Here is a 72,089-nt window from a genome sequence, read left to right as displayed (position 1 = left end):
TAATGTGATTGGCTAGCGCACCTCTTTCGCGTGGACGCGCGCCTGTGCACGAGCAAAAAACGTGCGCGTGCACAGGCAGATCCCAGATAGACCCAGCTTCAGTTATCGAGTAGAAAACCACCGTCGTAGTATCGGTAAACTAGATAGCTTTGATCCTGTTCAGTCAAACCAGATCAAAGTGACAGATCGCGGGTCTGTTAAGACAGCTTCGTAGTACAGGGTACAGGTCTAGAAAGACATTGAGAGAGAAAAAATAAATAATGATAATCATTTCCAGCTCTTGAATATTTGGGAATTTGAAAAGACCTCTAGCAAAGTAGACACACAGACACAAACTCAATACCTCCACATTAATGCCTATTTAACTTAGGGTGTATTCACACCTATCTCGTTTGGAGCAGTTGTTCCGAAACGGAGAGCATTTTCCCCCTTGGTGCGGTTCGTTTGGGGGAGTGTGAACACAGCAATCGCACTCAGATGCGGGACAAAACAAGCGGACCGAGATCGCCAAGAAAGGGTGGTCTCGGTCCGCTTCCAAACAAACTCTGGTGCGGTTCGTTTGTGGTGAGAACGTGAGCCGACCTCGATCCGCCACAACAGCAGTAAACGGTGCGCATTTTTGGATAAACCAGCTGCCGTAGTCAGCTGCGCTGTGCGTAATGGCCTGAAGAACGAACATTTTTATCGTTTAAAAACAACATCTTTCAGATCCTGTTTTGGCGACTTGTGACTTGCATGATAAACTTTGGGGGATTTTTGGATCATCACATCAGCAGTTTGAACTCAATCAACTTACCTCGGACCATGGGAAGCAACGTTAATGTGTTGAATCTCTACGGATTTTGCGTGCGGTGTGCTGCGCAGCACACCGCCCTCTCTCTCCCTCTCTCTCGCTCTCTCTGGTCTCCATTCAATAAATGAAAACAAATCGTGGTAATCAGTGCCAGCCTTCTTTGTGATAAGATTGTCTGGTTCAATCAGACAATCAGACTGATTGCATGTCTTCCTCGAAATGTCCGTTATTATTAAATTATTTATTAATATTTTATTCCTGACAGGACAGGTGTTCATATAGCCTATGTCTCGGCTAATCCTCATCTCCGTGATAGTAGCCTAATAGCAGAATTTGCGAGGGTCTTTGATCTTCTATCTCCAAATTCCCAATAGCCTAAATAGGCTAAATAAATACATAGGCTTACATAGGCTACATAGCATACATTAATAAATAAATAAAGAACTTTCTCCCTCTCTCTCTCTCCCGATCCCTCCCTCTTTCTCTCTCTCTCTCTCTCTCTCTCTCTCTCTCTCTCTCTCTCTCTCTCTCTCTCTCTCTCTCTCTCTCTCTCTCTCTCTCTCTCTCTCTCCTCGCACGGCGGACGCCCGACATAGCCTAAAATGTAGGTCTAACAAAACGCATTTTTATAATCATATAGGAAAATCTCTGGGAATTATTTTGTCCATCCCGAGAGGCTATTAGCCTATCAGAGTCTCTGCTGGCCAATCCAGGAAGTTTGACAATACTATTTGGACCGTTTCATTTGTGGCTGTGTGAACACAAACGAACCAAGGCACAAATGCAACAATTTTATCAATTAAGTACCTGAATCGGAACAAAGCAAACGACCTACAGGTGTGAATACACCCTTAGCCTGTACATTTCATGTACATTCAATGTAAACTCTTTTTTAACTCCGACTGTAAATTCATGTAAATCCACTGCCTATTTAACGTCTATTTAACTCAAGTCTGTAAATCTCATGTAAATCCAACGTAAAATTCATATTTATCATCCACAGAACACTTCACCACTCATGTACATATTGTATATATTTACTAGGGATGGGTGCGAGTACTCGGGTACTCGAGCACTCGTTCATAACGTCAGTACTCGAGTAACGTTTCTGCTGTTCGGGTACTCGCCCCACTCCCCACCCCTTTAAAAATGGTCTAAATCTACGCATGCATCGTTATGTGGATCTGGCCCGGCCGCATGAACTGCACGGGCGTCAAGTCAGCCAGAATGTACAAGTACGTCATCCGCTTTGTTGATTTCAAAATAAAAGGCTTATTGTAACGTAAGTTGTAACCTTATTTATTTTGAGTAATGCGTTACAGCCACAGTTTAACGCCATATAACATCACAACGAGTATTTTGATACAAGGTTTGCTGCTTCGTTCGTTATAATACCCTTTTCTCCTCCAACGTGCATCAATAAGCTATTTACTTTTGTTTAACACATTGACTGCCAGCCGTTTTTTTTTTTGCTGTAGGTAGCTTTTGCCAAGCCGTTTTTTGAGGATTCTGGCTCATTTTACAAGAGCCGAGGATTATTTTCTGCTTGGAGTGTGTGAACACAAAGTTCACAAAAGTACTAATAGAATGTGTGCTTTCTCTGTCTAAAAGAGTTAGTTTGTAGAGTTAGTAGTTATGTAGATATTAGGGATGGGCGCGAGTACTCGGGTACTCGAGCACTCGTTCATAACGTCAGTAGTCGAGTAACGTTTCTGCTGTTCGGGTACTCGCCCCACTCCGCACCCCTTTAAAAATGGTCTAGAAGATCTACGCACGCATCGTTATGTGGATCTGGCAGCATGAACTGCACGGGCGTCAAGTCAGCCAGAATGTACAAGTACATCATCCGCTTTGTTGATTTCAAAATAAAAGTTGTAACCTTATTTATTTTGAGTAATGCGTTACAGCCATAGTTTCACGCCATATAACATCACAACGAGTATTTTGATACAAGGTTTGCTGCTTCGTTCGTTGAAATAGCCTTTTCTCGTCCAACGTGCATAAATAAGCTATTTACTTTTGTTTAAGTAACATTATTTTGAAAGTTTTAACCGGAAGTTTTCCAGCTCATCCCGAAAATAGTGGCTGAAGATATGCTCCCGAAGGAGAAAGATGCACGCTTCTTCATAGCGCACGCCCGATAAAACTCATTCAAAACTTTGCAGTAGTTTACTGACTACACTGTCGTTTCCCATAACGTTAGTCACAAGAAATGTGGAGAAAGAATCGCTTTTTGGGAGACAATCGTTTCATGGTGATCACTATTTAGCTGCAGCTGCAACGTTAATAACACTGGTCAGTGGTCAGTTTTCTCTTTTTGGCAGAACACCGGACCTTGTAATCTGTGGATTTAGCCTACGTTAGTGTAACAGTGATCATAAAGTAAAATGGATGATACTGGACAATGGACATGTATTGGAATTGAGCCTTCGCTTGTTTCACAACATTGTCTGCTCCGAAGCGCTAATGCCATCCATCCAACCATCGGAGATGCTGTCTGAGGTAGGCTTTAGACGTTAGCTTAGCGTCACCTCACCTAATATCACAGTCAGTCAGTCCCTCTCCTCACATGCTCAAGGTAACGCTTTCTCCATGCAAAAATTATGTGTGAACAGCCCCACACACAGCAGATTACCCCTGCTCCGTCATTACCATAGTAATCACACAGACCCCCCCCCCCCCCGCACGCGCGCGAGTACTCGAGTACTCCTTCATAATAGAAGGAGAGTACTCGAGTATTTAAATTGCTTAAAATGCCCATCCCTAATATTTACTCGATTTGATTGCACTTTGCAACTTTGTGATTGTCTTTAGTTCTCTTCCTACTTCCTATCTCTGTATATTGATGTGACCGCTATGCTGCATACAGACACTAAGACAAATTCCTCGTATGTAACTTGCATACTGTGGCAATAAAAGTGATTCTGATTCTGAAAGTATGGGAAATGTTGTGGTACAGGTCACACACATAATTATAGCTTTTGTGTTGTAGACGCATTGAGTCCACAGTATTTGCATAAATCATATTGAACGCCACACAAAATCTTCAAAACAAATCAAGGCCTGGAAAAAAAAAAAATTTTAATTGAAAATGTGTAGGAAGGAATCTTGCATTGTATTACTGTATGTTGCAACTTTAAGTCTGGATTCGCAAAAAGGGCAGACTGAGACAAACTCATGTTCTGTCATGTCTCCCTCCACCTGCAGTTGCCCCTTCCTGGTGGAGCATCTGACCGTCTTCATACCTGTCATTGGTGGCGTGCTTTTTGTGTTCGTCATCATCGCCCTCCTGCAAACCAGCTTTACAGATCCAGGCATTCTGCCGAGAGCGACGCCAGATGAAGCCGCAGATATAGAGAAGCAGATAGGTAAGTAAGGCAGATATAGAGAAGCAGATAGGTAAGTAAGGCAGATATAGAGAAGCAGATAGGTAAGTAAGGCAGATATAGAGAAGCAGATAGGTAAGTAAGGCAGATATAGAGAAGCAGATAGGTAAGTAAGGCAGATATAGAGAAGCAGATAGGTAAGTAAGGCAGATATAGAGAAGCAGATAGGTCAGTAAGGCAGATATAGAGAAGCAGATAGGTCAGTAAGGCAGATATAGAGAAGCAGATAGGTCAGTAAGGCAGATATAGAGAAGCAGATAGGTAAGTAAGGCAGATATAGAGAAGCAGATAGGTCAGTAAGGCAGATATAGAGAAGCAGATAGGTCAGTAAGGCAGATATAGAGAAGCAGATAGGTAAGTAAGGCAGATATAGAGAAGCAGATAGGTAAGTAAGGCAGATATAGAGAAGCAGATAGGTAAGTAAGGCAGATATAGAGAAGCAGATAGGTAAGTAAGGCAGATATAGAGAAGCAGATAGGTAAGTAAGGCAGATATAGAGAAGCAGATAGGTAAGTAAGGCAGATATAGAGAAGCAGATAGGTAAGTAAGGCAGATATAGAGAAGCAGATAGGTCAGTAAGGCAGATATAGAGAAGCAGATAGGTCAGTAAGGCAGATATAGAGAAGCAGATAGGTCAGTAAGGCAGATATAGAGAAGCAGATAGGTCAGTAAGGCAGATATAGAGAAGCAGATAGGTCAGTAAGGCAGATATAGAGAAGCAGATAGGTCAGTAAGGCAGATATAGAGAAGCAGATAGGTAAGTAAGGCAGATATAGAGAAGCAGATAGGTAAGTAAGGCAGATATAGAGAAGCAGATAGGTAAGTAAGGCAGATATAGAGAAGCAGATAGGTAAGTAAGGCAGATATAGAGAAGCAGATAGGTAAGTAAGGCAGATATAGAGAAGCAGATAGGTAAGTAAGGCAGATATAGAGAAGCAGATAGGTAAGTAAGGCAGATATAGAGAAGCAGATAGGTAAGTAAGGCAGATATAGAGAAGCAGATAGGTAAGTAAGGCAGATATAGAGAAGCAGATAGGTAAGTAAGACACAGATATAGAGAAGCAGATAGGTAAGTAAGACACAGATATAGAGAAGCAGATAGGTAAGTAAGGCAGACGCTGGGACTTGCACACTGGTGGGACAGATGGGGTCAGAGAGCTTTGCCATATGGGGGGATCATGGAGGGAGCTGCTTCATATAGAACCACAGAGCAGTTGGCCGACCTGCAGATTACTCTCTGTCACTGTCGAAAAGCACAAAGGCCATACAGTAGGGTTGTGCCATGTCAACCCAATGGCCGATGGTTCCACAGTGAAACATCGTAATGGACGATGGCGTCGTCGTTGACGGGGGGGATTAATTAATGATTCATTAAGTCGTTACGATTAGGGTTGGCACCATGGACGATGGCATCGACCATCGTCGATGGGCCGACCCCCATCGACCTCTGACCCTTCTACATCGGACCATCGTGATTATCTGTTCGAATTAAAATTTGGCAGATTTAATAATAAAAAAGGCTAACTCCACTCAACCGCGACACACGGGGGACGCACGGGCGGCATTAAACAAGCGGCAAAGCGTACCTTATCCCCAGTTCAGAGAAGCGTTAAACTGAAACAGAGTAGGCTATATTGAAAGGTCCAAATAATGTTACAGGTCCTGACCAACGACGTGTGTGTGTTGAACTTAACTAGCTGGCAGAAAACGGGCAGAATTACTGGAGGAAAATGTTCGATTCATGCGGGCTCAGTTTTGAACCTAACATCAAATTAAGAGAGAAACGCAGCAGCAGCAGCCAATGTAATGAAGCGACTTCATGGAAACACTTGTAACATGACTCAACAACATGGGGCTGAAAACAGGAAAGAACGTGAAGTTTCTTCTTTGTGTTAACATTTTCACAACACAAGCGACTTCTGCTTATCCTCCCCTCCCCCTCTCCGCTCTACCAGTGGCTCTATCGCTTCTCTGAAATGAGGACAGGGTTACGCATATGCCACCCGCACGTCCCTCACGCATCAGGGTTGAATGGAGTTGGCCTTTTTTATTATTACATCTGCAGAATAATTAATAATTAATAATAATAATATTATATAATAATAATAATTAATAGACCTTATTCGCTAACCCCGGACAGCGCCATATTGTTGACACACCGTACCGTGCAGCTGACAACTATAGTAACGGCCTTATTGTCGTTTCTGTTCCATTACAAAATAGCGATAGTGATGACAGCAATAAAAACCCCAGAGTTGTTGTTTGTATGCTGCCATTAATGCCTGTAATAATAAACAAAAGAAAAAACGAGGTGAACAGACTTTGCTGTGAGGAGCTGTCAGAAAGTTTCACCTGTCTCTCCTAACTATCCACACCTCTCCTGTGCTGCTGACGTATCCTCAGTCTCACTCCCTTCACGTCTGTGGACGGTAGAGATAGAAACAAACCACGGGGGACTTTATTGCTGTCATTACTACAGCCGTGTGTAACGCAGGTCACCATCCGAACACAATTGGAACGATAGAGGTAACGCTAACGGCGGCTAGCTTCCTATAAACGCTGCTCTCACATAGGCTGTCACTTAAGAGCTGCTGCGTTATGTCGAGAACATGGCGGGCGTGCCCGTACGTGAGTGACGTCAATCGAATAAGGTCTATTGGAACAGATAATTAATCACGATGGTCCCGATGTAGAAGACTCAGAGGTCGATGGGGCGAGCCCCATCGACGACGGTCGATGCCATCGTCCATCCTACCATACAGTGCTCTCTTTCTATGGTTTTGTCTGAAATGATCTCATTCTGACTGATTCACCTGTTCATTACTTTGAAGAGAACGTGTGACCGAGTCTCTCACCTCGGTTCTTCTCTGTTTTAAAAGATATCTCAGGATCCTCCACGTACCGCCCCCCTCCACGGACCAAGGAGATCCTCATCAACCAGCAGGTGGTGAAGCTCAAATACTGCTTCACCTGTAAAATGTTCCGCCCTCCTCGGACGTCCCACTGCAGCCTCTGTGACAACTGTGTGGGTAAGGAGGAAAAAATAGACCTTGAATACCTGGTATACACACAATTATTTTAAGTGACAGAAATGGGTAATATATATAAAATATATATAATCAATATACATGTTTGGTATTATCCTTACCCTGCTAGCCGGGCGCTTCTCGCTCATACTGAGCATTAGCGCCCGGCGAACGTCAACGCATTTCCCATCAAACAATCGTGCCGCTCTCACGTCTAGCTATAAAAACCAACCCTTACCTGAGCCAAACACGTGAAGTGAAGACGCTATCCGATGCGCAACATCCTCTTCTTTTAAATACATATAGGTGCCTCTTCCAAATTGTTGCATAAAATCTGAACTGAACCCCAAATTGCTCCTGATGGTGTGGCAGCCTGCCACCATCGGTGTATGAATAGGTGAATGTACCTACTGATTGTAAAGCGCTTTGGATAAAAGGACTATATAAATGCAGGCCATACGCCACTGATTGGACCAGTTCCAAATTTGGATGTTTACATTGACTACAGTCCCTACAATATTTGGTTATTACATTTATGTAGCTCCTGCATCTAAAATGTCACTTTTTTTTTGGATCACTTATTTTAATTGATTTTTAAATTGCAGAAACAAACAATTCTTCCCTTCCTTCCCCAACCTCCCACCCACCCTCCCCTGAGCCATCATTACAGACCAAAACAATAGTGCTTTTACACTGTCTTCACTTATGTGTGTGCCTACTACCTCAGACTTCACAACACATTGCATGTATTGGAACTGCATTTTGGTGGCCACCACTTCCACATTCTTGTTTCCCACGAAATACACACAATTAATAATTGATCAGTTCCCCATCATACAACATTTCTACCACTGATTGCAACAGTTCCAAATTCTTATGTTTACATTGACTACGGTCCCTGCAATATTTGGTTATTACATTTATGTAGCTCCTGCATCTAAACCCTACACATGGGGGGGGGGGGGGGGGGGGGGGGGGTGCCCTACAACAGAACAGCCCCAAAGTGTCTACTCTTTCAACATTGCTTTCATATCCTTTTACAGGGTTGGTCATGGCTAGTCTGGACATTTTGTACCTGATGAACTTCCAGTGTTACTGACTGCATTCACGGGAACCACAGCCTTTTCCATCGAAGGAATGACACTACACTCTGCTCTCAGCTTCATGTGTGGTCCAAGAAACGAGCAGTACATCACACCAAGCGCTGAAAAACTTCACACACAATTACTCATCATTGATGAAGTGTCTATGGTTGGTGCAGATCTGCTTTACTTCATTCATCGCCGGCTACAAGATATGACAGGCCTAAAAGATCCACACTCATGCTCTGGAGGCGTCAGCATCCTAGCTGTCGGCGACCTGTTCCAGCTACAGCCAGTTGGACAAAGCCACGTATTTCAACTGCCCTCAGATGGCTATGCAAGGCTATATGGGTCGCTGTGGCAGGAACATCTGTCCCAAAGCTACTGACTTTTTTGCTATTTTTTCTTCAAAGACTCTTTGTATCGGGCTTCTAAATGTGTTTTTCCTCTGATTTTGGCACAAGGGATAGTAACATCTTGTCCTGTGTATTAATTAATAATAATAAGCAACATGCCTACTTAACCTCAACCTGATCTGCTGCTGCTGCTGATGCATGTTACAAAAAAAAAATACTATAAAAAAACAGACCTTACACACAATCATTGTTTACTAAATAAAGTTTTAAATGGACGGACGGCACGGTGGCTCAGTGGTTAACACTGTTGCCTCACAGCAAGAAGGTCCCGGGTTCGAACCCCGGTCCGTCCCAGGTCCTTTCTGTATGGAGTTTGCATGTTCTCCCCGTGTCCGTGTGGGTTTTCTCCGGGTGCTCCGGTTTCCTCCCACCATCAAAGAAAGACATGTATGTTAGGGTTAATACTCCGGTCAGTGCCCCTGGCCAAGGTACTGGCAAAAAGAACTGGAGTTGGTCCCCAGGCGCTGCAGTGGCTGCCCACTGCTCCTAGTTCTAGGAAGGTTCCTAGTAGAGGATGGGTCAAATGCAGAGGATGAATTTCCCCAAGGGGATAAATAAAGGATAACTTAAAGCCCCATTCAGTAACTTTTCCAACTGCGCCCTCTGCGTGCATTCGTATCGATAACGATATCGCCGTTCAAAGTCAACAAAACACAGCGCCAGAAAGCTCTATGTACATGTTGTGACATCGGGTACTCACCACGTGATGAAATAATAATCCATAGTTCCGTGAAACATAATTTTCGTAGCGAATCCGAATCGAGTTACTTCCTTGCTTTCAGGCAAACAACACTTACGCTGTACAGCGCATGCGCACATCCTTTTCTTTTTTTAGATTGTATTGAAACGGGACGCTGACAGCAAACTGCTTAGTCCCAGTGCTGGCCAATGGAGGGCGGTGTGGGATAAATAAAGCCGAGTCTTCCTATTACCAGTCAATCTACCATGTCCTGTGACTAAATAGCTGTTTTTTTACAGTAAAAAATGTCAAAAATCTTACTGATTGGGGCTTTAACTTACCGGTAACTTAACTTAAATCCATTCATTTCTCTACAGTCTATTCTTTAAAGCCTCTCTATACTATATCATTGTTATTACAGTGTTGTCATTAAAAGGCCCACCTTGCAGCAACAGAATTGTATTGATCAGCATTCACCCATCACTCATGCTTGTTGCCTTCTGCATTTCCTTCCAAAAACAGGTTTGGTCACCAAATGACAGCCACTTTAGTCACCACTGACGGACTATTATGAGCATGACTAACCCCTTGTCTTACCAGTGTTGCAATTAAAACTACTTATCTGCATACAGTCATCTGCTTCTATCTGCACTGGTTAGGTGTAGCACAGCCTGGTGGAGATCTGCACTCCACCCAGTGCGCTTTTCTAGTTATCACAGTTTTCACTTCCATGACTGTGCACACCTCCTTTCTAAAACATGTGCATCACAGTAACTGTGTGTGTGTGTTTGTGTGTGTGTGTGTGTGTGTGTGTGTGTGTGTTGTGAGTGAGTGACCAAATCATGTGCTGTGCAACCAACTGAAAACGTTTTTTTTCTTTTAGTGAAAAAAGACTATAAAAATACATTGCAACCTATTTGTGAGGCATATTGTCACAAAGCACTTTGCAGAAATGATTGTATAATAAAAATTGAGTTTTCACAAATGACTGTGATGATGCCAAAAGAAAAGAATCAGCTGTTAACGGTTTACTTATTGATGCATATTTAAACATGGCCTCCCCTGAAAAGGATAAGGGGGGGGGAGTCAAATGCTCCAGAAAAAGTCAAGAAGCCTGTAGGCCTTTGTTCAATGATACTGGTTATCACATTTGTTGATGATAATTATGGTATTTATTTAAATTATTATCTGTATGAGAATCGAAGCTTATTTTACCATTTTAATGTGTTGAATCAAGGTTGCAAGAGATGTGAGCCAATAAAGCATTAATACAATGAAATAGTTTGGTAATGGTTGTTCTTGGTGGTTTTGGTTAGGCTATGTTACTGTGGTAGACTCTGCTGTAACAAAGGAGGAGGTGGTAGGGAAAAAAGTAGATTTAATTTATTTTGTCCAAAAATCAGCCTCCTCAGTGCTCCTGAACCCGACTACAGGCTGTATAAAGCAAGTACAACACATCCAGGATGGTAGTAACTCTTAACTTTTGGCATGTTGATAGTGTCTGACAGACACTATCCTTTAGTTAGGACCTAAAGGATCCCCCCTCCCCCCCTTTCCTCTGCTCCACCTGTCTGCATTAGTGCACTCCCCAGCAGAGCCCGTATCAGGCTAGATGAGATTCTGGAGCGTGGGATGTAGGGCTGTCAAAATAGCGCAAAAATCATATTCGAATATTCCCTCTAAACAAAACATATTCCTTTGAATATATTAAAATACTAAAATAAATAAAAATTGCATGCATGGCAAACCAATACAACCAGAGAGCTTATATAACTACTTGGTATATTTATTTGAACATAAACTTTTTTTTATTTCAACATAAACATTGTTCCCCCCCCCCCCCCCCCCCATATTTATTCAGTCAGTAATACAGTAGTAACCTACACTTTTGTACTGTTTTTAAATACCAGAAATGATTATTATAGACAAATAGACACAGCTTCTCCTTATATTGGTTTTTAGTGTGTTTACTGCATCATGGAAGATATTGAACTAAAACAGGAATTTTCCACAAAAATATTAATCTAAAATCCAAGAAGCACTAAAATCGACAAACAAGTTAGAGCTACGTTACGTCAATAGCTACAGAGAATACATTTGCCGTTACCGTTATGTTACATTACATGGCAGGTTATACACGGGAAGATTACTGGAACAATTTCATTACACACAACAAAATGTCACAACTTTTCATAAACTTTCAAGGATTTGAACAATTCCATGAGTTTTACAGGCCTGGAAAACAAGTTTTTGAAATCCCATGACTTTTCCAGGTTTTCCATGGCCGTGGGAACCCTGAGTTAAATGTTTCTCTCTTCAAGTCTCCTTTACAACTAAAACCTTTACCACAGACTGAGCAAATAAATTGTTTACTCTCCTGTGTGGACTATCATGTGTTTCTTCAAGTTTCCTTTCTGACCAAAACCTTTACCACAGAGTGAGCAATTAAATTGTTTATCTCCTGTGTGGACGATCATGTGTGTCTTCAAGTTTCCTTTCAGACCAAAACTTTTACCACAGACTGAGCAATTAAATTGTTTATCTCCTGTGTGGACTATCATGTGTCTCTTCAAGTTTCCTTCATGACCAAAACTTTTACCACAGACTGAGCAATTAAATTGTTTATCTCCTGTGTGGACTACCATGTGGTGTCTCTTCAAGGATACCTTCTGACCAAAACTTTTACCACAGACTGAGCAATTAAATTGTTTATCTCCTGTGTGGACTATCATGTGTCTCTTCATGTGACCTTCACGACCAAAACTTTTACCACAGACTGAGCAATTAAATTGTTTATCTCCTGTGTGGACTACCATGTGTGTCTTCATGTGACCTTCACGACCAAAACCTTTACCACAGACTGAGCAATTAAATTGTTTGTCACCTGTGTGGACTATCATGTGTGTCTTCAAGTATGCTTCATTAGCAAATATTTTACCACAGACTGAGCAATTAAAGTGTTTATCTCCTGTGTGGACTATCATGTGTCTCTTCAAGTGTCCTTTCTGACCAAAACTTTTACCACCGACTGAACAATTAAATTGTGTATCTCCTGTGTGGACTATCATGTGTGTCTTCAAAGATCCTTTGTGACCAAAACCTTTACCACAGAGTGAGCAATTAAATTGTTTATCTCCTGTGTGGACTATCACGTGTTTCTTCAATTCTCCTTTACGACCAAAACCTTTACCACAGACTGAGCAAATACATTGTTTATCTCCTGTGTGGACTATCATGTGTTTCTTCAAGTCTCCTTTACGACCAAAACTTTTACCACAGAGTGAGCAATTAAATTGTTTATCTCCTGTGTGGACGATCATGTGTGTCTTCAAGTTTCCTTTACGACCAAAACTTTTACCACAGAGTGAGCAATTAAATTGTTTATCTCCTGTGTGGACTATCATGTGTGTCTTCAAAGATCCTTTGTGACCAAAACCTTTACCACAGAGTGAGCAATTAAATTGTTTATCTCCTGTGTGGACTATCATGTGTGTCTTCAAGTTTCCTTTACGACCAAAACCTTCACCACAGAGTGAGCAATTCAATTGTTTATCTCCTGTGTGGATTATCATGTGTCTCTTCAAGTCTCCTTTACGACCAAAACCTTCACCACAGACTGAGCAATTATATTGTTTATCTACTGTGTGGACTATCATGTGTCTCTTCAAGTGTGCTTCATTAGCAAATCTTTTACCACAAACTGAGCAGCTGAAGTGTTTCTTCCTTGGAACGTCACTGTTTTTCTGTGAGCCTAAACCTGACTGAAGTTCACTAGTTTCCACCCATTCATCATCATTGTCTTCAGTCTCAGAAGAGTCTGAAGTCTTGTCATCACTAGTGGGTTGTGAATTACTAGCTAGATGTAAGTATATAACGTTCCTGGCTGGTTCTGATACTCCCCAGTCCTCTTCATCAGCTTCTGTTTTCATCTGTTCAGTTGAGCAGGTGGCTACAGGCTCTGCCTCTCTGTTCTCTTCAGTTTGGCTTTGATGAAGCTGTGAGAACTGAGGTTTATCTTCCTCCTCTTCACTCTTCACAGGGACAACAGAGAATGGGAACATGGTGATATCAGCCTCCTCCAGCCGTTGAAGCTGCTCTCCCTCCCTCCTGATCCAGAGTTCCTCCTGTTCCTCTTTAATGTCTGGGGGCTCTGGTCCCTCCTGAAGCTGCTCTCCCTCCCTCCAGATCCAGAGTTCCTCCTGTTCCTCTTTAATGTCTGGGGGCTCTGGTCCCTCCTGAAGCTGCCCTCCCTCCCTCCTGATCCAGAGTTCCTCCTGCTCCTCTTTAATGTCTGGGGACTCTGGTCCCTCCTGAAGCTGCTCTCCCTCCCTCCTGATCCAGAGTTCCTCCTGCTCCTCTTTAATGTCTGGGGGCTCTGGTCCCTCCTGAAGCTGCTCTCCCTCCCTCCTGATCCAGAGTTCCTCCTGTTCCTCTTTAATGTTTGGGGGCTCTGGTCCTTCCTGAAGCTGCTCTCCCTCCCTCCTGATCCAGAGTTCCTCCTGTTCCTCTTTAATGTCTGGGGGCTCTGGGTCCTCCTGAAGCTGCTCTCCCTCCCTCCTGATCCAAAGTTCCTCCTGTTCCTCTTTAATGTCTGGGGGCTCTGGGTCCTCCTGAAGCTGCTCTCCCTCCCTCCTGATCCAGAGTTCCTCCTGTTCCTCTTTAATGTCTGGGGGCTCTGGGTCCTCCTGAAGCTGCTCTCCCTCCCTCCTGATCCAGAGTTCCTCCTGTTCCTCTTTAATGTCTGGGGGCTCTGGGTCCTCCTGAAGCTGCTCTCCCTCCTGACTGGTCCGGGGTTCCTCTTTAATGTCTGGGGGCTCTGGGTCCTCCTGGTCGAGACTGGGGCTCCACTCCTGCTGCTCAGCGGGAACAAACAGCTGCTGGAGGTCGGGAGGCAAGGCTTCTCTGTGTAACCGCACAGCATCCAGCAGTTTATCTTCATCACCCGCAGTTAGGTGCTGCTTCACCACAGCTCTCAGCTTCTGGACTTTAGACATTTTAATTTTCACACAATGACAGGAACTTTTCCTCCTGAACTTTACTGACAAACTTCCTTCAAAGCTCCAATAGCTTCACAGCTAACGTTAGCTTCCCAGCTAAACCATTCATCTGAGTCCAGTGAGTCTTCTTACTCTGATCAACGGAGCCCTGGTTCCACTTCATATATTCGTGATAATATCGTCCGCACATACGAGTCTTCTGTTTGTAAATTAATCTTCTTAAAGTATTATAAACGGGAAATAGGCTAGTATGCTACTGCTAGTAAGTGCTAACGTCTTTGTTGTTACAAGCATAGACATATATAAAGGCTAGATGGCTTACCCGCGCTGCCGGTCAATGGAGAGCGACGTCGTCGCATGGTGGCCATCTTGCTACGGCACCACAGCTTTATATATAGCTATGGGTTAAAAAAACGCTATCATTTTATTATTATTTTTGGCTCCAAATTACACCAAACTTAAACTGAAGCATCATCATCATGAGATGAATTCACGCACCTAGTTTCATGCAGTTTCATCCATTTTGCTAGGAGCTATGAGCATCTGTTGTTGGGTTAGTATTATCACATCAGATGATCATAACTCCTAGGGAAATGGATGAAACTGCATGAAACTTTGTGCCTGAATCCCTCTCATGGCATAGATGCTTCGGTATAATTTTGGTGTAATTTGGAGCCCATCAAAAATATAGTGTTTTTAGTGTTTTTTTTTGTTGTTGCCATATCTCGGGAACGGAATATGCTTGTAATAAACCAAACCGTTTGTAAATCCGTCAAGATTTCAGCAAGTTATGAGTATTTTTGTCTGTGCACCCTCCAACAGCTACCAGAGAACGTACCAGAAAGCCTGCCGTAGCAAGATGGCGGCGCTTCAACGACGCTGGTGACTCCGCCTTAAGCCATCTAGCCTTATATATGTCTATGGTTACAAGAACGTTTGCAGGATGCGCGCTTCAACCCAATACCCAGAATGCCTTGCGGTAAGAAATGCGAGCGGGGTCGGGGGCGGGGAGGGAGGTGATGGGGGAGGGGCGCAGTGAGAACTTTAGGTTAAGAAATTAACCCCTGTTCTCTGAGACATTTGTGAGGTATCTCACTCACTATCACTATGGGAACACGCCCTCTGCGCTGTTTCCTAGAAGCATTTTGCATTACGCCAGTCCTGACTGGCTGACGGACGTGACGTCTGCTCCCTAGGGGGCGGGAGCTTCCCCTACTATAAGAGCCTGATGTCACGTCCTGACCCTCACTCACACACAGCATCACTCAGTCAGAGACGACCAGTGTGCTGGAGTGATAAAACTAAAGAGCAAACATTCTAAACCGCAGGGGAGCCGCAGTGTATCAGACGACCCCCAAAGCGCAAAACAATCCAATTCAGCTGAAGTACAGCTGAACTCCTGTCTACGACGGAGTGAGCCACGTCTGTCTGGTGTCTGCTACAGCCTACATATCAGAGAGCTTCTGTGTTCAGCCCCGGTGTGGGCTGCGATCCAGCCTCGGCTGAGGCTCCAGGAGGAAGACTGAAACCACTTCCTAATCACGTCTTGTTCACTTGTTCGCCATCGGTAAGGCGTCTTAACCTACGGGCACTTTATCACAATCACCACAGAAAGCAAGTCACTAAAGCACTCAGCCTCTCATCACCCTCTGCTCACCCAAACGCACAAACTTGTTCTTCCTCAGACGAGCCCCCCCCTCCCCTCCCCCCTTTCCAGCACAGGCTGACACTGACTTAAACAGTGTTTTTACATTCAATAGGATTGTTTCGTTTTACCAATTTGATTTTGATAGTAGTGTGTACTTTTAACATTTTAGTGCTATATCTAAATAGTTCTAGTCAGGATTGCCCATTTTTACAATTTTATTTTAATTAATTTTAACTTCTTATTCTTAATATGTCTTCTGGTCAATCCTCAAAACCTCTGACAACTGAACAGAGAAAAGCAGTGTGGAGCAAAGCCTTTGACAGTACTAAACCCAAGACCAAAGCTGATCCACCTCAACAAACAAAGCAACACTCTCACTCCCGCAGTAAACCTCTGCCTTCTGTCCCTCTCACCCAACCTCAACATGTTAATCAACGTATGGAAAACACCCCAGAAGTGGAACAGCCACCAAATACCCCCAGCCAAACGTCGTGCCCTCAGAAGCTGGATGACAATAACAAATCAGAGGAGATTCTGAAAACCATATTTGAACAAATCCAAACTTTGTTCAGAGACCTTAGTTCTCACATTCAAAAAACGCCGCTCGCTTCATTTGTGCCAGAACTCCAGAACACATTAACAAGAATGAACAATGTGATGCTGAATGGAAACCCTGGCCCAGCTACAGCAAGTCATCAGACATATGCTCACGCTGTGTCTAACAACATGGACTTCACTCTGGTAACCAACCCAAAGAAGCGAATCAGACCCGGTACAAGCCCTCCATCCAACCCACCACCTCAAACTACACAGGAACAGACCACCTTACCCCCACCTATAATCATTGACAACATTAACAGGACAGTCTTCAAAAATGAGAAAGACATTGCTAAGGAAATCATGCGTTGCAAGCCACTGATCCATGTCCAAAAGCTTGTCAACCTGCAGAGAGGAGGTCTGCTGGTCTTCCCAAAAGATCCACACTCGATGAATCAACTTTTGGACCCATGGCCAGAAGATGCATTCAAAAGTACCAATCTCAGTATCAAACTTGCAACCCGACAAGGAGGATCGGAGTCTCAAAAATCAAGCAAACATGTTGTCATTAAAGGACCATCACTCAACATCACTACTGACCAAATCAAAGAAGAACTAACTAATCAAGGCATCCCAATTCAAAAGGCCCATCGCATCATTAGTAGGAAAACGGAGCAGCCCACCACCTTCATCAGGGTCCACCTGACCAACCCTGATGACTCCACCAAACTCATACGGGAAGGATTTTTCATGGATTTTTTTCACTACCGTGTTGAAGAAGCCCACTCTGTACCATCTGTAAAACAGTGTTTCAACTGCCAGGGTTTTAACCACATTGCTCAAAATGCAAAAACCAAACCAAGTGCGTAAGGTGTGGAGCAGGTCATTCACACAAGTCATGTGACAAGGCCAAACATGAACCAACATGTGCCAACTGTGGTGGAAGTCACTCTGCTGCTTCCAAGCAATGTCCAACCTACATGTCCATGGCAGGTCCCTCTTCACAGCCTCTCTTTCAGCCCCACTCTGTTCAGAGGGCCTACGGACCCCAACGCACTGACCTACACAATGCCCTAAAGAGCCTGTGCCATGACCAAAAACAACATGAAGCCATCTGGAAATGCTTTGAAAAACACGTCAAATAAATCACTTCTATATTAAAAAAAAAAAAAATTGATAATCTGAATATTTTACATATCAACATAAGAGGAATAAGAGCAAATAAAGAAGAGCTCCTCCATATTCTACATGAAAAGGATGTTCATGTAGCCTCAGTAAATGAAACGTTTCTCTCGCCAGACATCGACTTCTCACTACAAGGCTATGACATCTTAAGAAAAGACAGGCCCCAGGGGAGAGGCGGAGGAGTTGCCCTCATAATAAAACAATCTATCACCTACAATGAAACCTTCATCCCAATAACCCCAGATCAAACCCAAAGAAATGAATTCATCACTGCAAAAGTCAAGCTTTCACCCACATCCAATCTGCTGCTGGCATCAGTCTACTGCCCCCCTGGTGTCATTCCCTCCCTCCACCTGTTTCAAGAGATTCTCGCCCAAGAAAAGAAAGTGATCATTATGGGAGACTTCAACGCTAAACACTCTGTATTCAACAACAAAACTACAAACCAATCAGGCACTGTTCTTAACAACATCCTGGAACAGACTGACCTGATTCCTATAAACAGCGATGAGCCAACACACTACTCTGCCATTCACAACTCTGTAGATATCTTAGACCTCTGTTTATGTACTACTGAAGTCGCTGGAAAAATAATTAAGTTCACTGTATGTGGTGATATAGGCAGCGATCACCTTCCAATTCTCGCCTCATTCAGATTTGTAGCCCAGCCTGTTAAGAAACGAATACAATTTGATTACAAAACCGCAGACTGGCAAGCGTTCAAGCTCCATACAACCACCCACAGTGCTAACCTTCTCCCATGTGGTCCTGACCCCTCTGCCATCGACCAAAGAGCTAATCTGCTTGGACATATACTCCTCACAGCAAGAGAAAGCTCTATGAGCCTGAGAGGTGACACCAAAGGCCCAAAGAACCTGCCTAATCAATTAACCCAACTTATCCAACAGAAAAGGCGACTCAGAAGAGAATTTATGAAAACCAGATCACCTGCCACCAAACAAAAGGTTAACCAACTTCAAACTCAAATACGGACAGCACTTAAAAGAGAACGAGAGAAAACATGGAACAAGTTCTATAACGACCTAAATAATGACCCTAACCCCAAAACATTCTGGCAGAAAATCAATCAACTAAATGGCAAGAAAAGCAACTCAAAAATCACAGTGCTAAAGCATAATGGCCAAATAGTTGAAGAGGATAAAGAAAAAGCCAATGTTTTCAAAGAGCATCTTGAAAATGTCCATTCATGTCCTGAGGATCCCTTATTTGATGCAGAGTGGAAGGCGATCGTAGACCGGCAGGTCCACCTACCCACACATCTACCCCTGGAGACAACATACAACCATCCATTAATCAAACCTGTCACAATAACCGAACTCCAACAGCACATTAAAAAACTCAAAGTGAAAGCCCCTGGCCAAGACACAATAGATAATCGTCTTATAAAAGAAGCACCACCTGAGTTTCTGTCTCAATTAACAGACTTGTACACCCTCTGTCTACACGTAGTCTATTTCCCAAAGCCTTGGAAATCCGCCCTTGTCACTATGGTCCCCAAACCAAACAAAGACCCCCACCTACCTGTCAATTACAGACCCATCAGTCTGCTGAGCAATCTCGGGAAGCTGCTGGAAAGAGTCCTGGCTGACAGACTACAAACCCATCTTGATGATATAGGAGCTCTGGGTGTACATCAGGCTGGGTTCAGGAAAAATAGGTGTACCACTGACAATATTCTACGTTTAGCAGAGGATGTCCAGCGGAATTTTAACAAAAAAGAAGTCACGGTCGCTGTATTTTTTGATATTGAAAAGGCATTTGATAAAATGTGGCACAAGGGATTTGTGTACAGGCTGCTAGACAGCAATCTCCGCCTCCCAAAACAAATGGTCGTGCTTCTAAACAGTTTTTTAAACCAGAGACAGATTGCTGTGAGGGTGGGAGCCTCAACCTCCAGTACATTTTTACCAGAAGCCGGGGTGCCCCAAGGTTCAGCCCTCAGTCCATTGTTGTTTTTATTGTATATTAGTGATATTTATTACCCACCTCAAAGAGAAGGACAAGTCTCCCAATTTGCTGACGACCTCTGCTATTGGGCCTCGTCAAAAAACTTTCAACTTGCCCAAAAAAAGCTGCAGAGAAGCATCACAGAGATCGAGAATTGGGCCAACATGTGGAGAGTTAAGCTAAATCCCCTAAAAACCCAGTGCGTGCTTTTCTCTAGAACCAACAATCGAAAAGACAAAACAATTATTCTTCAACTATATGGCCAAACTCTGCAGGCTAGTCCCACCGCAAAGTTCCTGGGAGTGACCTTCCAGGAGAACATGAAGTGGACTGCTCATATCGCCCTGGTAGAGAAAGAGGCCAGGAAGAGACTGAACCACCTTAAAGTGCTGTGCAGGAGACATGGTGGAGCTAAACCCGAAATTGCTATTCGTGTTTTCCAGGCATACATCAGACCGCTGTTTGAATATGCAATGCCGGCGTGGTGCAATATAGGAAAAGTAGAAATTAAAAAACTCCAGACTGTCCAAAATATTGCAATACGAATGTCATACAGGCTCCCCAGATATACTAACACAAACTATTGCCACCAGATATCTGGCCTGATGACATTAGAAGAAAGACTCATCATTTTAGGAAAAAAGTACTTAAACAAAGCTGAGCTGAACCCCTCGCTCCAACCAGCAATACTCCAAGAAAGAACAGGCCCCCCGAGATATATCTGCAGCACCCCCTTGTCCTTCTTAACCCAACAAATTTAATCATTTTATGATTTTATGGTTTTATTCTATTATTATTTCAACCCTCATTGTGAGTTTTATAGCCGGTTAATTATAACGTTTATAAGGTTAATTTTATGATTTTATTCTATTATGTTAACCCTCATTAAGAGTTTTATAGTTGGGCAATCCTGAAATGTAGTATAACATGTTTATAAGGTTACAGGCTATATTGTTTGTTTTGTTTGTTTTGGTGTTCTAACTCTTAATTTCTCCCCTATAGAAAAAAAATAAAAAAAATGCATACGCACACACACACACACACACACACACACGCGCGCGCACACGCTGGTGAGTAAGGTGATGATGCTGAGTGTAACAGCCTGCCTCCCTGATCCCCTCCGCCCTTCCATCCACTCCGAGGAACAGAGGGACTGAAGAGGACTGTCAGTCCTGAGCTGTCCCTACAAGGTACCAAGATTACTACTACTACTACTACTACTACTACTACTACTGACCCTCAGTCTAAGCAAGCACAACCTCTTCCTCGCTCCAGGCAAGGAGGGCTGTCTGGTGAGATACCTCACAAATGTCTCAGAGAACAGGGGTTAATTTCTTAACCTAAAGTTCTCTTTCAACATTTGTTTCGGTATCTCACTATGGGATATAGAGACTCCCGTATTGTCAGACAAGCTTACCTCAAGACCGAAAATACAACCAGTCACGATAGTCAACAGGGACAGTTGGTGTCTCAACTCACGCTCAGCACTGTGTGAGACAGTGTAGGCGCAGTGACATCCAACCTGTAAAATCTGGTGAAGGTGTGAGGCATTGCCCAGCTGGCAGCCGCACATATCTCCTCCACAGAAATCCCTCGAAACAGAGCCCATGACGTGGCCATTCCACGCGTGGAATGAGCCCGCAGACCCTCAGGGGGAGGAATTCCCCTACTATCATACGCCATGGTAATAGCCCCCACGATCCAGTGTGACAAACGCTGCTTCGTGAGAGGCTTCCCCAAGTGTGACGTAGCCCACGACACAAACAGCTGTTCAGACTTCCTGAAGCCAGCTGTCCTGTCAATGTATATGCGTAATGCCCGCACCGGGCAAAGCGCATTAAGCCGCTCCTCCTCTCCCGAGGAAAAAGGAGGGGGATGAAAAGCATATAGCTCAATAGGGCGATATGGCACTGCCGGGTTGAAAACCTTAGGCACAAAAACGGGATTGGGTCTCATTACCACCTTATCCACCCCTGAAAACCGCATGCACGCCGGATTCACCGACAACGCATGTATGTCACTCACGCGTTTAGCCGAAGCCAAAGCGAGCAACAGAGTGGTCTTAAGGGAGAGTATTTTAAGCTCTACGTGATGTAAAGGCTCAAAAGGTGGGCGTGATAGCGCCTCAAGCACCATAGCCAAATCCCACGGGGCAGCCAAGTCCCTTGAAACCGGGCACAGGCGTCGTGCCCCTTTCATAAACCGACAAACGAGAGGATGCTGACCCGCCGTCTTGTCCTCAAAGCCTATGTGACACGCCGATATAGCGGCTAAGTACACTTTGACAGTGGAGAAAGCCAAGCCTTTATCCAGCAGCCCCTGCAGAAACGTCAGGATCACCGGTACGGGGCTCTGAAAAGCCACCTCCCCGGCTTTTACGCACCACTCCTCAAACGCGCGCCATTTACCATCGTATGCGCAGCGCGTAGAGGAGGCTCTGGTGCTCTGAATAGTCTCAATGACACTTCGTGGAAGCCCGACAGTAGTCAGATTTTGCCTCTCACGGGCCAGGCCCATAGGGCCATGCGCTCCGGATGAGGATGGAAGATCTCCCCGCGAGCCTGCGTCAGGAGATCTCTGCGGAGAGGCAGAGGCCATGGCGTGCCGCACAGCAGCTGAATTATCTCCGCCAGCCAGGTTTTCCCCGGCCAGCGTGGAGCTATCAGGATCAGAGCATGGCCCCTCTCTCTCACTCTGGCAAGAGTAGGAGTGATCAGCTCTAATGGGGGAAAAGCGTACAGGGGGACACGCGGCCACTCGTGTGCCAAGGCGTCCAGCCCCATCGGCGCAGCCCGACCGGTCAGGGAATAAAACAGTGGGCACTGAGCATCCTCTTCCGATGCGAACAGGTCTATCTCCGCCCGACCGTATTTCATCCAGATTTGGGACATCACTTCACTGTGAAGTTTCCAATCCTTGTAACGGGGGTTGCCTCGGGACCGCAAATCTGCCGCCCGGTTCAATATCCCCGGCACATGCGTGGCTCTCAGTGACAACAAGTGAGAGTCGCTCCACACAGTCAGTCTGTGTGCCAACATGTGAAGTCAGTAGGAGCGCAGCCCACCCTGTCTGTTGATATACGCCACCACCGTGGTGTTGTCTGTTCTGACCAGGACATGCCTCCCCTTCAGGAAGGGTAGGAAATGCCTTAGTGCCAGCGAGACCGCCTGGAGCTCCAGAAGGTTTATGTGAAACCCCCTCAGCTGTGAGCTCCATGTGCCATGGTGACCGTGGTGCGTCGGACTCAGGTTGAGTGACGTCACCCACCGCTGAACCGGCCTCATGTATAACCGGCCGAGTGGGCTCACCACAAGCGCTGACGCCATCAGGCCCAGCAACCTGAGACACACCTTGAATTTTAGCAGCGCCCCTCTGCGAAAAAGTGTCAGACAAGCCCAAAAGGCTTCTTCCCTTTCCGCCGACAGACGTGCCCTGAAAACAACTGAATCTAGATGCAGACCTATAAAAGTGATCTTTTGAGTGGGGGTCAAAACACTTTTCTCCCAGTTTATTGTGAAACCCAGGGCTCCCAGATGCGACGTAAGCTGTCTGGTCTGCGCCTGGATATGCTGGGGTGAATCTGCCAGTATAAGCCAGTCGTCTATATACGTTGCCAAGCGAATGCCCCTCTCCCTCAGGGGGGCGATCGCTGCCTCGGTGCATTTCACAAATACCCTGGGACTCAGTGAGAGTCCGAACGGGAGCACCATGAACTCGTAGGTTATTCCTTTGAAGGCAAACCTGAGATACTTTCTGTGAGGCGGATAAATATGGATGTGAAAGTAGGCGTCTTTCAGGTCTATTGATGCAAACCAATCGCCCGGACGCACACTGCGTAATACGGCTGCGTTTGTCAGCATCCTGAATCTGTACCGTCTTAGGTATCCGTTCAGAGCCCGCAGATCCAGTATCGGTCGCAGACTTCCTCCTTTCTTGGGGACCAGAAAATACCTCGAGTAAAAACCGCTGTGGTTCTGTTCTGATGGTACCCTCTGAATAGCCCCCTTCTTCTGCAGCGAGGTTATTTCCTCCTGCAAAACACGGGCTTTTTCCCCACGGGCCTGTGACTGCAGTATCCCGTTGAAACGCGGTGGTGTTGATGCGAATTGGAGCCTGTAACCCTTTGTTACAGTCTTTATGACCCAATCTGACGCCACACACGCACGCCACTGCTGAGCCCGGTCCGCAAGCGGGCCCAAAGCCGGCCTCGCTGCTAAACCGGGCTGAGCAGACACTGTGAGATGAGCCTTCGCGGCACCCGTACTCACTGTGTCTTGCTGGCTTGGTCGTTGCACCACAGGCAGAGCAATGGCTCCCCCATGCGGCGTAACGAGGGCTTGCCCGCTCATGTTCCAGGCTTGCGCCACATTCATTATTATTAATGTTTTTTCTTTTATTGTTTTCACAATATTGGGCTGCGCCCTCGGCTCGTGGCCTGGATGCGCGCCTGTAAACATTTTTAATGAACGTTTTACATTTGGAAGGGAGGGACACTGGTATGTGCTTGTGTAACATTTGAACCCTGTTACACTTGTGCGATACAGCTGCGGCTCCACTGAGCTCTCTGCTGGGCAAACCCTTCTCTTCCCGTGGCTGTGAACTGAGCGCCGATGTGGCCTCTGCACGCCTCTTGGAGCCGGAACATGCTCTCTGTAACTGTTTCAGGAACAGAACATCCCTTGGGGGTAGCGAATCGGTCGTCTGACTGGACCCGTCATCTTCCCCCGGCAACAGCGCACTAAGTACGCCTCTTCTTCCTTGCCCCCGTCGTGGCGGGAGGACCAGCTTGGTCTCCCTGCGTCACCACGGCGGCAAAGGTTTTCTTCCCCCACGCGCCTCTCTGTTCTGGCGGCTGCCGGGGGAGGGCTGTCGCTTGGGACCGCGGTAGCCTGGTCGGGCGGCGGCCTGGGCGAACTGCCTGGGTGCAGCAGCGGGGGGGGGGGAGGAGGTGGCGCTCTCCTGGGCAGGCACAGGTGTAGCGCTTCACCTTCCTTCTTTTTCTCCTCACAGCGCTTTTGCATGGAGGCAACGGCTGGACCGAACAGGCCCTTAGGATCCACGGGGACGTCCAGGAGCTGGGTCTTCTCCCTCTGGGACAGGCTGGATAGGTTAAGCCATCTAGCTCTCTCCTGAGTGACCATCTCCGCCCTTCGTAGCGAGACCTTGCGGTCTCGACGAGGGCTTCAGGCCACACTATGCCTAGCTTCGCAGCCGCTCTCCGGCAAACATCGTGTAGGTCCGTACCGGCGGTCGGGTCTGGAGGGCCACTGCCGAAGAATCCCACAGCCCCCGGCTTTGCAGCCGGTGCGATGTCAAACAGCGCGTAGCCGTCCTCCTCATCGTCGGAGCCCAAGCTGACAGGCTCGTCTCCCGAATCAGAGGCTTCGCCCAAGACGTTGTCTTGCCCGGCCGTGAGGCCGTCGTCGGACTCGTCGTCGGGGCCGGTCAGAGGGATTAGCTCGTCGACCTGTTCGCCCCAGCTCGCCCCCGCGTGGATGGTGTCTCCTCGGGGGCTCTCAGTTAGTTCCTGTGGTGGGGGAGTGGATACCCCCAGCATAGGATCCATCGCAGGCATGCTGGCCTGGCGTGCCAGCCTGCGTCTGCGAGTCTTGTTCGAGAAGCGTGCACAATGCTCGCAGGCAATCGGGGATAGCGTAGCATCCTGGGCATGTTGCAGCCCGAGGCACGCTGAGCACACTTGGTGAGTGTCTGCTCCCGCAATTTTATTGCCGCAATCGCACGTCCTCGCCGCCGGAGGGCTGGCTCTACCCGTGGTGGGGATAAGTGCCGGCTCCGACATCGCTCAGGCTAGTGTGATGGCTAGCCTTAGCAGCTAATGTTTGGATACGAACTAGCCGCTAGACTCAGAAAGTGGTACCGTACCGTGTCGGGATAGCGCTCGTTGACCGAGGTGTAAGCTCGCTCTGTAAGCAGTGATGCTAGTCCCTCATCCACCGTACTGTCTGTCCTTCCGAGGTATGCTTCAGGAGCGAGAAGAGGTTTTAGACTGAGGGTAGGGATGTGACGTCAGGCTCTTATAGTAGGGGAAGCTCCCTCCCCCTAGGGAGCATACGTCACGTCCGTCAGCCAGTCAGGACTGGCGTAATGCAATAAATGCTTCTAGGAAACAGCGCAGAGAGCGTGTTCCCATAGTGAGATACCGAAACAAATGTTGAAAGAGAACACACTACAACGTTATTTGCTTCCGTGTTACGTACAGCGTCACCAACTACGGATACTCATGAGGTACAAAAGCCCATTACATCACAGTAAAGTAAGTTCAGCGTTTACTTTGTAACACTATGGAATACAAAACTACTAAACTGATACACTCCCCAAAGCTACTGAAACTTATGAAAACTGATGAGTTAATGCTGGCCAGAAAGAGACTACGCTAACAAGGCAACTGTCTTGGAATGGTCACCCTGTGCTAACTCAGCTAGCTAGCGTTCGTTAACTAACGCTAGTTAGCTAAGGGTATTGTGACAAACGTAACCAGTCATATGTCAATATTACCGTTGTGGACTTAGCTCAGCAAAGTGAGTGAGCATAAAATTAAGGAGAACAGTAAAAACGTAAAATGACAAAGTCAAGACAACTGGAACGAAACGTTTGACAACCATGTTTTTAATAGAGCAGAGTGGTGTATAAATAACTAAAATAAAACACTAAAAAAGGTTTAGAAAAAGTCATCTTCGTGGTCCAATGGTGCCACCTGGCTGCCAGCCTCTGTACTTCATACTGGTGTTTGGTTGGCGTCTCAGTAAGGTATCGCCTCGATCTATGTCTTTGGGTTGATCGAACACTGTGGTTATATGAAAGCCTGGTCTGGCCTTCTTTACAGGGCCGGAGTTCAACTTCTCTCCATGATACCTGCACAAAAACACAGGAATGCTCATTAGCATCATGAAAGCATTCTGAAATGACCGTGTCCTCTCAGCGCTCATAAAAAGTGCATTAAGCAACAGGCGCAGCAGTTGCAAAAAGAGCTAAACACTTATAGAGGACTCATTGGGTTTGCATAATAGAATAAATCAATGTATCTATATTGAGTCCCCCGACATCATGACTATAACCATGACTACACACACATAAAACTCAGGTCTGGGTACGGTGTCCTCTTTTCCTCTATACTGCAGTTTGGACGCCAAGCATACCCCCGCTTGTACCTTGCGTCATCTGTTGCCCGTCGACAAACAGGCCGTTTTTTTTTATCTAAACCCTGCTTAAAACGAGTACGGCTCAAGTAAGCTCCCCTTACGCGTGCGTCCCTCCTGACGCATCACCTCACCCTCTTGTGAGTATATCCATATTACGGGAAACGATCCCCCCGACCTGCAGCTTTTAGCAGTAATTACAGTCGTCTATGTTTTAAAACCAATTATAAAATGGGTACCTCAAATCAAGCAATCTGATTGGTTCACAGCCATTGTATAATTCCAGTAACCGAGTTCAATAACCCATGGCCATGGGTTATTGGTTACCATGGCAACTCTCTTACTGCGCTCGAGCCAAACAGCTTTCTCCTGATCTGCTGTATGGAGGGTCATTAGTCCTTCAAGTCTTTGTACAATGAGTCATTATGGACGCATGATGGCGCAACTCTCTTACTAAAAGTACGTTACTTGGTGTCGGCATACGGCTCTGGGGCCGGTTGCACCAACTGGTCTTACACTGGTCTTAACTGCCTGTAACAGAGATCTCCGCGGAGACCTTTTTGACCGTCATCGTCGTAACTGCGGTCAACTGAGCCGTGTTCGTCGTAACACCGCCAGTTCGCTGTCTTTGAAAGCACGACGTTAGATTATAACTAACTAGTTGTGTGGCTTAGCCTTCCAAAATGTTGTCGTTAGTTTTTTAGAAGTTAATACATAGAATTGTGAACGTTACATTCAATTTCATTCAGACTGTCTTTCTGGCTCAATCGCCGCCATTGGTGCAACCGGCCCCTGGTCGGGCTTTGCTCTCAGCAAGCGCCAGGATTGGCCAATGTCGACTTCAGTCTCCAGAACGATCCAATCAAATCACCCGCACGTCTATCTTCTTGCTAGAGGTCCCGCCTTCAGTAGTGTTTCAACTGACTATCAGAATAAAATGCCAGTCGGACTTATAGTGTTATTATTATTATATTATTATACTTGGAACCCTTTTATAAAAGCAATATAGCACTCGAGCAGCGTGTGTTGTGAAATATATCACACTGATAAGCTGTTATCCCACTCGGCCTGCGGCCTCGTGGGATAACAGCTTATCAGTGTGATATATTCATCACAACACACTTGCTCTCGTGATATATTGCTTAATTGTATAATAGTGATTGAGAAACAGCTGTCAGCAGTTAAAAGCAACGGTAAACATAAAAGTCTTTTTAGTCTATTTTTAAAAGTAAGTTTAAAATTAGTTCTGTTTTTTCAAGTCTGTATTTACTTGGTTTTTACTCACCCAAAGCCCCTTTTGCACTTGGGATGTTGTCCGTCATTGTCAAGGGCGTCTGGGATCCCAGCCTGACTGTTCCCCAGCCCTTCACCGTCCTTCCAGCCCTGCTTCTCCATCACACGACGGCCAAAGCCCTAACCCAAGAAAAGAGATGGTGAAAACATGTCTAGTATTATAGATTATAGATTATAGATACACAGATTGGAGTCAAATCAACTGTTGTCGAGACTAGTGCTGCACGATTAATCTAATCGCAATCACGATGTCAGCACGTGCGATTACATAACCGCAAAAGTGTGAGATTATTATTATTTTTTCTCACGTCTTTGTGTGTGTGTATGTGTGTGTGTGTGTGTGTGTGTATGTGTGTGTGTGTGTGTGCCTCCTCTAAACTAACGTTACACGTGACGCAGCAAACACACGTTTCTCTGCCATCACACTGGGCATCGACACTAGCGGGAGACTTCTCCCATGCACTCCCGCAAATAAGTAATGTTATGCGCAGCAAGGGTCACAAACGTAACATTTTACCGAGAGGGAGAGAGAAAACATCCATGACAGCGAGCTATGCTAATAACTAGCTCGCCGTTCAGAAAAGCATGTAAACAGCCGTGTGATTAGTGAGAAAGTCAGTAAAATAAGCAGAGAGCTGCAGGTGCTTATACAGAACTAGTGCACGATTAAGTGCACAGTGGGTAATGACCCGCTGTGATGAAGAATATAACGAGATTAACAAGGTTGATAGCAGAGAAAACACTGTTGCAGCTGCCAGCAGCAGCACCTCCCAGGCTCCTAGCTAGCCTGTCACATGATGCCTTCATGGTCCCTCGATAAAGTCTGCAGATGCACGTTACCTCACCTCTCTCTCAAGAAGCGTCACGTGAGTGTGGCGTTTAAGGCCATCTGTCACTACAAAATAAATAAACGGGGTGTATCATTGTATTACTGGACAGACATGTAACTAACTTTGCCAGTCTGAGCCATCTTCTATGTGCTGTAACACAGTGCAGTTTCTATTTTTCTGGTGTTTCTTTTTTACATGTTTGGGACAGGCAAATGTCTCAAAATGTTTGTTTTTTTAAGATAATTTTATTTGAAATTGTTTGATTTATTTAGTTTTAACACATTGAGTGCCAGCCGTTTTTTCAATCCTGTAGGTAAGTTGTGCCAGGTTTTTTTTTGAGGATTCTGGCTCATTTTACAAGAGCCGAGGATTATTTTCTGTTAAGACTTCGTGAACACCAATCATCTAAAAAGAACTAATAGAATGTGTGCTTTCTCTGTCTAAAAGAGTTAGTTTGCAGAGTTAGTAGTTATGTAGATATTAGCCGTTGAGTACAGCATGGTTTTAGCGTCTGAGACAGGAAGCTGAGATAATCGCAGTTTTGTGAAATTCAATCAAACGGGCAGAACAGTCACCTGCCTGTGATTATGGGTGCCCTTGGGCAAGTCTGTATACTGTATTGTGTGTGTGTGTGTGTGTGTGTGTGTGTGTGTGTGTGTGTGTGTGTGTGTGTGTGTTCGCGCGTTGCTCCGCGGCTCTGAGAGGAAGAGATCTCTGTCCGTTCTTTGCCCCCACAGCGTGTCTGTCTCCCACTCTGTGTGCTCTCTCTCTCTCTCCTCTCTCTCTCTCTCTCTCTCTCTTCTCTCTCTCTCTCTCGGGACTAGAGAGAGAGAGAGAGAGAGAGAGAGAGAGAGTGTGTGTGTGTCTCCAAACTCCTCCCTCCGTCTGTGCTGCGGGGGAGGAGGCTCCGCGGCCGCTTTCGGGCAGTCTGGACTGTGGACTGGCTCGTTCGTGTCGGCTGAGAGCTTTGAAGAAGCTTTTGCGATTCTGGTCTTATTTATGCGCAAAGGTACTCGAGTGTGTGTGTGTGCGCGCGCGCGCGCGCGCGCGCGCGCGCGTGTGTGTGTGTGTGTGTGTGTGTGTGTGTGTGAAATCGAAAGAGTTTTCGCCCAGCTACTTCCTTGAAAATTACACTGGCTTTCTCCAGCGCGCTGGCTGGCTGTGGCTCTGGCTGTGGCTGGCTGTGGCTTTCTCTCTGTCTTGGGAGAGAACTGTCGCCACTTAGTGGTCGGTAAAATAGATTATACACATTCTCTTCCTCCAATATTGATATAGAAGACGTAAAAGGGGTTGATTGATGTCCCACCGTCAAAAAAAAAAAATGTTTATGTAAGACGAGATATCTCGTCTTTGGCACTCAACGGTCGGATTATGTAAGACGAGATAGCTCGTCCATGGCACTCAAGGTGTTAATATATTTTAAATTGTAATATATTTCATGTATTTTTTTTTAGTCTGTGATACGTGAAACCGTGGTATTTTTGTCCAAGGTTATCAATATCACACCATCAAAAACTCATGCCGGCACATCCCTACATACCATTTGTTTATTATATCGCAATCGCAAATCGCAATATTGTCCACCATAATCGCTAATCGCACCTTTCCCCCAAATGGTGCAGCACTAGTGGAGACCTCCTTACCTTAGTGAACTTCTCAAAGCTGCCGATCGTCTGGCTGTGTCCTGACCTATCTTCAAGGCCGTCCCTCAGCCTCTTTTCATAGCGCATGCGGACGTAGTCACGGGAATCCATGTCTCCTCCATCTGTGGGAGGAAGATCTGAGTTCAAGGCAATCTGGCTCCACATGAACAATTAAGGAGCATTCTCAGACCAGCCTAGTTCCTGATTTGCACCAAATGCAACATTGTTGAGTTTTTCAGCTGGTTTTGGTTCAGTTTCACACCAGGTCAAAAGCAAGCGGACCACATAGAGCTGCCAACCGTCCTGGATTGGCCGGGAGAAAATGTAAATTCCCACTTCCCAGAGATTTTGTTTTGACAGCTGAAATGATACGAATGTGACTGTGCACGCCTGCTTTAGCCTACTCCCTTTTATATACAGTCTATGGTCGAGACCGGTGTGTGTATTTGCCATTGGGTGATGGTGACAGAGTGTGTCTGTGTGTGTGTGTGTGTGAGAGAGAGAGAGAGAGACAGACATACAGACAGACAGACAGAGGAAGGGAGACGTCGCGTGCCAACCACAGCAGTGAACCAGAATGTGCATGTGAACAGCCCTCTGTCTGAATCCCCAAATCTGAACCGATGTCTGTCATTCAACTCGCTCTGTATTCTCAAGGTCCCGCACGACATTTCCCCGTGTCAAGCATGCTTCTATCACCTGTCAATCAATGATCGCAACGTGAGACGCAAGAGTCGGGCTAAGGCGGCGTTCACACCCAAAGCGCTTTTTTCAGTCAGAACGCTATGAAAATCATGTTGAGAGCGCTTCCATTGTGCACAAAACACAGCGCACGGAGCGTTTTTCTTTGTGCTCTGTTTGTTTTCCCCTGTAGTGGCGTGCAGTACAGATCAGAACACAATGACCACACGGATGGTAGCCAGCTTGTTTTGTCTGAAAGCCAGATTATTGCTAATTGTGGCAGCAGCAGAGGTTGAAAATCCCTCAGGAGGAGAAAAAGTAGGAAGAGTGAAAAAGACGATCAGGGCGCTTTTCCTCAATGTTCAACTTTTTTCAGCTTAAAAACGCCCACAGCGCTCCTCCAAAAACAACAGATGCCACCAGCGCTGAAACGCCAGGTGCGTTCATTAAAAGAGGAGCACGTCTAGCGCGTCCTTACATAGAGAATGAATTGCAGAAAGACGCTGGCAGCTCCAAGAACGTGTTTGGTCTGAATGTAGCCTAATATGTGTCATTAACACGCGGTCATTTGGTAAAAATAAAACTAAAACCCTTGCAACTTCTGCCTAAAGTAGTAGGCTACTATCATGGAGAATATGACCGCTGTCAAGAATAAAATAATAACTTAAAAAGATGCTGCAATCAGACAATCTTATCGCATAAGAAAGCAATCGTGCAAAAAAAAATCCTCAAAGAATAATCCAGTTTCTCCAGCCAACAAAACAGCATGTGAAGAATTAAGATGTTGTTTTTTTAACCATAAAATTGCTCGTCCTCAGCCCGATTACCCACAATGCAGCTGGCTATGGCAGCTGTTGAATCAAAAATGCTCTTGGTCGGATCACCAAATGAGGTAGGTAGTGAAAACGCCCTAACACTTTGTGCATTTTCTGTTTGGTTCCATTTGTCAATCGAGGGAATGACAGTTGAATAATAGTGCATTTTAATTACCTTTGTCATAATAAACACTCATGTCAACATCCCAGTCGTCTGCTGTTTGTTCATCAAAATCTAAAGAAAGGGGAGTAAAGAGACATAATCAATATTTCATCAAGTAAACATAATTCATGTATGGCAGTGGTATTCAACCCTGGTCTTCTAAACCCAGAGTATTACTGGTTTTCTTTGATTTTAGATCTGGGACGTCAGGTGAACGCAGTTAACCAATAACCACCTAATAGGACAGAAAACCAGCATTACTCTTTGTCTGAAGGACTGAAGTTGGGAACAATTGAGTTATGTCTTGATCCAAGAACTTTTTTTTTTTTTTTTTTTTTTACAACCGTTATGTTAATGTTAGTTTGTGTGAAGTGTCTGTAATACCTCCTTCTTCCTCCTGCCAGTACTGGGCATCAGTGTAGAACACCAGGCCTGAACCACCCTTTTCCCATTTCAGCTCAATCTCCTCTTCATAGAGCCTCTCCTTGCTCCGCTCCTGGCTCGTTACGTCCTCGTGCAAAGCTTCATGGCGCTCCCACTCCTCACATCGGTCATCATCCTGCACCCGAGGAGGAGAAGAACAAATGATGATAGCAATTCTTCCAGCAAAATACCACAGCCCCCTAGACATCCTATCACTAATACACTATGATTTTTTCCCACATTGACTACTGCTTAACGAGCTGGTCGTTGGCATGTAAAACAGCTCTTAAGCCGATTGAATCTTTATTTAAAAAAGCCCTAAAGATCTTCGATAAAAAAACAATCTTTATCCATATCTGTAACATTATAAAGAAGCATGATTTCCTTGATTTTGACCATTTTAAAACCTTCAGACAGGCCTGTTTTGTTTTTAAGTGTCTCCATGGTCTCGTGGAGAGCATGACCACCAGGGCGTGTCTAAGAGGAGACTGTGAGCTGGGCCACAGACGCACCGCTTTGGGGAAGAACGTCCTGTCCATTGTGGGCAGAAAGATATGGAACAGTCTCCCGGCTGCAGTGAGGGAATGCCCCACTTACCCTACTTTTAAAGTCAAAATCAAGGAATGGCTCAAAACGACACAACAGTGCACCCATATTCAATAGCCTTCTCTTGGACATTTTATTTTTCTATCATTTTATTATCTTATCTGTTTGTGTGTATTGCTTTTATTCTGTGTATGTATTGTTATCCCTTGTGTATGTTTTTTTTTTATCCCTTATGCATTTTTATTATATTGCTTTTTTATTCCTGTATTCTGTATTCATCTTGTAGTTTTTAGTTGTTGATGTCCCGAGGACTGCGGGTGAAAATTAGCTTGGGCTAACCCCGGCACTTTTACCGTTGTCACGTATGGATGATTCTGTACATGTATAACTGTCTTATTAATGTGCACTGTCCTGTCTAAATAAACAATAAAGTAAAGTAAGTAAAGTAAGTAAGTAATAAGGTGCAAACAGATATAAAACCCACATCATTTGCATTTGACTGCACATCCTCCTCCTCCTCCGGGTCATCGGTGTCGTCTGTTGTTTCTCGGTGGTCACCTAGCTGCTGCTTGGCTCGTGAGGATGGAGCAGCCACACCACCTGGCCCTGATATTTCATGTCCAGCAGCTGTGAAGATATTCTCTTCTGTGGCTGGTACTGTGTGGGCGTCGTAGTACTGGAAAGGCACATTGCCATAGCGGCGGTTGGAGCTGGTCTTGGGGAAAGTGAGGCCCAACTTGCGGATGAGACGCGGAGGCAGACGGCACGACTGGATGAGCTGCAGGAATACTTTCACCGGTGTGCCCACGTTCCCATTGTGCATCAGGGAGGGTGGGTTTAACTCACATAAGCCTCGGAGGTCAGCCTCTGTGAAACGTTCTGTTAAGGACACGCGGTGCCGCTGCTCACACTTTGTCTTATAGGGGAAGCACTCCTCATCTGAAAACATAATAACAAGAGTTACAAAGTGCTTTATGTTAATATTAACATAAAAAAAGACAAAAGATGTAAGGTGACAAACATAATATCGACGTGGAAAACACTGATCAACTTAAAAACAACAAACGTTGAGACAACCACTAAGCAGAGAGACTGATCTAATAATTTACTTTTCTTCAACCCAACATCCTCAGACAACAACTCATATAGGGTGGGTAATACTGAGGCCATTTACACCTGGCGCTAACATGCGTTTTCTGTGATCAGATTGCAATCAGATTGTGTTTTATCACTTGAAAATGCCAGGTGTAAACACCCCCAAAACGCATTGAAGAAGGATTGCAATCTGATCGGCCAAACCACCTCCGGAGGTGGTCAGGGATGCATTGTGTACACATTGAACACAAGTGTAAATGCAATGTGTCCTCTCAATCTGGATACAGCAACTTTATGCGCATTGAGAGGACAACCATTTCTGCAATCAGATTGCAGGAAATGCATGTTAACGCCAGGTGTAAATGGAATCAGGCTGAAGTGATCAAATACAATCTGATTGCAATCTGATCACAGAAAACACATGTTAGCGCCAGGTGTAAATGGCCTCACTGAATTGCACAACAGAAACATACGGGCCAAACAAACACAAGGTTGGTTGACGTCTACTAACTAACCTGTGTCATATGAAACTTTGACTCTCTTGATAACACAGCGTCTCGCCAGCCAGCTTCCTTTCGAGTCAATCCACTGGTTCCCTGAGTACATCTTGATCAATCTGTCCGCTTCCTTGGCATCGTGGACTGAGACTATACAGCAACAGGATTTCACGCGTGGCTTCGACGAGGAGGAATAGTCTTGTTTTGTGGTCTCCGAGGAGGAGATCGAGCTGTCCACCGTGCTCTCATCCGACGGGCCACCAGGTCCTCCAGCTCCTCCGTGTGTCGGCTCGTCGGACTCCTGCTTTGAGCCCTCCTCCTCCTCTTCGGTCTCTCTGAGAACCTCTGGTCGGTGTCGGTAGTGGAAACACTGGAACCCACCGCTTTCTATCAACTGGCTGAAGTAATTTCTGAGGTCCGCTGAACGAAAGGCGACAGGAATGTTGCTAATTGCGAGATACACAAGTGGTACGGAGTCCGCCATGATTGTTTGTTTCTGTGAGCTGTAGTATCGTCAAAGAGCGTGGAAGGAAAGAGTCGACACGCCGGCCATTTTTGGAAACAGAATGCGCCTCACAGTGGTCAGCTGCGGTAGCGCTGGCCCCTATAATCAGCCTCTCTAAACAGTAACTCAACGGGAGTTGAACCTCGGGTCCTTTTCATTAGGTATTTTTATATTATATATATTATATTTTTATTATAGGCTGCTGGGCGCTGATGTTGCAATGGGGCAATATGGAGCTGTCATTTCTTTCCATAAAAGTTCTTTGGTATCGTCCTACGTCATTGGAACGACGTGCCAAGCGTGCGTCAGATCACGTGAGCACTGGGTGTCGTGTGGAAGCGGCCATCATGCAAACGTTCTTGTAACAACAAAGAGTAACGTTAGCACTAGCAGTAGCATACTAGCCTATTTCCCGTTTATAATACTTTAAGAAGTTTAATTTACAAACAGAAGACTCGTATGTGCGGACGATATTATCAGGAATATATGAAGTGGAACCAGGGCTCCGTTGATCAGAGGAAGAAGACTCACTGGACTCAGATGAATGGTTTAGCTGGGAAGCTAACGTTAGCTGTGAAGCTATTGGAGCTTTGAAGGAAGTTTGTCAGTAAAGTTCAGGAGGAAAAGTTCCTGTCACTGTGTGAAAATTAAAATGTCTAAAGTCCAGAAGCTGAGAGCTGTGGTGAAGCAGCACCTAACTGCGGGCGATGAAGATAAACTGCTGGACGCTGTGCGGATACACAGAGAAGCCTTGCCTCCAGACCTCCATCAGCTGTTAGTTCCCGCTGAGCAGCAGGAGTGGAGCCCCAGTCTCGACCAGGAGGACCCAGAGCCCCCACACATTATAGAGGAACCCCGGACCAGTCAGGAGGGAGAGCAGCTTCAGGAGGGACCAGAGCCCCCAGACATCAAAGAGGAACAGGAGGAACTCTGGATCAGGAAGGAGGGACCAGAGCCCCCAGACATTAAAGAGGAACAGGAGGAACTCTGGATCAGGATGGAGGGAGAGCAGCTTCAGGAGGGACCAGAGCCCCCAGACATTAAAGAGGAACAGGAGGAACTCTGGATCAGTCAGGAGGGAGAGCAGCTTCAGGAGGGACCAGAGCCCCTAGACATTAAAGAGGAACAGGAGGAACTCTGGATCAGGAGGGAGGGAGAGCAGCTTCAGGAGGGACCAGAGCCCCCAGACATTGAAGAGGAACAGGAGGAACTCTGGATCAGGATGGAGGGAGAGCAGCTTCAGGAGGGACCAGAGCCCCCAGACATTAAAGAGGAACAGGAGGAACTCTGGATCAGGAGGGAGAGAGAGCAGCTTCAGGAGGGACCAGAGCCCCCAGACATTAAAGAGGAACAGGAGGAACTGTGGATCAGGGGTGAGGGAGAGCAGCTTCAGGAGGGACCAGAGCCCCCACACCTTAAAGAGGAACAGGAGGAACTCTGGATCAGTCAGAAGGGAGAGCAGCTTCAGGAGGCCCCAGAGCCCCCAGACATTAAAGAGGAACAGGAGGAACTCTGGATCAGGGGGGAGGGAGAGCAGCTTCAGGAGGACCCAGAGCCCCCAGACATTAAAGAGGAACCCCGGACCAGTCAGGAGGGACCAGAGCCCCCAGACATTAAAGAGGAACAGGAGGAACTCTGGATCAGGAGGGAGGGAGAGCAGCTTCAGGAGGGCCCAGAGCCCCCAGACATTAAAGAGGAACAGGAGGAACTCTGGATCAGGAGGGAGGGAGAGCAGCTTCAACGGCTGGAGGAGGCTGATATCACCATGTTCCCATTCTCTGTTGTCCCTGTGAAGAGTGAAGAGGAGGAAGAGAAACCTCAGTCCTCACAGCTTCATCAAAGCCAAACTGAAGAGAACAGAGAGGCAGAGCCTGTAGCCACCTGCTCAACTGAACAGATGAAAACAGAAGCTGATGAAGAGGACTGTGGAGTATCAGAACCAGCCAGGAACTTTATATACTTACATCTAGCTAGTAATTCACAACCAACTAGTGATGACAAGACTTCAGACTCTTCTGAGACTGAAGACAATGATGATGAATGGGTGGAAACTAGTGAACTTCAGTCAGGTTTAGGCTCACAGAAAAACAGTGACGTTCCAAGGAAGAAACACTTCAGCTGCTCAGTTTGTGGTAAAAGATTTGCTAATGAAGCACACTTGAAGAGACACATGATAGTCCACACAGGAGATAAACAATTTAATTGCTCAGTCTGTGGTAAAAGTTTTAGTCGTAAAGAACACTTGAAGACACACATGATAGTCCACACAGGAGATAAACAATTTAATTGCTCAGTCTGTGGTAAAAGTTTTGGTCAGAAAGGAAACTTGAAGACACACATGATAATCCACACAGGAGATAAACAATTTAATTGCTCAGTCTGTGGTAAAGGTTTTGGTCGTAAAGTAGACTTGAAGACACACATGGTAGTCCACACAGGAGATAAACAATTTAATTGCTCAGTCTGTGGTAAAAGTTTTGGTCGTAAAGTATACTTGAAGTCACACATGGTAGTCCACACAGGAGATAAACAATATAATTGCTCACTCTGTGGTAAAAGTTTTGCTAGTAAAGAACACTTGAAGACACACATGATAGTCCACACAGGAGATAAACAATTTAATTGCTCAGTCTGTGGTAAAAGTTTTGGTCAGAAAGGACACTTGAAGAGACACATGCTAGTCCACACAGGAGATACACAATTTAATTGCTCAGTCTGTGGTAAAGGTTTTGGTCAGAAAGGAGACTTGAAGAGACACATGATAGTCCACACAGGAGATACACAATTTAATTGCTCAGTCTGTGGTAAAAGTTTTGGTCGTAAAGACAGCTTGAAGACACACATGATAGTCCACACGGGAGATAAACAATTTAATTGCTCACTCTGTGGTAAAAGTTTTGGTCGTAAAGGTCAATTGAAGACACACATGGTAGTCCACACAGGAGATAAACAATTTAATTGCTCAGTCTGTGGTAAAGGTTTTGGTCAGAAAGAAGACTTGAAGAGACACATGGTAGTCCACACAGGAGAGTAAACAATTTAATTGCTCAGTCTGTGGTAAAGGTTTCGGTTGTAAAGGAGACTTGAAGAGAGAAACATTTAACTCAGGGTTCCCACGGCCATGGAAAACCTGGAAAAGTCATGGGATTTCAAAATCTTGTTTTCCAGGCCTGTAAAACTCATGGAATTGTTCAAACCCATGAAAGTGTATGAAAAGTTGTGACATTTTGTTGTGTTTAATGCAATTGTTCCAGTAATCTTCCCGTGTCTAACCTTCCATGTAATGTAACATAACGGTAACAGTAAATGTATTCTCTGTAGCTGTTGACGTAACGTAGCTCTAACTTGTTTGTCGATTTTAGTGCTTCTTGTATTTTATATTAATATTTTTGTGGAAAATTCCTGTTTTAGTTCAATAGCTTCCATGATGCAGTAAACGCACTAAAAACCAATATAAGGAGAAGCTGTGTCTATTTGTCTATAATCATTTCTGGTATTTAAAAACAGTACAAAAGTGTAGGCTACTGCTGTATTACTGACTCAATAAATATGGGGGGGGGGGGAAACAATGTTTATGTTGAAATAAAAAAAAGTTTATGTTCAAATAAATATACCAAGTAGTTATATAAGCTCTCTGGTTGTATTGCTTTGCCACGCACGCAATTTTTATTTATTTTAGTATTTTAATATATTCAAACAAATATGTTTTGTTTAGAGGGAATATTGGAATATGATTTTGGGGCTATTTTGACAGCCCTACATCCCACGCTCCAGAATCTCATCTAGCCTGATACGGGCTCTGCTGGGGAGTGCACTAATGCAGACAGGTGGAGCAGAGGAAAGGGGGGGAGGGGGGATCCTTTAGGTCCTAACTAAAGGATAGTGTCTGTCAGACACTATCAACATGTAGTGATTACATTCTTATTACAATCAATCTATCTATTGCAATTGCATAATAAGTTGTTATAATAAAGTGAGTTATAAAGTGAGTGCGCATGAAATTAAGGAGAACAGTAAAAACGTAAAATGACAAAGTCAAGACAACTGGAACGAAACGTTTGACAACCATGTTTTAATAGAGCAGAGTGGTGTATAAATAACTCAAATAAAACACTAAAAAAGGTTTACAAAAAGTCATCTTCGTGGTCCAATGGTGCCACCTGGCTGCCAGCCTCTGTACTTCATACTGGTGTTTGGTTGGCGTCTCAGTAAGGTATCGCCTTCATCTATGTCTTTGGGTTGATCGAACACTGTGGTTATATGAAAGCCTGGTCTGGCCTTCTTTACAGGGCCGGAGTTCAACTTCTCTCCATGATACCTGCACAAAAACACAGGAATGCTCATTAGCATCATGAAAGCATGCTGAAAGACCATGTCCTCTCAGCGCTCATATACGCGTGTAGCCCCATAACGTGACACCACTTTATACTGTACTCAGAGATATTCTCCTACAGTAAAGTGGCGCCACACAGCGTTAGAATCCTCAATAGGTGGACAAGGCTGTTCAAAAAGCTCTCCTACCTGTATCCCACCTCCGATTGCAGATCCGAAGATATGATCGTCCGCCTAGTGAAGCCAGTAATTTAGCCGGAACACCGGCGCTGTTAAAATGATACTGCTTGCGTGAAACAAGCGTTTAGAAGCAGTCTTTCCACAGCCTGTGCCATATTGAGGACAGGAGAAGTGCCGACAGGAACCTTGGGAGTTTGAGTATTTCATGACATGTTTTGCTTCCCAGGTGCGCTGGATTTGCGTTGATCACTGACAGCCGCATGTGTTGTTTGCTCGCCGCGTGCAAGCAGTGCACCATGTTAGTAAGATCAAACACACCCTGCTGTAAATTCAGCTGCGCAGGCTGTGGAAAGACTGCTTCTAAACGGTTGTTTCATGCAAGCAGTATTATTTTAACAGCGCCGGTGTTCCGGCTAAATTACTGGCTTCACTAGGCAGACGATCATATCTTCGGATCTGCAATCAGAGGTGGGATACGGGTAGGAGAGCTTTTTGAACAGCCTTGTCCACCTATTGAGGATTCTAACGCTGTGTGGCGCCGCTTTACTGTACGAGAATATCTCAGAGTACAGTATAAAGCGGTGTCACGGGGCTAATACGCGTGTTGGTATGTGACAGGACATCATTAGTTCTGTTTTGTCAAGTCTGTATTTACTTAGTTTTTACTCACCCAAAGCCCCTTTTGCACTTGGGATGTTGTCCGTCATTGTCAAGGGCGTCTGGGATCCCAGCCTGACTGTTCCCCAGACCTTCACCGTCCTTCCAGCCCTGCTTCTCCATCACACGACGGCCAAAGCCCTAACCCAAGAAAAGAGATGTTGAAAACATGTCTAGTATTAATAGGCTCCATACACAGATTGGAGTCAAATCAACTGTTGTGGAGACCTCTTTACCTTAGTGAACTTCTCAAAGCTGCCGATCGTCTGGCTGTGTCCTGACCGATCTTCAAGGCCGTCCCTCAGCCTCTTTTCATAGCGCATGCGGACGTAGTCGCGGGAATCCATGTCTCCTCCATCTGTGGGAGGAAGATCTGAGTTCAAGGCAATCTGGCTCCACATGAACAATTAAGGAGCATTCTCAGACCAGCCTAGTTCCTGATTTGCACCAAATGCAACATTGTTGAGTTTCTCAGCTGGTTTTGGTTCAGTTTCACACCAGGTCAAAAGCAAACGGACCACATAGCGCTGCCAACCGTCCCCGATTGGCCCGGGAGAAAATGAAAAATTCCCACTTCCCAGAGATTTTGTTTTGACAGCTGAAATGATAAGAATGTGACTGTGCGCGCGTGCTTTAGCCTACTCCCTTTTATATACAGTCTATGGTCGAGACCGGTGTGCGTATTTGCCATTGGGTGATGGTGACAGAGTGTGTCTGTGTGTGAGAGAGACAGACAGACAGACAGACAGACAGACAGAGAGACAGACAGACAGACAGACAGAGAGACAGACAGACAGAGAGACAGACAGACAGACAGACAGAGAGACAGACAGACAGACAGACAGACAGAGAGACAGACAGACAGACAGACAGACAGACAGACAGACAGACAGACAGACAGACAGACGGCGCGTGCCAACCACAGCAGTGAACCAGAATGTGCATGTGAACAGCCCTCTGTCTGAATCCCCAAATCTGAACCGATGTCTGTCATTCAACTCGCTCTGTATTCTCAAGGTCCCGCACGACATTTCCCCGTGTCAAGCATGCTTCTATCACCTGTCAATCAATGATCGCAACGTGAGACGCAAGAGTCGGGCTAACACCGGGATTCCACTGAGTGCATTTGCGTTGCGTTGCGGCTGTGCTCTGTGCTCTGTGCTCTGTGCTCCGCCAACGTCACGGCTCCACTCTGCCAGACAGCTGGAGTGACGAGACCGACAAGTTCTCGCGGTGAAATCGCGCACATTCGCGCGAGACAATTTGTATGTGGGATAAATACAACAACAAACAGGCAGAAGATCATTGTTCCCAACTGGAGAAGCAGAGGAGGGGTGGACTTGCTTGGTGTTGTCCTTGTAAAAAGGATGTGTCGTGTCATATATTATTTTGTGGTTTTCCACTTCAATGATGAACTTTTCCTCATACATGTTTGTCCTCTGGCTTGATATTGAATGCTGTAAACACCTCTGCCCTGTTGACTCCAGGCCTGGCTCCGCCCAACTTGCTGCGGCATCCGTGAAAAATAGAAGCCTTGCGTATCTGCTTCGGAGAGCTCCGGATCATCGGAGACACGCTGATGGCGGCGCGTGTAGACGCAGCGGCTCCTCTCGGTCGCAATAGTTCGGTGTTTAAATGTGTATCTGTGTCTAAGTCGTCAAGTTTGTCTCTGTCAGGTTACAAATATAGCTGGCAGCTATTGCTACATATCGGTAGTACGATAGAAAATAACTTAAACCCTGCACAAACAACATTACTACGCGACCTTGGATTACTCCGCCTGCCCGCGACACCAGCGGACTCGATTGCTGCTTCATGCCGGGGAAGGTCGCACCGCAAGCGGTGTGAGAGGAAGCAGAAGAGGGGCAAACGCGGAGGTATCCGTGCTAGGTTAGCGGCTAACCCAAACAAGCCTACTATCCCGACCATTCTACTCGCCAACGTTCGCTCCATAGACAACAAGATGGATTACATACGTCTTCTGATGTCCACTCGGCGTGACATGAGGGAATGCTGTGTTTTTGTTTTCACGGAATCATGGCTCAACGACAACATCCCAGACTCAGCCATTCAGCTGGATCGGCTAACGTGCCTCCGAGCGGACAGAGTCTTGGTTGAGGGAGGTAAGACCCGCGGAGGGGGACTGTGTGTTTACATCAATGATGCTTGGTGTCGTGACTCTGTCGTGGTCGCTAAACATTGTTCACCGCTGCTGGAGTTCATGATCGTTAAGTGTCGGCCTTTCTATCTGCCGAGGGAATTTACGGCTATTTTGCTGGTGGCTGTTTACTTTCCTCCCAGCCCAAATAACAACGAGAGAAAGGAGGCACTTAATGTGCTGTACCACACCATCGGTGAGCAACAGACAGCTCACCCAGATGGATCCCTCATCCTGGCTGGGGATTTCAATCATGCTGACCCAAAGTCAGTATTACCAAAACTGTACCAACACGTTGATTTTCCAACAAGGGAAAATAACACACTGGACTGTGTCTACACGACCCACAAAGGAGCATACAAAGCCGTTCCCCTCCCCCATCTTGGCCTCTCTGACCACATCTCCATTATGCTAAAACCAGCATACAGGCCAAGAGTGAAAGTCATCAAACCGGTACAGAAACAGGTTCGGGTGTGGCCTGAAGATGCCACCTCTGCTCTTCAGGACTGTTTCGACACCACTGACTGGTCCATGTTTAGGCAAGCAGCCACAAACAACCAACACACCGACATACAGGAATATACAGAGACCGTGACAGCCTACATCTCCAACTGCATTGACAATGTGACTGTCACTAAGACCACCACCACTCGGGCAAATCAGAAGCCATGGCTGACAGGGGAGGTTCACACACTGCTGAGGACCCGGAACGCTGCCTTCAGAGCCGGCGACGCAGCCGAACTGAGAACAGCCCGAGTGAACCTGTCCCGGGGCATCAGGAAAGCCAAGCGCCTGTACACCAAGAAGATAACCCGCCATTTCAAAGACAGCAGAGACACACGGAGCCTGTGGCAGGGGATCCAGACCATCACGGATTATAAACCCTCTCCACGGGCCTGTGACAGCAACATCTCTCTGCTGAACCAACTCAACAACTTCTATGCACGTTTTGATTCACAAAACACCACTCCTGCACAGAAGACACCTAGAGCTGGGTATTGGTTCAAATTTCAAGAATCGATTAGATTCCGATTCACAAGGTTGCGAATCGATTAATTTCGATTCGATTCGATTCGATTCCGATTCGATCAATTTTCAATATTGATTTGGTTAGTGATACCAAAACGTGGTTTTTGAGCTGTACCCTGAATTACATGACTGTCCAGTTATGTAATTCAGGGGTTTCCAACCAGCCAAGTAGATACATGGGGAAAAAAAGTTGCAGACCTGTTGTCAATTTTAATGGTTTTAGTTACACATATATTTACTCACCACGTGGTGACAAAGGGTAAATAACAGCCTTTTCATCTGTCAATAAAGACACTTTCACAATTATGCACAGTGATTTGATTTCAGCCTATATAATTTCTAAAAGTAGATATTAATAATGATCAAACATTTCCATTCATGTAGCCTACAGTATTTATGTTTTTGTTTCAACTACAAACATAATTAAACGTCAACTTGAAACTATGTTTCAACTACCACACACAGCACAATATTTTAGCCTGTTTAGTAAAAAAAAAAAAAAAAAAAAAAAAAATCGGTCTCTGGACATATGAATCGATAATCGAGGATTAAAATGAAAATCGATTAAAAATCGGAGAATCGATTTTTTGAACCCAGCCCTAAAGACACCGCCCTCTCCCGACGACCAGGTACTGTGCCTGTCCTCAGCCAGCGTGAAGAAAACACTCTGCATGATAAATGCCCGCAAGGCTGCTGGGCCGGACAACATACCTGGTCGTGTGTTGAAGGACTGTGCAGAAGAACTCAAGGATGTCTTCACTGATATTTCTAACATCTCCTTGAGTCAGGCTGTGGTCCCCACATGTTTCAAGGCCAGCACCATCATACCTGTGCCAAAGAAGTCACAACCATCTGGCTTCAACGACTACCGCCCTGTTGCACTGACCTCCATCATCATGAAGTGCTTCGAGAGGCTAGTCATGCACCACATCAAATCCATCCTCCCTCCAGCTTTGGACCCTTTTCAGTTTGCTTATCGGGCAAACAGAGCCACCAATGATGCAATTTCCTCTGCCCTCCACCTAACCCTTACCCACCTTGACAGGAAAGACTCATATGTGAGAATGCTGTTCATTGATTTCAGTTCAGCGTTCAACACCATCATCCCTCAGCAGTTGATAAAGAAGCTGGACCTGCTGGGCCTGAACACGTCACTCTGCAACTGGATATTGGACTTTCTCACCGAGAGATCACAGTCGGTACGGGTGGGAAATAACACATCCAGCACCATCACACTGAGCACGGGAGTCCACCAAGGAGGAGTGCTCAGTCCCCTGTTCTTCACCCTGCTGACCCATGACTGTGCACCCAACCACAGCGGAAACCACTTGATCAAATTTGCAGATGACACAACTGTGGTGGGTCTCATCAGTAACAACGACGAGACCAACTACAGGATGGAGGTGAACCAACTGGTCACATGGTGTGAAGAGAATAACCTCTTTCTAAATGTAGAAAAAACCAAGGAGATCATTATAGACTTCAGAAGAGCCCCTCCTCAACACTCCCCACTGACCATCAACGGTGCTGCAGTGGAGCGGGTGAGCAGCACCAAGTTTCTGGGGGTGCACATCTGTGAGGACCTCTCCTGGACCATGAACACTGTTGCAGTGGTGAAGAAGGCCCAGCAGCGCCTCTACTTCCTCCGGAAGCTGAGGAGAGCCAGAGCCTCAGCTCCCATCATGTGCTCTTTCTACAGGGGGACCATAGAGAGCATCCTGACCGGCTGCATCACAGCCTGGTTTGGTAGCTGCACTGCTGCCAACCGGAAGACCCTGCAGCGCATCGTGAAAGCAGCCGGGAAGATCGTTGGTGCCTCCCTCCCCTCCCTCCTGGAGATCTACAACACTCGCCTGGGTCGCAAAGCCACTAACATTGTGGGAGACCCCACCCATCCCTCTCATGGACTTTTCTGCCTGCTTCCGTCGGGGAGAAGATATCGGAGCCTCCGGGCCCGCACCACCAGACTAGCCAACAGCTTCGTCCACCAGGCTGTCAGGCTGTTAAACTCTCTCCCCTCTCTTCCCTCTGCCCCCAGTCTGGACTCTTAACTTTTCATACAACTCCCCTCTCTTCCCTCTGCCCCCAGTCTGGACTTGAACCACTCACTCCTCACTCAGCAGCACCAGTCACTTTATGCAAAACCATTATGTCGCTTTATTCATTTTATTTTATTGCACTTTTCTGCCATCACTATTTGCACTATCTGACTTTTATTACAGTGATTACAATGACCTTATTATGACCCCTATGGTAGTATTTTATTGTATGTTTTTTTATCTATTTTATCTTCGTATTTTATGTCATGTGTTGTCTCCTATCTGTATTTTGAGTGCACCTTGGATCGTGAGATACGGAATTTCAATGCTCTGTATGTCTTGTACATATGGTAGTGATTGACAATAAAATTGACTTTGACTTTGACTTTGAACACAGCGGAGTAGGTGGGAGTTGACACATTGATTAGAGCGGAAACGTATCGGCTCCGAAGCCGTACCGCAGCGCAGACGGACCGAACACGGACTCAGTGGAATTTGGCCGTGATATGTGTCATTAAGGTTTGTCATTTGGTAAAAATATAAAACCAAACCTTTGCAACTTCTGCCTAAAGTAGGCTACTATCATGGAGAATATGACCGCTGTCAAGAATAAAATAATAACTTATAAAGATGCTGCAATCAGACAATCTTATCGCATAAGAAAGCAATCATGCAAAAAAAATCCCCAAAGAATAATCCACCGTTTCTCCAGCCAACAAAACAGCATGTGAAGAATGAAGATGATGTTTTTTTAACCATAAAATGCTCGTCCTCAGCCCGATTACCCACAATGCAGCTGGCTATGGCAGCTGTTGAATCAAAAATGCGCTTGGTCGGATCACCAAATGAGGCAGGTAGTGAAAACGCCCTAACACTTTGTGCATTTTCTGTTTGGTTCCATTTGTCAATCGAGGGAATGACAGTTAAATAATAGTGCATTTTAATTACCTTTGTCATAATAAACGCTCATGTCAACATCCCAGTCGTCTGCTGTTTGTTCATCAAAATCTAAAGAAAGGGGAGTAAAGAGACATAATCAATATTTCATCAAGTAAACATAATTCATGTATGGCAGTGGTATTCAACCCTGGTCTTCTAAACCCAGAGTATTACTGGTTTTCTTTGATTTTAGATCTGGGACGTCAGGTGAACACAGTTAACTGATAACCACCTAATAGGACAGAAAACCAGCGTTACTCTTTGTCCAGAGGACTGAAGTTGGGAACAATTGAGTTATGTCTTGATCCAAGAACATTCTTTTTATTTATTTTTACAACCATTATGTTAATGTTAGTTTGTGTGAAGTGTCTGTATACCTCCTTCTTCCTCCTGCCAGTACTGGGCATCAGTGTAGAACACCAGGCCTGAACCACCCTTTTCCCATTTCAGCTCAATCTCCTCTTCATAGAGCCTCTCCTTGCTCCGCTCCTGGCTCGTTACGTCCTCGTGCAAAGCTTCATGGCGCTCCCACTCCTCACATCGGTCATCATCCTGCACCCAAGGAGAAGAACAAATGATGATAATAATACATCGGATTTATATAGCGCTTTTCCAAATGCTCAAAGACGCTTCACAATATAAAACAATATAATACCATAACTTAAGAATAGAGAATAAAAAATAAAGAAAATAAATAAAAGGTGAGAGAGGAAGGAGTTCATGGGTTGAAAGCAAGGGTGAAAAGGTGGGTTTTGAGGGCGTGTTTAAATTATGACAGAGTGTCTGCTTGACGGATATGGCTGGGGAGGGCGTTCCAGAGGGTGGGGGCAGCTGCAGCGAAGGCCCTGTCGCCCCAGATAGCAATTCTTCCAGCAAAATACCACAGCCCCCTAGACATCCTATCACTAATAAGAGTTTTTTAAACAGAGGTCCGTGGAGGGCATGACCACCAGGGCGTGTCTAAGAGGAGACTGTGAGCTGGGCCACAGACGCACCGCTTTGGGGAAGAACGTCCTGTCCATTGTGGGCGGAAAGATATGGAACAGTCTCCCGGCTGCAGTGAGGGAATGTCCCACTTACCCTACTTTTAAAGTCAAAATCAAGGAATAGCTCAAAACGACACAACAGTGCACCCATATTCAATAGCCTTCTCTTGGACATTTTATTTTTCTATCATTTTATTATCTTATCTGTTTGTGTGTATTGCTTTTATTCTGTGTATGTATTGTTATCACTTGTGTATGTTTTTTTTTTTATCCCTTATGCATTTTTATTATATTGCTTTTTTATTCCCGTATTCTGTATTTATCTTGTAGTTTTTAGTTGTTGATGTCCCGAGGACTGCGGGTGAAAATTAGCTTGGGCTAACCCCGGCACTTTTACCATTGTCACGTATGGATGATTCTGGACATGTATAACTGTCTTATTAATGTGCACTGTCCTGTCTAAATAAACAATAAAGTAAAGTAAGTAAAGTAAGTAAGTAATAAGGTGCAAACAGATATAAAACCCACATCATTTGCATTTGACTGCACATCCTCCTCCTCCTCTTCCAGCTCATCGGTGTCGTCTGTTGTTTCTCGGTGGTCACCTAGCTGCTGCTTGGGTCCTGAGGATGGAGCAGCCACACCACCTGGCCCTGATATTTCATGTCCAGCAGCTGTGAAGATATTCTCTTCTGTGGCTGGTACTGTGTGGGCACAGTAGTACTGTGTGGGCACAGTAGTACTGGAAAGGCACATTGCCACAGCGGCGGTTGGAGCTGGTCTTGGGGAAAGTGAGGCCCAACTTGCGGCTGAGACGCGGAGGCAGACGGCACGACTGGATGAGCTGCAGGAATACTTTCACCGGTGTGCCCACGTTCCCATTGTGCATCAGGGAGGGTGGGTTTAACTCACATAAGCCTCGGAGGTCAGCCTCTGTGAAACGTTCTGTTAAGGACACGCGGTGCCGCTGCTCACACTTTGTCTTATAGGGGAAGCACTCCTCATCTGGAAAAAATAATAACAAGAGTTACAAAGTGCTTTATGTTAATATTAACATTAAAAAAATACAAAAGATGTAAGGTGACAACATAATATCGACGTGGAAAACACTGATCAACTTAAAAACAACAAACCTTGAGACAACCACTAAGCAGAGAGACTGATCCAATAATTTACTTTTCTTCAACCCAACATCCTCAGACAAGAACTCATATAGGGTGGGTAATACTGAGGCCATTTACACCTGGCGCTAACATGCGTTTTCTGTGATCAGATTGCAATCAGATTGTGTTTTATCACTTGAAAATGCCAGGTGTAAACACCCCCAAAACGCATTGAAAAAGGATTGCAATCTGATCGGCCAAACCACCTCCGGAGGTGGTCAGGGATGCATTGTGTCCACATTGAACACAAGTGTAAACGCAATGTGTCCTCTCAATCTGGATACAGCAACTTTATGCGGATTGAGAGGACAACCATTTCTGCAATCTGATTGCAATCAGATTGCAGGAAATGCATGTTAACGCCAGGTGTAAATGGAATCAGGCTGAAGTGATCAAATACAATCTGATTGCAATCTGATCACAGAAAACACATGTTAGCGCCAGGTGTAAATGGCCTCAGTGAATTGCACAACAGAAACATACGGGCCAAACAACAAACACAAGGTTGGTTGACCCGACGTCTACTAACTAACCTGTGTCATATGAAACTTTGACTCTCTTGATAACACAGCGTCTCGCCAGCCAGCTTCCTTTCGAGTCAATCCACTGGTTCCCTGAGTACATCTTGATCAATCTGTCCGCTTCCTTGGCATCGTGGACTGAGACTATACAGCAACAGGATTTCACGCGTGGCTTCGACGAGGAGGAATAGTCTTGTTTTGTGGTTTCCGAGGAGGAGATCGAGCTGTCCACCGTGCTCTCATCCGACGGGCCACCAGGTCCTCCAGCTCCTCCGTGTGTCGGCTCGTCGGACTCCTGCTTTGAGCCCTCCTCCTCCTCCTCCTCTTCGGTCTCTCTGAGAACCTCTGGTCGGTGTCGGTAGTGGAAACACTGGAACCCACCGCTTTCTATCAACTGGCTGAAGTAATTTCTGAGGTCCGCTGAACGAAAGGCGACAGGAATGTTGCTAATTGCGAGATACACAAGTGGTACGGAGTCGGCCATGATTGTTTGTTTCTGAGCTGTGAGCTGTAGTATCGTCCTACGTCATCAGTATCGTCCGACGTCATCGGAACGCGACGTGCCAAGCGTGCGTCAGATCACGTGAGCACTAGCAGTAGCATACTAGCCTATTTCCCGTTTATAATACTTTAAGAAGTTTAATTTACAAACAGAAGACTCGTATGTGCGGACGATATTATCACGAATATATGAAGTGGAACCAGGGCTCCGTTGATCAGAGGAAGAAGACTCACTGGACTCAGATGAATGGTTTAGCTGTGAAGCTAACGTTAGCTGTGAAGCTATTGGAGCTTTGAAGGAAGTTTGTCAGTAAAGTTCAGGAGGAAAAGTTCCTGTCACTGTGTGAAAATTAAAATGTCTAAAGTCCAGAAGCTGAGAGCTGTGGTGAAGCAGCACCTAACTGCGGGTGATGAAGATAAACTGCTGGATGCTGTGCGGTTACACAGAGAAGCCTTGCCTCCAGACCTCCAGCAGCTGTTAGTTCCTGCTGAGCAGCAGGAGTGGAGCCCCAGTCTCGACCAGGAGGACCCAGAGCCCCCAGACATTAAAGAGGAACAGGAGGAACTCTGGATCAGTCAGGAGGGACCAGAGCCCCCAGACATTAAAGAGGAACAGGAGGAACTCTGGATCAGGAGGGAGGGAGAGCAGCTTCAACGGCTGGAGGAGGCTGATATCACCATGTTCCCATTCTCTGTTGTCCCTGTGAAGAGTGAAGAGGAGGAAGAGAAACCGTCCTCACAGCTTCATCAAAGCCAAACTGAAGAGAACAGAGAGGCAGAGCCTGTAGCCACCTGCTCAACTGAACAGATGAAAACAGAAGCTGATGAAGAGGACTGTGGAGTATCAGAACCAGCCAGGAACTTTATATACTTACATCTAGCTAGTAATTCACAACCAACTAGTGATGACAAGACTTCAGACTCTTCTGAGACTGAAGACAATGATGGTGAATGGGTGGAAACTAGTGAACTTCAGTCAGGTTTAGGCTCACAGAAAAACAGTGACGTTCCAAGGAAGAAACACTTCAGCTGCTCAGTTTGTGGTAAAAGATTTGCTAATGAAGCACACTTGAAGAGACACATGATAGTCCACACAGGAGATAAACAATATAATTGCTCAGTCTGTGGTAAAGGTTTTGGTCAGAAAGGAACCTTGGAGACACACATGATAGTCCACACAGGAGATACGCAATTTAATTGCTCAGTCTGTGGTAAAGGTTTTGGTCGTAAAGGTCACTTGAAGACACACATGATAGTCCACACAGGAGATAAACAATTTAATTGCTCAGTCTGTGGTAAAAGTTTTGGTCAGAAAGGAACCTTGAAGACACACATGGTAGTCCACACAGGAGATAAACAATTTAATTGCTCAGTCTGTGGTAAAGGTTTTGGTTATAAACACACCTTGAAGTCACACATGGTAGTCCACACAGGAGATAAACAATATAATTGCTCAGTCTGTGGTAAAGGTTTTGGTTATAAACACACCTTGAAGTCACACATGGTAGTCCACACAGGAGATACACAATTTAATTGCTCAGTCTGTGGTAAAAGTTTTGGTCGTAAAGGAGCCTTGAATACACACATGATAGTCCACACAGGAGATAAACAATTTAATTGTTCACTCTGTGGTAAAAGTTTTGGTCAGAAAGGACACTTGAAGTCACACATGCTAGTCCACACAGGAGATACACAATTTAATTGCTCAGTCTGTGGTAAAGGTTTTGGTCAGAAAGGAGACTTGAAGAGACACATGATAGTCCACACGGGAGATAAACAATTTAATTGCTCACTCTGTGGTAAAAGTTTTGGTCGTAAAGGTCAATTGAAGACACACATGGTAGTCCACACAGGAGATAAACAATTTAATTGCTCAGTCTGTGGTAAAGGTTTTGGTCAGAAAGGAGACTTGAAGAGACACATGGTAGTCCACACAGGAGAGTAAACAATTTAATTGTTCAGTCTGTGGTAAAGGTTTTGGTTGTAAAGGAGACTTGAAGAGAGAAACATTTAACTCAGGGTTCCCACGGCCATGGAAAACCTGGAAAAGTCATGGGATTTCAAAATCTTGTTTTCCAGGCCTGTAAAACTCATGGAATTGTTCAAACCCATGAAAGTGTATGAAAAGTTGTGACATTTTGTTGTGTTTAATGCAATTATTCCAGTAATCTTCCCGTGTATAACCTTCCATGTAATGTAACATAACGGTAACGGTAAATGTATTCTCTGTAGCTGTTGACGTAACGTAGCTCTAACTTGTTTGTCGATTTTAGTGCTTCTTGTATTTTATATTAATATTTTTGTGGAAAATTCCTGTTTTAGTTCAATAGCTTCCATGATGCAGTAAACGCACTAAAAACCAATATAAGGAGAAGCTGTGTCTATTTGTCTATAATCATTTCTGGTATTTAAAAACAGTACAAAAGTGTAGGCTACTACTGTATTACTGACTCAATAAATATGGGGGGGGAAACAATGTTCATGTTGAAATAAAAAAAAGTTTATGTTCAAATAAATATACCAAGTAGTTATATAAGCTCTCTGGTTGTATTGCTTTGCCACGCACGCAATTTTTATTTATTTTAGTATTTTAATATATTCAAAGGAATATGTTTTGTTTAGAGGGAATATTCAAATATGATTTTGGGGCTATTTTGACAGCCCTACATCCCACGCTCCAGAATCTCATCTAGCCTGATACGGGCTCTGCTGGGGAGTGCACTAATGCAGACAGCTGGAGCAGAGGAAAGGGGGGGAGGGGGGGTCCTTTAGGTCCTAACTAAAGGATAGTGTCTGTCAGACACTATCAACATGTAGTGATTACATTCTTATTACAATCAATCTATCTATTGCAATTGCATAATAAGTTGTTATAATAAAGTGAGTTATAAAGTGAGTGCGCATAAAATTAAGGAGAACAGTAAAAACGTAAAATGACAAAGTCAAGACAACTGGAACGAAACGTTTGACAACCATGTTTTAATAGAGCAGAGTGGTGTATAAATAACTCAAATAAAACACTAAAAAAGGTTTACAAAAAGTCATCTTCGTGGTCCAATGGTGCCACCTGGCTGCCAGCGTCTGTACTTCATACTGGTGTTTGGTTGGCGTCTCAGTAAGGTATCACCTCGATCTATGTCTTTGGGTTGATCGAACACTGTGGTTATATGAAAGCCTGGTCTGGCCTTCTTTACAGGGCCGGAGTTCAACTTCTCTCCATGATACCTGCACAAAAACACAGGAATGCTCATTAGCATCATGAAAGTTTATTTGTATAGCACATTTCATACACAGAGGCAATGCAAAGTGCTTCACATAAAATGGTTGACAGGAAAATAAAAGAATAAAAGAAGAGAATAAAATGGACATTTAACACATTGACTGCCAGCCGTTTTTTTTTTACTGTAGGTAGCTTCTGCCAGGCCTTTTTTTGAGGATTCTGGCTCATTTTACAAGAGCCGAGCATAATTTTCTGGTTGGACTTTGTGAACACAAAGTTCAGAAAAGTACTAATAGAATGTGTGCTTTCTCTGTCTAAAAGAGTTAGTTTGTAGAGTTAGTAGTTATGTAGATATTAGCCGTTGAGTACAGCATGGTTTCAGCGTCTGGAAATTTATTCAGAGATAAATGGCTTTTTGTGAAATTCGATAGAACAGTCACTTTAACCATTCATTTTTGGCATCAGTAAGACCGTCAGACATTCTAAACAATAGTTTTGAACAGTAATTTCCTCCATAACAACAGGAAACACCCCTCTCATTCAAACTCCTCCCTCCGTGTGTCTTCTCCTCCTTCCTCCTGGCTCTACAGCGGGCGTGTCAGAAGCGCGTTGCTGCTGCCTGCCTGCCTGCCTGCGTGCCTGCCTGCCTGCTTGCCTGCGTGCGGACGCTCCTTGTGCGAGTCAAGATGGGCCGGGGGATGCGTGGGCGATGGGCAGATGTTGATTCTGGCCTTTCTGAGGTGTTTCAAAGTGTGTTTCACCTATAATCTATTTTGCAAATCGCTCTCCGCTCTCTGTGTGCTGCTGCCTGCGCGGCCGCTCTCGGGCAAGACAAGTCTGGAATGGATTACTGTAAAATCGCCTCGCCATTTCCTTGAATGGCTTGCTCCCGCGGCAGTTTTTTCTTTGATTTCGCTCGTCTGGGGGAGCACTGTCAACACTTAGTGGGTCGGTAAAATAGATTATACACATTCAATACCTCCAATAATTGTATAGGAGACGTAAAAGGGATTGATCAACGCCCCACCGTCAAAAAAAAAAAAACGATTTTTTTGACGACTCAACTCGTCGTTGGCAGTGAACAGCTGGATTGTGTTTGACGACTCAACTCGTTCTTGGCAATTAACGTGTTAAAAGCATCACAACAAAACTTTAAAAAAAAAATAGTATAAAAAGTGCATTAAGCAACAGGCGCAGCAGTTGCAAAAAGAGCTAAAAACTTATAGAGGACTCATTGGGTTTGCATAATAGAATAAATCAATTTATCTATATTGAGTCCCCCGACATCATGACTATAAACATGACGACACACACATAAAACTCAGGTCTGGGTACGGGGTCCTCTTTTCCTCTATACTGCAGTTTGGATGCCAAGCATACCCCCGCTTGTACCTTGCGTCATCTGTTGCCCGTCGACAAACAGGCCGTTTTTTTTCTCTCTAAACCTTGCTTAAAACGAGTACGGCTCAAGTAAGCTCCCCTTACGCGTGCGTCCCTCCTGACGCATCACCTCACCCTCTTGTGAGTGTATCCATATTACGGGAAACGATCCCCCCGACCTGCAGCTTTTAGCAGTAATTACAGTCGTCTATGTTTTAAAACCAATTGTATAATAGTGATTGAGAAACAGCTGTCAGCAGTTAAAAGCAACGGTAAACATAAAAGTCTTTAGTCTATTTTTAAAAGTACGTTTAAAATGAGTTCTGTTTTTTTCAAGTCTGTATTTACTTGGTTTTTACTCACCCAAAGCCCCTTTTGCACTTGGGATGTTGTCCGTCATTGTCAAGGGCGTCTGGGATCCCAGCCTGACTGTTCCCCAGCCCTTCACCGTCCTTCCAGCCCTGCTTCTCCATCACACGACGGCCAAAGCCCTAACCCAAGAAAAGAGATGGTGAAAACATGTCTAGTATTATAGGCTCCATACACAGATTGGAGTCAAATCAACTGTTGTGGAGACTAGTGCTGCACGATTAATCTAATCGCAATCACGATGTCAGCACGTGCGATTACATAACCGCAAAAGTGTGCGATTATTATTTTTTTTTCTCACGTCTTTGTGTGTGTGTATGTGTGTGTGTGTGTGTGTGTGTGCCTCCTCTAAACTAACGTTACACGTGACGCAGCAAACACACGTTTCTCTGCCATCACACTGGGCATCAACACTAGCGGGAGACTTCTCCCATGCACTCCCGCAAATAAGTAATGTTATGCGCAGCAATTAAGGGTCACAAACGTAACATTTTACCGAGAGGGAGAGAGAAAACATCCATGACAGCGAGCTATGCTAATAACTAGCTTGCCGTTCAGAAAAGCATGTAAACAGCTGTGTGATTAGTGAGAAAGTCAGTAAAATAAGCAGAGAGCTGCAGGTGCTTATGCAGAACTAGTGCACGATTAAGTGCACAGTGGGTAATGACCCGCTGTGATGAAGAATATAACGAGATTAACAAGGTTGATAGCAGAGAAAACACTGTTGCAGCTGCCAGCAGCAGCACCTCCCAGGCTCCTAGCTAGCCTGTCACATGACGCCTTCATGGTCCCTCGATAAAGTCTGCAGATGCACGTTACCTCACCTCTCTCTCAAGAAGCGTCACGTGAGTGTGGCCTTTAAGGCCATCTGTCACTACAAAAGAAATAAACGGGGTGTATCACTGTATTACTGGACAGACATGTAACTAACTTTGCCAGTCTGAGCCATCTTCTATGTGCTGTAACACAGTGCAGTTTCTATTTTTCTGGTGTTTCTTTTTTACATGTTTGGGACAGGCAAATGTCTCAAAATGTTTTTGTTTTTTTAAGATCATTTTATTTCAAATTGTTTAATTTATTTAGTTTTAATATATTTTAAATTGTAATATATTTCATGTATTTTAGTCTGTGATACGTGAAACCGTGGTATTTTTGTCCAAGGTGATCACTATCATACCATCAAAAACTCATGCCGGCACATCCCTAGATACCATTTGTTTATTATATCGCAATCACAATCGCAAATCGCAATATTGTCCACCATAATCGCTAATTGCACCTTTCCCCCAAATCGTGCAGCGCTAGTGGAGGTCCTCCCTTACCTTAGTGAACTTCTCAAAGCTGCCGATCGTCTGGCTGTGTCCTGACCGATCTTCAAGGCCGTCCCTCAGCCTCTTTTCATAGCGCATGCGGACGTAGTCGCGGGAATCCATGTCTCCTCCATCTGTGGGAGGAAGATCTGAGTTCAAGGCAATCTGGCTCCACATGAACAATTAAGGAGCATTCTCAGACCAGCCTAGTTCCTGATTTGCACCAAATGCAACATTGTTGAGTTTTTCTCAGTTGGTTTTGGTTCAGTTTCACACCAGGTCAAAAGCAAGCGGACCACATAGCGCTGCCAACCGTCCCGGATTGGCCGGGAGAAAATGAAAAATTCCCACTTCCCAGAGATTTTGTTTTGACAGCTGAAATGATAAGAATGTGACTGTGCGCGCGTGCTTTAGCCTACTCCCTTTTATATACAGTCTATGGTCGAGACCGGTGTGCGTATTTGCCATTGGGTGATGGTGACAGAGTGTGTCTGTGTGTGAGAGAGAGAGACAGACAGACAGACCGACAGACAGACAGAGGAAGGGAGACGGCGCGTGCCAACCACAGCAGTGAACCAGAATGTGCATGTGAACAGCCCTCTGTCTGAATCCCCAAATCTGAACCGATGTCTGTCATTCAACTCGCTCTGTATTCTCAAGGTCCCGCACGACATTTCCCCGTGTCAAGCATGCTTCTATCACCTGTCAATCAATGACTGCAACGTGAGACGCAAGAGTCGGGCTAACACCGGGATTCCACTGAGTGCATTTGCGTTGCGGCTGTGCTCTGTGCTCCACCAACGTCACGGCTCCGCTCTGCCAGACAGCTGGAGTGACGAGACCGACAAGTTCTCGCAGTGGAATCGCGCACATTCGCGCGAGACAATTTGTGTGGGATAAATACAACAACAAACAGGCACAACATCATTGTTCCCAACTGGAGAAGCAGAGGAGGGGTGGACTTGCTTGGTGTTGTCCTTGTAAAAAGGATGTGTCGTGTCATATATTATTTTGTGGTTTTCCACTTCGATGATTAACTTTTCCTCATACATGTTTGTCCTCTGGCTTGATATTGAATGCTGTAAACACCTGTGCCCTGTTGACTCCATGCCTGGCTCCGCCCAACTTGCTGCGGCTTTGCTCCGACATCCGTGAAAAATAGAAGCCTTGCGTATCTGCTTCGGAGAGCTCCGGATCGTCGGAGACACGCAACGCAGCGGAGTAGGTGGGAGTTGACACATTGATTAGAGCGGAAACGTATCGGCTCCGAAGCCGTACCGCAGCGCAGACGGACCGAACACGGACTCAGTGGAATTTGGCCGTGATGTGTGTCATTAACGCGCAGGTCATTTGGTAAAAATATAAAACCAAACCTTTGCAACTTCTGCCTAAAGTAGGCTACTATCATGGAAAATATGACCGCTGTCAAGAATAAAATAATAACTTATAAAGATGCTGCAATCATGCAAAAAAAAATCCCCAAAGAATAATCCACCGTTTCGCCAGCCAACAAAACAGCATGTGAAGAATTAAGATGTTTTTTTTAACCATAAAATGCTCGTCCTCAGCCCGATTACCCACAATGCAGCTGGCTATGGCAGCTGTTGAATCAAAAATGCGCTTGGTCGGATCACCAAATGAGGTAGGTAGTGAAAACGCCCTAACACTTTGTGCATTTTCTGTTTGGTTCCATTTGTCAACCGAGGGAATGACAGTTAAATAATAGTGCATTTTAATTACCTTTGTCATAATAAACGCTCATGTCAACATCCCAGTCGTCTGCTGTTTGTTCATCAAAATCTAAAGAAAGGGGAGTAAAGAGACATAATCAATATTTCATCAAGTAAACATAATTCATGTATGGCAGTGGTATTCAACCCTGGTCTTCTAAACCCAGAGTATTACTGGTTTTCTTTGATTTTAGATCTGGGACGTCAGGTGAACGCAGTTAACTGATAACCACCTAATAGGACAGAAAACCAGCGTTACTCTTTGTCCAGAGGACTGAAGTTGGGAACAATTGAGTTATGTCTTGATCCAAGAACATTTTTTTTTTTTTTTTTTTTACAACCGTTATGTTAATGTTAGTTTGTGTGAAGTGTCTGTAATACCTCCTTCTTCCTCCTGCCAGTACTGGGCATCAGTGTAGAACACCAGGCCTGAACCACCCTTTTCCCATTTCAGCTCAATCTCCTCTTCATAGAGCCTCTCCTTGCTCCGCTCCTGGCTCGTTACGTCCTCGTGCAAAGCTTCATGGCGCTCCCACTCCTCACATCGGTCATCATCCTGCACCCGAGGAGGAGAAGAACAAATGATGATAGCAATTCTTCCAGCAAAATACCACAGCCCCCTAGACATCCTATCACTAATACACTATGCTTTTTTCCCACATTGACTACTGCTTAACGAGCTGGTCGTTGGCATGTAAAACAGCTCTTAAGCCGATTGAATCTTTATTTAAAAAAGCCCTAAAGATCTTCGATAAAAAAACAATCTTTATCCATATCTGTAACATTATAAAGAAGCATGATTTCCTTGATTTTGACCATTTTAAAACCTTCAGACAGGCCTGTTTTGTTTTTAAGTGTCTCCATGGTCTCGCCCCACCCCCTCTGGGAGAGTTTTTTAAACGGAGGTCCGTGGAGGGCATGACCACCAGGGCGTGTCTAAGAGGAGACTGTGAGCTGGGCCACAGACGCACCGCTTTGGGGAAGAACGTCCTGTCCATTGTGGGCGGAAAGATATGGAACAGTCTCCCGGCCGCAGTGAGGGAATGTCCCACTTACCCTACTTTTAAAGTCAAAATCAAGGCATGGCTCAAAACGACGCAACAGTGCACGTATAATCAATAGCCTTCTCTTGGACATTTTATTTTTCTATCATTTTATTATCTTATCTGTTTGTGTGTATTGCTTTTATTCTGTGTATGTATTGTTATCCCTTGTGTATGTTTTTTTTTTTTATCCCTTATGCATTTTTATTATATTGCTTTTTTATTCCTGTATTCTGTATTTATCTTGTAGTTTTTAGTTGTTGATGTCCCGAGGACTGCGGGTGAAAATTAGCTTGGCCTAACCCCGGCACTTTTACCGTTGTCACGTATGGATGATTCTGTACATGTATAACTGTCTTTGTGCACTGTCCTGTCTAAATAAACAATAAAGTAAAGTAAGTAAAGTAAGTAAGTAATAACGTGCAAACAGATATAAAACCCACATCATTTGCATTTGGCTGCACATCCTCCTCCTCCTCCTCCGGGTCATCGGTGTCGTCTGTTGTTTCTCGGTGGTCACCTAGCTGCTTGGCTCGTGAGGATGGAGCAGCCACACCGCATGGCCCTGATATTTCATGTCCAGCAGCTGTGAAGATATTCTCTTCTGTGGCTGGTACTGTGTGGGCGTCGTAGTACTGGAAAGGCACATTGCCATAGCGGCGGTTGGAGCTGGTCTTGGGGAAAACGAGGCCCAACTTGCGGATGAGACGCGGAGGCAGACGGCACGACTGGATGAGCTGCAGGAATACTTTCACCGGTGTGCCCACGTTCCCATTGTGCATCAGGGAGGGTGGGTTTAACTCACATAAGCCTCGGAGGTCAGCCTCTGTGAAACGTTCTGTTAAGGACACGCGGTGCCGCTGCTCACACTTTGTCTTATAGGGGAAGCACTCCTCATCTGAAAACATAATAACAAGAGTTACAAAGTGCTTTATGTTAATATTAACATAAAAAAAAGACAAAAGATGTAAGGTGACAAACATAATATCGACGTGGAAAACACTGATCAACTTAAAAACAACAAACCTTGAGACAACCACTAAGCAGAGAGACTGATCTAATAATTTACTTTTCTTCAACCCAACATCCTCAGACAAGAACTCATATAGGGTGGGTAATTAGGACACACTGAGGCCATTTACACCTGGCGCTAACATGCGTTTTCTGTGATCAGATTGCAATCAGATTGTGTTTTATCACTTGAAAATGCCAGGTGTAAACACCCCCAAAACGCATTGAAGAAGGATTGCAATCTGATCGGCCAAACCACCTCCGGAGGTGGTCAGGGATGCATTGTGTACACATTGAACACAAGTGTAAATGCAATGTGTCCTCTCAATCTGGATACAGCAACTTTATGCGCATTGAGAGGACAACCATTTCTGCAATCTGATTGCAGGAAATGCATGTTAACGCCAGGTGTAAATGGAATCAGGCTGAAGTGATCAAATACAATCTGATTGCAATCTGATCACAGAAAACACATGTTAGCGCCAGGTGTAAATGGCCTCACTGAATTGCACAACAGAAACATACGGGCCAAACAAACACAAGGTTGGTTGACGTCTACTAACTAACCTGTGTCATATGAAACTTTGACTCTCTTGATAACACAGCGTCTCGCCAGCCAGCTTCCTTTCGAGTCAATCCACTGGTTCCCTGAGTACATCTTGATCAATCTGTCCGCTTCCTTGGCATCGTGGACTGAGACTATACAGCAACAGGATTTCACGCGTGGCTTCGACGAGGAGGAATAGTCTTGTTTTGTGGTCTCCGAGGAGGAGATCGAGCTGTCCACCGTGCTCTCATCCGACGGGCCACCAGGTCCTCCAGCTCCTCCGTGTGTCGGCTCGTCGGACTCCTGCTTTGAGCCCTCCTCCTCCTCCTCCTCCTCCTCCTCCTCCTCCTCTTCGGTCTCTCTGAGAACCTCTGGTCGGTGTCGGTAGTGGAAACACTGGAACCCACCGCTTTCTATCAACTGGCTGAAGTAATTTCTGAGGTCCGCTGAACGAAAGGCGACAGGAATGTTGCTAATTGCGAGATACACAAGTGGTACGGAGTCCGCCATGATTGTTTGTTTCTGTGAGCTGTGAGCTGTAGTATCGTCCTACGTCATCATCAGTATCGTCCTACGTCATCGGAACGCGACGTGCCAAGCGTGCGTCAGATCACGTGAGCACTAGCAGTAGCATACTAGCCTATTTCCCGTTTATAATACTTTAAGAAGGTTAATTTACAAACAGAAGACTCGTATGTGCGGACGATATTATCACGAATATATGAAGTGGAACCAGGGCTCCGTTGATCAGAGGAAGAAGACTCACTGGACTCAGATGAATGGTTTAGCTAGCTGTGAAGCTAACGTTAGCTGTGAAGCTATTGGAGCTTTGAAGGAAGTTTGTCAGTAAAGTTCAGGAGGAAAAGTTCCTGTCACTGTGTGAAAATTAAAATGTCTAAAGTCCAGAAGCTGAGAGCTGTGGTGAAGCAGCACCTAACTGCGGGTGATGAAGATAAACTGCTGGACGCTGTGCGGTTACACAGAGAAGCCTTGCCTCCAGACCTCCAGCAGCTGTTAGTTCCCGCTGAGCAGCAGGAGTGGAGCCCCAGTCTCGACCAGGAGGACCCAGAGCCCCCACACATTAAAGAGGAACCCCAGACCAGTCAGGAGGGAGAGCAGCTTCAGGAGGACCCAGAGCCCCCAGACATTAAAGAGGAACAGGAGGAACTCTGGATTAGGAGGGAGGGAGAGCAGCTTCAGGAGGACCCAGAGCCCCCAGACATTAAAGAGGAACAGGAGGAACTCTGGATCAGGAGGGAGGGAGAGCAGCTTCAGGAGGGACCAGAGCCCCCAGACATTAAAGAGGAACAGGAGGAACTCTGGATCAGGAGGGAGGGAGAGCAGCTTCAACGGCTGGAGGAGGCTGATATCACCATGTTCCCATTCTCAGTTGTCCCTGTGAAGAGTGAAGAGGAGGAAGAGAAACCTCAGTCCTCACAGCTTCATCAAAGCCAAACTGAAGAGAACAGAGAGGTAGAGCCTGTAGCCACCTGCTCAACTGAACAGATGAAAACAGAAGCTGATGAAGAGGACTGTGGAGTATCAGAACCAGCCAGGAACTTTATATACTTACATCTAGCTAGTAATTCACAACCAACTAGTGATGACAAGACTTCAGACTCTTCTGAGACTGAAGACAATGATGGTGAATGGGTGGAAACTAGTGAACTTCAGTCAGGTTTAGGCTCACAGAAAAACAGTGACGTTCCAAGGAAGAAACACTTCAGCTGCTCAGTTTGTGGTAAAAGATTTGCTAATGAAGCACACTTGAAGAGACACATGATAGTCCACACAGGAGATAAACCATGTATTTGCTCAGTCTGTGGTAAAAGTTTTGGTCATAAAGGATACTTGAAGAGACACATGATAGTCCACACAGGAGATAAACAATGTATTTGCTCAGTCTGTGGTAAAAGTTTTGGTCATAAAGGATACTTGAAGAGACACATGATAGTCCACACAGGAGATAAACAATTTAATTGCTCAGTCTGTGGTAAAGGTTTTAGTCATAAAGCATACTTGAAGACACACATGGTAGTCCACACAGGAGATACACAATTTAATTGCTCACTCTGTGGTAAAGGTTTTGGTCGTAAAGGATCCTTGAAGACACACATGGTAGTCCACACAGGAGATAAACAATTTAATTGCTCAGTCTGTGGTAAAGGTTTTGGTCGTAAAGACTACTTGAAGACACACATGATAGTCCACACAGGAGATACACACTTTAATTGCTCAGTCTGTGGTAAAGGTTTTGGTAACAAAGGATCCTTGAAGAGACACATGATAGTCCACACAGGAGATAAACAATTTAATTGCTCACTCTGTGGTAAAGGTTTTAGTCATAAAGCATACTTGAAGACACACATGGTAGTCCACACAGGAGATAAACAATTTAATTGCTCAGTCTGTGGTAAAAGTTTTGGTCATAAAGTAAACTTAAAGAGACACATGATAGTCCACACAGGAGATAAACAATTTAATTGCTCAGTCTGTGGTAAAAGTTTTGGTCATAAAGTAAACTTAAAGAGACACATGATAGTCCACACAGGAGATAAACAATTTAATTGCTCAGTCTGTGGTAAAGGTTTTAGTCACAAAGCACGATTGAAGAGACACATGGTAGTCCACACAGGAGATAAACAATTTACTTGCTCAGTCTGTGGTAAAGGTTTTGGTCAGAAAGGATCCTTGAAGACACACATGGTAGTCCACACAGGAGATAAACAATTTAATTGCTCACTCTGTGGTAAAAGTTTTGGTCAGAAAGGATCCTTGAAGACACACATGGTAGTCCACACAGGAGATAAACAATTTAATTGCTCAGTCTGTGGTAAAGGTTTTAGTCATAAAGCAGACTTGAAGACACACATGATAGTCCACACAGGAGATAAACAATGTATTTGCTCAGTCTGTGGTAAAGGTTTTAGTCAAGGACACTTGAAGAGACACATGATAGTCCACACAGGAGATAAACAATTTAATTGCTCACTCTGTGGTAAAGGTTTTGGTCAGAAAGGAGACTTGAAGAGACACATGATAGTCCACACAGGAGATAAACAATTTAATTGCTCACTCTGTGGTAAAAGTTTTGGTCAGAAAGGATACTTGAAGACACACATGGTAGTCCACACAGGAGATAAACAATTTAATTGCTCAGTCTGTGGTAAAGGTTTTAGTCGTAAAGGAAACTTGAAGAAACACATGGTAGTCCACACAGGAGATAAACAATTTAATTGCTCAGTCTGTGGTAAAGGTTTTAGTCATAAAGCAGACTTGAAGACACACATGATAGTCCACACAGGAGATAAACAATGTATTTGCTCAGTCTGTGGTAAAGGTTTTAGTCAAGGACACTTGAAGAGACACATGATAGTCCACACAGGAGATAAACAATTTAATTGCTCAGTCTGTGGTAAAGGTTTTGGTCAGAAAGGAGACTTGAAGAGACACATGATAGTCCACACAGGAGATAGACAATTTGATTGCTCAGTCTGTGGTAAAAGTTTTGGTCAGAAAGGATACTTGAAGACACACATGGTAGTCCACACAGGAGATAAACAATTTAATTGCTCAGTCTGTGGTAAAGGTTTTGGTCAGCAAGGAAACTTGAAGAGACACATGATAGTCCACACAGGAGAGTAAACAATTTAATTGCTCAGTCTGTGGTAAAGGTTTAGGTTGTAAAGGAGACTTGAAGAGAGAAACATTTAACTCAGGGTTCCCACGGCCATGGAAAACCTGGAAAAGTCATGGGATTTCAAAATCTTGTTTTCCAGGCCTGTAAAACTCATGGAATTGTTCAAATCCTTGAAAGTTTATGAAAAGTTGTGAAATTTTGTTGTGTGTAATGAAATAGTTCCAGTAATCTTCCCGTGTATAACCCTCCCTGTAATGTAACATAACGGTAACGGCAAATGTATTCTCTGTAGCTATTGACGTAACGTAGCTCTAACTTGTTTGTCGATTTTAGTGCTTCTTGTATTCTATATAAATATTTTTGTGGAAAATTCCTGTTTTAGTTCAATAGCTTCCATGATGCAGTAAACGCACTAAAAACCAATATAAGGAGAAGCTGTGTCTATTTGTCTATAATAATCATTTCTGGTATTTAAAAACAGTACAAAAGTGTAGGCTACTACTGTATTACTGACTCAATAAATATGGGGGAAACAATGTTTATGTTGAAATAATAAAAAGTTTATGTTCAAATAAATAAACCAAGTAGTTATATAAGCTCTCTGGTTGTATTGGTTTGCCACGCACGCAATTTTTTTTTATTTCAGTATTTTAATATATTCAAACGAATATGTTTTGTTTAGAGGGAATATTCGCATATGATTTTGGGGCTATTTTGACAGCCCCACATCCCACGCTCCAGAATCTCATCTAGCCTGATACGGGCTCTGCTGGGGAGTGCACTAATGCAGACAGGTGGAGTAGAGGAAAGGGGGGGAGGGGGGGATCCTTTAGGTCAGGGGTGCCCAAATTCTTTCCCATGAAGGGCCAAAACTCAATCGGTGGAGGGCCGAGGGCCAAAAATAAACGTGGAATTACATTAAAATGTATTGTGTTTTATAGAAAATTAACATTCTAAATCTAAAATAACATTTCAATATAATAATCTACTTTTTATCTGTTTGGTAATTGTAATAATTTGCAATTGGTTAAAAAAACATCTGCATTTGTGGGGAGCTTAAACATTTAATCAGTAAACACCCAGTTAAAAACAGTTGTATTTTCCACCTTTGTAATCAAGAGAGAAATTTGACTTAATTCACAACTTGAAAAATCCTCAAGGTACTTTGAAAATCAGCTTTATTGTCCATCTTTTGTAAACAATTTGCCATGACAATTTGCATGGATGCAATCTCAGGAGTGAACACAGTATCCGCAGCCACATTCAGACACTGTTTCACAAAGTCACCACATGAAAAAGCTCGTCCACCCTTTGCAATCAGTGCAGATATCTGATAATTTGCCCGAGTTGCATTCTGGATAAAAAAAATTCGGGGGGGGGGGGGGGCTGGGGATATATATATATATATATATATATATATATATGTAAGGGATAATGTATATTGAGGCGGTGATTACGGGGGAAATAATGACCGACAGGTGATGATTGAGCCCGACGCGCAGCGGAGGGCTTAATGATTCACCTGAAGGTCATTATTTCCCAGTAATCACCGCCTCAATATACATTATCCCGCTTAGAACACGGCCTACAACTAAATCATTCAATAATCTCACAAAAATAATTATTCAAATAGATTTTTTAATAGCGTTTTCAACGACAAAGCGGTTTCATTCGTAATTGGCACACAAGACACCACAGCTGCAACTGGTTGGCCTAATTAGTAGTGTTTGCTGACAAAAAGCTCTTTTCAACTGATTAATCCAGGTGTGGCAGAGCAGCGGTCGGTTGTCGAGAAATAATGACCGGTGAATCTTGTTGATTGACCAATCAGAATCGAGTATTCAAGAGAGCCGTGTTCTAAATATATATATATATATATATATATATATATATATATATATATATATTATTATTATTTTATTTATTTTATTTATTTATTTATTTTTTTCAAAATCCGTGGCGGGCCAAAACAAACTTGGCCCGCGGGCCCCAAATTGAGCACCACTGCTTTAGGTCCTATTCAACTGTTGTACTCGATCCTCTATTATCGATAACAGCGGACAGACAACTAGCGTTATAACTATTCCATCAACTGGCCATTTGTTTGAAAAGTAAAGCTTCTGTATTGGCTTAAAATATGTGAGATTGTGAATCCGCAATGTTCCTACAAGAACTTCTTCAAAAACTTAGTTCGGTACGTCCATCTTTTGTTTTGTTGTTTGCCGTTTTATTTTCTGATTCGTTGTGTCTAATTGTCAAGTTAATGAGCTATTTCCGCTGTTGTTTCCTGTCTAGGGCGGGCTCTAGGCCGGAAACAGGCAGGGTGACAAAATCACTTCTCGCCGAGAAGAGCCTGGTGACTGACGCGAGGTTACATTCAAACTCGATCAAATACACACATTGAAGTGATGTCATATTGAATACATATTGAATAAATAGACCATTGGAAAATGTGGTATTGCACTTAGATATATATCCTTTGGTATTGTAGTGCTGAATAATTGTATTACAATATTAAAATTGTAATCCATAATACTTCAGTTTTGTTCTCTTGGGTGACACCTATGGCGATGAGTGGTAATTGCAGGTGAGATCCAAACAGTGTTGCATAATATGTATGTACTGTATGTATGTATGTATGTATGTATGTATGTATGTATGTATGTATGTATGTATGTAGTGTGTGTGTGTGTGTGTGTGTGTGTGTGTGTGTGTGTGTGTGTGTGTGTGTGTGTGTGTGTGTGTGTGTACACACACTTGGAAAGATTTGGGATTACAATTTATTTCCAAAATGATGGTGGGGGTGGGGGGGGGGGGGTGAATCATTTCAAAAGTCATTTCATAAGCCCATTGTTAAAATGGCACCTACACACCGCAACTAGTTCCCCCCGACAGGTGTCAACTGTTACATTACCACTAAATGGCTCTAAAACGTCCAGTCGCTGTCGCTCCAGGTTTAGGTTTAGAGGAGCCTGGTTACAAAAGGAAAAAGGAAGCCATGCCCACACACCGGCAGTTCAGTGAAAAATATATTTTAAAATAAAATAAAAAATTTATTATTATTATAAATTTTATGGATTTACTTATACGTCTGCATACCGTATTACACTAAAAGTTATAGAACAAATTTAGGAGCATCGTCAACAGGCATGAGTGAGGGGGTACTATTGGCATGGCAAAACAGCTCAAGGGGTACATAAGACAAAAAAGGTTGGCAACCACTGGCTTACACCACTGATGTTGTCCAAGTCTAGATGAGGACAAAAACCCACCTATCTTGTCTCCAGTGTTGGGCAAGTTACTTTCAAAATGTAATATACTACATATTACTAGTTACTTTCATTTGAAAGTAATATGTTACTTTCATTTGAAAGTAATACGTTACTTTCCTTCGACCCTTCCTAGAGGGCTGACCGTGGGTAGCTACTGGGACGTAAGTTGGGGCTTGGCCAGCCCCGGCTGGGTCACCTGGGCGAGGGTGTATGATGTTGCGAGACCCGAAACATCCTATGACCCCAGGGTACATCACTGAGGATACGTCCCAGTTATGCATCCATGCGATGTTTTCTCTTTATAAGTTAGCCTGGCTTAGCCTAGCCAGTGACTCATAGGAATAGACTACGTGACAACCAGGAATAGACTAGTGACCACTGGAGTGACAGTTGACAGCCGGAACAGGGACGGCACCCGGGAGCAGTATGGGTTAGCGCCCCAGCCTGCGTCTTCCGTGAGGAAGAATCCCAACAATCCACGAGAGGCCTTCTAGGAGGGCCATTCAAGCCGCAAGTGGAGTCTGCAGTACCACCAAGTACTGGTACTGCATGGTGTCCACTAAGATACCATCATGGCCGTAACTAGCTATGAGGACGGGGAGGTCCGGACCTCCCCTAATATTTCAGCCTGCAAAAAAAAAAAAAAATTTTTTTTTTTTTTTTTTTTTTTTGCAGGCCAGGCCAGGCCAGGCCACTCACTGAACAGCAGGCCAGGCGCCGCCTACTGGTTTACTAGTGGTTTTATTACTTTATTCAGGTTTAAAGTGGGTGCATCTCATTGTAATCATGCATGATGCCAATTGCCAAGCTCCCGAAGTCAGGTATGCAGGTGGCTATATGCATGGTTTCAGTTTCATGACCCAATAAGTAACAAAAAGAGGTGGTGTAAAGTTAAAAACAACATAATATATTTTATTTTATTTTTCAATCGTTCCTATCAGGAATAAATAAATGTCCCTCTGTATGTTTTTTTTATTATCGATGATGACTTTGTGTGTTGTGTACGGCTTGAGTTGTGTACCTGTGTTTGTAGGTGTCATTTTGATATGAATTTGGCTAAAACAGTTTGTGTTTGTTAGTTACAATTATGTTGACAGGAGAGCTGAGCAGGTGGTGACATGAAAGAGAATATACTGAATAATGACATCACAACAGTATAATCCTAATGTTGATTTAAAATGATATATTACTCTAAATATGGCTAAAAAAAGGGGGGGGGGAAACTCAAATTTTTTTCCACCTCCCCTTGCTGGACCTCCCCTATTTCGGAACTCTGGTTACGGCCCTGGATACCATCACCTCGGAATGAGATGTTTGGAGCGGGGGAGTCTGGTGCAGCGCACAGGTCGTAGACCTGGTGAGACGAGGGAGGAGCCCGGCCGGGTGGCAACCCACAGAGCCTGGTCCCTCTACGTACCAGAGCCCTTCTCCCCCCCCGGTCCCGGCAGAGTAGTTCCGGAGCAGCGGATTGAGTGGCCCTGACTGCGTGACCACCTTCGACCCTTCCTAGAGGGCTGACCATGGGTAGCTACTGGGACGTAAGTTGGGGCTTGGCCAGCCCCGGCTGGGTCACCTGGGCGAGGGTGTATGATGTTGCGAGACCCGAAACATCCTATGACCCCAGGGTACATCACTGAGGATACGTCCCAGTTGCATCCATGCAATGTTTTCTCTTTACAATATTACTTTCTGTGTAGAGTAACTTGTTACTTATTACACTACTTTTGCATTACTTTTACCAAAACAACAGCAGCAGCAGAATGACATTGCCACCCTGGAACCATCCCAAAAAAACATTTAAACTGCCTTGAAGTCAGTGTAAACAATCCAAAATTCTAAATGTTATTCATTTCCTTTGTTATTGTCATCTATAGTGTTTGTTTGCATAAAAACACAGTTTGATTAGGAAATGATTGTATCTCTTTTAAATATGTGCTTTGATTTTTTTTTTAATCACTCAATTTGTAACTTGAGTTACTTGACAAAGTAACTGGTATTATATTACTGAAATCCTATAAGTAATAAGTTATATTACTGAGTTACTGCTAAAAGTAATATATTACATGTAATATGTTACTTTTGTAATGAGTTACCCCCAACACTGATATGCTATTCAAAATAGTTGTCCAAGTCTAGATGAGGAGAAAAACCCACCTATCTTGTCTCCATATACTTTCTCTCTTCCACTCTTTTCCTTGTTATCTTGCTCATGGTTAAAGTCCTAAATTCCCACAATCGCCCTGCTGTAAATTACCCATGTTTCATACCTACATGAGTTTCAAGCAGAACTGGGTTGAATTTAAAAAGAGGAAGGGGGGATGAGAAGAAGTAACAAAGAAAGGAGATTGTTTGATAAATGAGTTGTGACAATTTGGGGGCTCTTCTCCTTCCTCTATCAGCTTCTCATCATCCTCAGGATATTATGACACACACCAGGGCCGGTGCCAGGTTGAAATGACTTATGACTTGGGCGGTTATAACCAAAGAGCATGGAAGGAAAGAGAGGACACTCCGGCCATTTTTGGAAACAGAATGCGCCTCGCAGTGGTCAGCTGCGGTAGCGCGGGCCCCTATAATCAGCCTCTCTAAACAGTAACTCAACGTGAGAACACTCTAAATTTCGTGGATTCACATCTTTTCTTAACCTGACGCTGCCAGATGGACGGTATAGCTCCACATAGGTTTCACACGGAGAACCAAATGCAATGTGAGTTCACGTGACGGGCGGTTTACCAGGCTAATCTTTTCTGGGCGTACTGCAAATCTTGATTGAAGTGGTGTAGTGCAGGGATGTAAAACAACAACCATATTGTGGAAACTAAGCAAAATTTTTCGTTTTCTTTGTTTAGTTTTTTCAAGATAAATAGTAAATGCAAAGGACCCGAGGTTAAAACCACGGCAACGCACTTCTGACGGAGTGGACGACAGCCTCGGGTCCTTTTCATTAGGTATTTATCTTGAAAAAACTAAACAAAGAAAATGAAAAATTTTGCTTAGTTTCCACAATATGGTTGTTGTTTTACATCCCTGCACTACACCACTTCAATCAAGATTTGCAGTACGCCCAGAAAAGATGTGAATCCACGAAATTTAGAGTGTTCTCCCGTTGAGTTACTGTTTAGAGAGGCTGATTATAGGGGCCCGCGCTACCGCAGCTGACCACTGCGAGCCTGTGCGAGGTTCTTTTGGCGCTGTCACGCTTCCAAAAATAAAAAATGGCGGAGGCTGCTGGGCGCTGATGTTGCAATGGGGCAATATGGAGCTGTCATTTCTTTCCATAAAAGTTCTTTGTTATAACTGGAGAGGGGGCTGATATTTTGATATTGTAAAACATAGGTTTTATACCCGCTATGCCTATTTCTGGACTTTTTAACCATAATAACCTCTGAAAAGCGCAATAACAACACAAGAAAGACTACTATTCAAAATCAAATAAAACATTTATTTCACAGCAGCAGATTAAGGCATTAATAGAGCTGAGCTTTGCATAACGTGAAATGCGTGACCTGTCTGGAGCACTCTGAACATATATGTCTATATGAAAAGTCATAGAATAAACAATTGCTGCTAAAATCAACAAAAACGAAACAAAATAATAGCCAGTCAGTGCCAGGTTCATTAAATTAAAGAAATAAAGTGATCAGATGCGTTGTCTCCGTCTTTCTGCTCATGGCATGCTGTGTGCTTGGGTGCAGCTGATTTCTCTCTCTCTCTCTCTCTGTGTGTGTGTGTGTGTGTGTGTGTGTGTGTGTGTGTGTGTGTGTGTGTGTGTGTGTGTCTTTTAGTCACGTCATGATCACTACAACATGCAGTGAGGTTCAAATTTAATGAATAGCTACATCTCTGACACCTTGTGACAACCAAAGCACAGCAAATAGCGCTTCCCTGCCAATTCTGAAACAACAGAGCCATGTTTATAGGGGGTAGCCTACATTAACTTCAACTGATCAAATTTGATGAAGACTGCAGAAGCAGCAGCCGAAACATGTCAGGTAGCCTACAAACATTGCCTAACTGGCCTTTATAGATGAACTATTCTTAAAAAAAATAAAAAAAATAAAAAAAAGTGAGGGGGCAGAAAATTTAACTGAGTGTGCAAAGGTAACACTTTATAATAACTGCACACTACGAAACATTAAATAGGCTACTTAGTCATTCAATATACTGATGCGGACATTCCTTTCTTTACTTTGAGTCTCTTTTAGTCCAGCACACGTTTTGTTCAACTGCTGGGGGGATGTGTGGGGATGTTACAGTATTTAGGGCCCCAACCCTATATTTTTGACAAAATGTTCCATAAGTTTATGGACAAATAGAGGGTTATTGTGCTTTTGGCTTTAATTGAGTGTACCTGCACTGTAAATCCTGTGTTAGATAGCCTACAGATGAGTTTATTTCTTGTTATTGTGCTCTTGGCTTTGAGTGTTCAGGTGGCTGTGCTGTAAATCCTGTTGAGATGCAGGTGAGTGTATGTCTCAGTTATTATTCTGGTCGTAATTGTGCATATGTGCGCTGTGAGGGGGGCCTTTATGTATCCAGGCCCAGGGGCCTGTCATGTCATAATCCGCCTATGCATACATACATACATACATACATACATACATACATACATACATACATACATACATACATACATACATACATACATACATACATACATACATACATACGAAGAGTTCATTTGCAAAAACAGGTAA

General features: G+C 44.5%; 3 protein-coding genes and 1 pseudogene across 4 annotated transcripts in view; 1 reads left to right on the top strand and 3 right to left on the bottom strand.

Annotated features, from left to right (window-relative positions):
* LOC310800070 (palmitoyltransferase ZDHHC18-A-like) overlaps window positions 1-8,304 on the top strand; it is a gene marked incomplete at both ends in the record, with an annotated part of 11,229 nt that extends 2,925 nt beyond the window's left edge. The window contains 3 exons of the mRNA XM_083662656.1: window positions 4,001-4,161; window positions 7,059-7,208; window positions 8,249-8,304. Coding sequence (XP_083518782.1) covers window positions 4,001-4,161; window positions 7,059-7,208; window positions 8,249-8,304 — 367 coding nt within the window. The remainder of the gene's footprint in view (window positions 1-4,000; window positions 4,162-7,058; window positions 7,209-8,248) is intronic.
* An 18,102-nt stretch (window positions 8,305-26,406) lies between these two features.
* LOC310799964 (G patch domain-containing protein 3-like) lies at window positions 26,407-35,344 on the bottom strand (the record flags this gene model as incomplete). Its single annotated transcript, XM_083662564.1, has 7 exons — window positions 26,407-26,590; window positions 28,160-28,287; window positions 30,641-30,762; window positions 32,312-32,371; window positions 32,684-32,858; window positions 33,753-34,207; window positions 34,879-35,344. The coding sequence occupies 7 exons, from the start codon at window positions 35,342-35,344 to the stop codon at window positions 26,407-26,409; spliced, it is 1,590 nt and encodes a 529-aa protein (XP_083518690.1).
* A 4,155-nt stretch (window positions 35,345-39,499) lies between these two features.
* On the bottom strand, window positions 39,500-49,853 carry LOC310799963 (G patch domain-containing protein 3-like; annotated as a pseudogene). Its single transcript has 7 exons — window positions 49,382-49,853; window positions 48,214-48,690; window positions 47,077-47,251; window positions 46,709-46,768; window positions 40,771-40,892; window positions 40,548-40,675; window positions 39,500-39,683 (listed from the first exon to the last, which is right to left on the bottom strand). The product of its transcript is annotated as a G patch domain-containing protein 3-like (transcript).
* Window positions 49,854-52,911: 3,058 nt separating this feature from the next.
* On the bottom strand, window positions 52,912-60,990 carry LOC310799926 (G patch domain-containing protein 3-like; the record flags this gene model as incomplete). Its single annotated transcript, XM_083662534.1, has 7 exons — window positions 52,912-53,095; window positions 54,834-54,961; window positions 56,162-56,283; window positions 57,890-57,949; window positions 58,261-58,435; window positions 59,366-59,820; window positions 60,501-60,990. 7 exons carry the CDS (start codon window positions 60,988-60,990, stop codon window positions 52,912-52,914), a joined length of 1,614 nt encoding a protein of 537 aa, XP_083518660.1.
* Window positions 60,991-72,089: the final 11,099 nt, after the last annotated feature.

The sequence above is a fragment of the Poromitra crassiceps genome (genome assembly GCF_964638095.1).
Source record: "Poromitra crassiceps genome assembly, chromosome: 29".
Lineage (NCBI taxonomy): Eukaryota > Metazoa > Chordata > Actinopteri > Beryciformes > Melamphaidae > Poromitra > Poromitra crassiceps.
This window is presented reverse-complemented; position numbering and strand designations above follow the sequence as displayed.